At 29.1% G+C, this 71,771-nt stretch overlaps 6 protein-coding genes, 1 long non-coding RNA gene and 1 pseudogene across 16 annotated transcripts in view; 5 read left to right on the top strand and 3 right to left on the bottom strand.

The window, feature by feature from the left end:
* Positions 1-4,076, top strand: part of LOC145189835 (abl interactor 2-like) — a 13,412-nt gene extending 9,336 nt beyond the window's left edge. For both annotated transcript variants that reach the window (XM_080066514.2, XM_090090415.1), the window contains exons 5-6: positions 3,396-3,569; positions 3,689-4,076. In XM_080066514.2, the coding sequence (XP_079922640.2) occupies positions 3,396-3,569; positions 3,689-3,852 (338 nt within the window). In that variant the 3' untranslated portion in view covers positions 3,853-4,076. The remainder of the gene's footprint in view (positions 1-3,395; positions 3,570-3,688) is intronic.
* A 1,837-nt stretch (positions 4,077-5,913) lies between these two features.
* On the top strand, positions 5,914-7,497 carry LOC149887314 (uncharacterized; annotated as a pseudogene).
* A 5,089-nt stretch (positions 7,498-12,586) lies between these two features.
* On the top strand, positions 12,587-14,006 carry LOC145190195 (GMP reductase 2-like). Its single transcript, XM_080066986.2, has one exon. The coding sequence runs from the start codon at positions 12,653-12,655 to the stop codon at positions 13,694-13,696; it is 1,044 nt and encodes a 347-aa protein (XP_079923112.2). The 5' UTR covers positions 12,587-12,652; the 3' UTR covers positions 13,697-14,006.
* Positions 14,007-21,261: 7,255 nt separating this feature from the next.
* Positions 21,262-28,504, top strand: LOC145189838 (TNF receptor-associated factor 3-like). The gene is made up of 7 exons (XM_090090753.1): positions 21,262-21,654; positions 22,420-22,474; positions 24,683-24,787; positions 24,941-25,105; positions 25,206-25,283; positions 25,362-25,439; positions 27,241-28,504. The coding sequence occupies exons 1-7, from the start codon at positions 21,362-21,364 to the stop codon at positions 27,949-27,951; spliced, it is 1,485 nt and encodes a 494-aa protein (XP_089946879.1). The 5' UTR covers positions 21,262-21,361; the 3' UTR covers positions 27,952-28,504.
* A 7,723-nt stretch (positions 28,505-36,227) lies between these two features.
* Positions 36,228-38,435, bottom strand: LOC149887313 (uncharacterized). The gene is made up of 3 exons (XR_016453627.1): positions 38,236-38,435; positions 37,211-38,075; positions 36,228-37,172 (listed from the first exon to the last, which is right to left on the bottom strand). It is a non-coding gene; the product is annotated as an uncharacterized LOC149887313 (long non-coding RNA).
* Positions 38,436-43,895: 5,460 nt separating this feature from the next.
* On the bottom strand, positions 43,896-58,039 carry LOC145190406 (transcription factor CP2-like protein 1). Of its 6 annotated transcripts, none has more exons than XR_016453263.1 (20): positions 57,758-58,039; positions 56,611-56,764; positions 55,433-55,600; positions 54,956-55,000; positions 54,562-54,638; positions 54,404-54,477; positions 53,820-53,925; positions 50,221-50,327; positions 49,618-49,656; positions 49,148-49,255; positions 48,922-48,990; positions 48,667-48,708; positions 48,480-48,566; positions 48,131-48,215; positions 47,823-47,916; positions 47,288-47,378; positions 45,812-45,982; positions 44,860-44,899; positions 44,460-44,511; positions 43,896-44,259 (listed from the first exon to the last, which is right to left on the bottom strand). XR_016453263.1 is itself a non-coding variant. In XM_090090140.1 (20 exons), exons 2-20 carry the CDS (start codon positions 56,757-56,759, stop codon positions 44,222-44,224), a joined length of 1,665 nt encoding a protein of 554 aa, XP_089946266.1. In that variant the 5' UTR covers positions 56,760-56,764; positions 57,758-58,039; the 3' UTR covers positions 43,896-44,221. The 6 variants fall into 6 exon arrangements, 4 of the variants coding, with proteins under 4 accessions (XP_089946266.1, XP_089946269.1, XP_089946268.1 ...); XR_016453264.1 differs by having other exon boundaries at positions 57,875-58,013; XM_090090140.1 differs by having other exon boundaries at positions 48,457-48,566.
* Positions 58,040-58,356: 317 nt separating this feature from the next.
* LOC145190323 (uncharacterized) lies at positions 58,357-62,390 on the top strand. 2 transcript variants are annotated; one of them, XM_090090883.1, is made up of 7 exons: positions 58,357-58,375; positions 59,723-59,752; positions 59,866-59,952; positions 60,051-60,157; positions 61,256-61,508; positions 61,689-61,849; positions 62,006-62,390. In XM_090090883.1, the coding sequence occupies exons 3-7, from the start codon at positions 59,895-59,897 to the stop codon at positions 62,102-62,104; spliced, it is 678 nt and encodes a 225-aa protein (XP_089947009.1). In that variant the 5' UTR covers positions 58,357-58,375; positions 59,723-59,752; positions 59,866-59,894; the 3' UTR covers positions 62,105-62,390. The 2 variants fall into 2 exon arrangements, with proteins under 2 accessions (XP_089947009.1, XP_089947008.1); XM_090090882.1 differs by lacking the exon at positions 58,357-58,375 and adding an exon at positions 59,422-59,525.
* A 3,661-nt stretch (positions 62,391-66,051) lies between these two features.
* Positions 66,052-69,583, bottom strand: LOC145190365 (TNF receptor-associated factor 4-like). Of its 3 annotated transcripts, none has more exons than XM_090089481.1 (8): positions 69,511-69,583; positions 68,198-68,380; positions 68,052-68,106; positions 67,741-67,845; positions 67,455-67,619; positions 67,251-67,328; positions 67,088-67,162; positions 66,052-66,991 (listed from the first exon to the last, which is right to left on the bottom strand). In XM_090089481.1, exons 2-8 carry the CDS (start codon positions 68,368-68,370, stop codon positions 66,416-66,418), a joined length of 1,227 nt encoding a protein of 408 aa, XP_089945607.1. In that variant the 5' UTR covers positions 68,371-68,380; positions 69,511-69,583; the 3' UTR covers positions 66,052-66,415. The 3 variants fall into 3 exon arrangements, with proteins under 3 accessions (XP_089945607.1, XP_079923331.2, XP_089945608.1); XM_080067205.2 differs by having other exon boundaries at positions 69,368-69,577; XM_090089482.1 differs by having other exon boundaries at positions 66,700-67,007.
* Between the last annotated feature and the right edge of the window lie 2,188 nt (positions 69,584-71,771).

Below are 71,771 nucleotides of genomic sequence, written 5' to 3'. Positions count from 1 at the left end.
GTTGTCATCCTTGACCTTCCTGATTGTTTCTTACTTTTATATGATCCACTTTGCTGGAACCGTTATAACATTCTCTGTATACAGCATTAAAGAAATTCTTAACTTTTTTGCAATTTGGACTTGGGAATAGCCTTTTTCAGCATAAACAAGTCTTCTTTCTCTGTCTCAGTTAATTACTTTCTTTTACCCATTTCATTTGGATTGTAAAATTTTATATTACGGAAACAAAATCTAAAAATTTCTAACTTTCAAATTTAAGAACCTGTTTGAAAAGTAATAGTCTTCATATTAACACCACATTTAAAAGAAAAATGAGTAGCTTAAATATTAACTGAACATAAACAGCACTTCTAAAATTTTGCAAACTATAGTTTACCGTATATTTCACCGTGAAAAGATACACCCAAGTATAGTTTACCGTGTATTTTACCGTGAAAAGATACACCAAAGTTGTATTCTCTTACTGTGTCAGCATGTGTTATTCGTGCTTATTCTTAGACTGCTAAAATAAACAAAAAAATAACTCCAAACTCACATTTTAGTAATTATAATATGTTATTGTTTATTTTAAATGGCATTATCAATGCAAATTCTATAAAAGAAATATTGAGATAACATCAAAAAACAATGTAATACCATATTTACATCTACTGCCTCAAGCTTTGTGTGTGTGTGTGTGTGTGTGTGTGTGTGTGTGTGTGTGTGTGTGTGTGTGTGTGTGTGTGTGTGTGTATGCATGCATGTATGTATTATGCAATGTATATATGCATGTGTTTGTCATCAAAATACATGATATTCATATATATGACATATATAATCCTCTATATGAAGCAAATATATAAAAAATCATAAATTAAAAACTTTCAAAGCTCTACCCTTGCTTTCAGCATAAAGAATGACAATAACTGGTACTGAGTTTTGGCAAAAATGCTAAATTACTTTATTAAGAAAAGTATAATGAGTAAATTTTGTTTTAAATCATTTTATTTAAAATTGTAGTTCATACAAATATTGCATTGTAGATTTTCTGTAAAAGCGTTATAGGTTTTAAATTGAGGTGCATATGTGACACTGTCGTGGTAAAAAAAAAGATGATTTACTAGCCATGGTAAAATGTTCAGAAATAATACGCGATTAAAAATTATATAACGATATTTATTTATAGAATATTTATAAAAATAAGAAATAAAGGGAAAGATAGGGATCTTAGATTTAAGAAGAAGACTCTAATACAAATATAAAGAAGCTATATAAACAATTTCAGGTAATGACCATAGTTTATTCTTTACTAACTCTATTTTCGTAAATTTAATTTCTCAAACTATTTTGATTTACTAGCAATTGAGCTTTCAATAAAGTTATATATCAAATAACACACCAAAGCAAGGTAAATGTCAATATATTCTTAATGAGACTACTCTTGTAAAAAACATAATAAGTCTGAGCAAAGCGTTTTAAATTGAAGAATTAAAAAGCAAGGAGAAGGCTCTGCTTCTAAAATGTCAAAGTAGCAAGAATTTAAAAACTATTTGAAACAAAATTTCTGTGACAAAAAATGTTCCTGGAAACCGACAGAGAGTTTGTTCTTCAATCAAAACATAAGAAATACATAATTTACAAAAAAGTAAATACGTAATGAAGCTTTAAAAAAAAAATTGAACCAATTAACAACTATATATTCATCTATGTTTACTACAAGTATCCGAGATTGTTAAAAACAAGTTGGTAACGCAATTAAGACACTGATGCAAGAATCGAACTGAAAATATCGAATTTTATTCTTGCATTTAGAAATAGTCTTTAAAAAGATAGAAGACGAAATTGACGTTGATTTTGAAAAAAAATTTATCACATAGAGAAGTGTTGATCCCTTATGTTTCGAACTGGTATTCCTGAGAACAAGCTGTACGTCATTTAATATTGATGCAAATATTGTACCAAATTTGTAAGAATTTTTATTGGTTGATGTCAGATGTTGCTTAACCAAATGTTACAGAATACAGAATATTGCACTCCTTCAACAATCTAGTATTTTGATGAAACACATTTTTAAGCAATTAATGAGCTGATTTTAGAAAAACAGCAAAAGCAGCCAATCGTATGTTGATATTTTTCAAAAAAGATATGAAACTTGCTATGAAAGTATGACCATATCCAGGCACTTCATTTTGATGGTAAAACACTTTTTGAAATGAATTCAGGGAAGAAGTTCGTAATAGGGTAAGTTAGTTGTTTTTTGTCAAAAGTGATAAGCATTTTCATTTTCGTGGTGTTCCTTCCCTGGCACTTTCATCTGGTGAAGATCAATATAAATAATTGATCTGCTATTATGATCTTAAGTGGAAAGTAGGAGATGTTTGCATTGATACAGCAACACAATCAAAAGGAAGGATCTTCGATCAAAATCGTTTGACCAACTAATGTTCAGTGTCTTGCATATAGATTTTTTGAATTTAACATTAAAAAATGACAAGTCGAAATTTGATAGCAAGGAGAACAAAAATCCCCGAGGAGCTCAATTTGAAAACAACTGTTACGCGTAGTCAAGGTACAAGCAGTGGAACATCAAGTGATGAAAGTAGATTTAGTAAATTTTTTTAAAAGTTTCAAAATTTCAGCTGGCATTTTAACTGGGCATAATGAGAGTTTAGTGAATGGGTTTTTTTATTTTTCCAAAAGAAGATTTTGATGACGTTTTAAAAAATTAAGTACCCGAAAAAACTAACCTCATTTTCTAATATCAATTTTACTTTTCAAATAAGATTTCTCAAAGAAATTCAAATTTTTATTCTCTTGAGAGAACCGTTCGGTAAATTGTTGAAACCATTTTACCAACGTAATACTTATTGGTCTCTGGAAAAAAAAAATTATTTGAAAGCTAAAATAAAAAAGAAGGGAAAGTCAGAGAAACTATTCTGATGTTAAAAGAATATTTTCTCTGACTTTCCCTTATTTTCGGGATTTTTCCAATTTTTATTATGGATATTTACTGTAAAATCATTTAAAATAAGCGAAAATGTCACAAAAATGTTTTCAGTGAAAAGCGCTTAAATCACCATATTTGTTTCAGATCTTCAAATTTTATGCGAACTTTTAGATAAAAGTAAAAAGACAATGTCTCAAAATAATAAAAACTAAGCTATTTTTAACAATTCTCAAAAATATTTTCTTTCCAAAGTTGATTTTTTTTTTTTTTTTTTTTATCAAACTTTTAACCAATTATTCTTCTGTTATTTTTTATTTTTCAGTTCGAAAATCATAAGTTAACTAGCTTTAAATACTTTGTTTATAAAAGTTTTTACGTGTCCGAAATGTAAAGGGGATGATTATTGGAGTTAACTATTTAAAAAGAGCCAAATTATCTAAGATATATGTAAATATTTTTTATTCTACAGATCATCTACCACCTCCACCAGAAGATGTTTATCAGGTACCTCAAAATAATTCTCCAGTAGAAGATCTACCTGCTCCACCATCTAATTTCTACGAAAGTTTACCTGCTCATGATGATACTTTAGCTCCGACACCTGCAATTTCTCCCAATGTCCCAAGCGTTTACGAAGAGAAAGGTATTTGCAGATCAGATTTAAATTAATTAAAGTTTATCAATTTATTTAAAGCGAATTCCTTGAATGCGAAACTGAGGATTTTTTAAAAATAACTTTTATACAAAATCTGTGTTTTTCAGTTGTTGTAATTTATGATTACGAAAAACAACGCGATGACGAACTGCAGCTGACGGAAGGGGATATTATTTATGTAATAAAAAAGAACGATGATGGCTGGTACGAAGGCATTAAAGACGGAGTGCAAGGACTTTTCCCTGGAAACTACGTGTACGCTGTGGTTTAATGTTCAATGAGCATTTAGTACATTATTATCGAAACACAACAAAAGGCTTTTTATTTTAATAGTTAGCTTATCTAGACAGAAATGTATAACAATTGCCATAGTTAAACAATAAGTATCATAATACCATAATGAATTCATAAATTTTAGACACCTATGCATTAACTGAGCAGGTTTTTTGCACCATAGCATTTTATAACTTTTCCCTTGAAAATGTATTTCATGTATATATGTGTATTTTCATTTATATATATATTTGTTTTTTTTGTCTGCGAATGTTAAAACGCAACTTTCGTCTGCTATTTTTTTGTCTGTTAGTTTTTTTTTGTTTTGTTTTTTATAGCTTTTTTTGTGTGTGTTTATATACGAATTTTTATTTAAATTAGTCTCTTAAGATATTGAGCGGGTGGAAAAATGTTGTGAAATTATTGAATACTTTCTAAATAACAAAAAAAAAATTTTTTTTTTTTGGTTGAAAATAGAGTGTTCAAGCGGCGTTCGAGATTAAGGAGGGGGGAAGTCCGCCAGAGGTGTCAATTTAGTTTCCATTTTTCAAAAATTCTTTTTCTCCATTCCTCCAGCCTGTGTAGGCACTATCGAAAAGAGTTAGAAAATTAAGTACTTCTTCAAAGTACATGTGTTTAATTCTATATAAGAAGTATATGAATATATATATGAGAAACAATGAACAAATAAAACACGACAAATTAAAATTGTAATCTGCTTTTCTTTTTCTATTACTGTCATTTATTTTTTCTTTACATCTGGTGCCAAAGAAGGTTGGGCTATTTACTTCAAATATACTTTTGCGTACAGATACAATTTCCTGCAGATTATAAAGAAATCTTTAGGATGAACCAGGAAAAAAATAAAAAAAGTAGTAAAATGTTGTTTTGAGGTTGTTTTTTTTTGGTACAAAACCTCAAAAAAACTTTTTTTCTTTTTTTACAATATAAAAAAAAAAAAATTAAGATTTAGCAAAAAAAACTTTTGTCTGATATAATCCTATTTCTGCGACTGGGAACCCAAATGCGGAGAGATTTTTTCCATGCGGAATGCCATTGCCATAGACACGGCGATCTTTCGTATATAGATTTTCCTAATATCCGTGGATCTGGAAATTACCAAATAGTGAAACAACTCCATGTAACCTATTTAAAATGTTTTGTACAATGCGAATTCACCTAACTTTGTAAACAAAAACTTGTGCGTTATACAGTCAGAACGTTGTTCTTTTGTTTTCAAAAAAAAAATGTTGTTTTGACGAAACCATGCAAATAAAATTCACTTTTAAGATTATCGACGTTCGGGGGCAGATTACCGACGTTCGGGGGCATTTAAAAATACACACTAAGGAACAAAGGAATTTTGATTTTTTTTTTGACAGTTAGGAAAAGTAAGACCTGTTTTATTAAGAAAAGTAGAAAGAGAAAGGTTTGTTATTTTTGTTATGTAGAATTTACTATTTAAAAAATCAGTCTTTTTTTACAACTTTTAACCGAATGTGTCAAGAGATTCCAGGTCTGCAAAATTATTTAACTTTAAAGAAATAATTGCGTGTTTGTATTTTGTTCAAATAAATAACAAAATAATTTCTTTCTGTATTTTGTTTCGTTTTATAAAACTTGGTGTTTTTACTGTTTCTTTCTTTAATCTGAAGTAAATTTCTGATATCGCCAGAAAATAATCAGACTCAAATCGCAAACGAAGTTTACAAAAATGAAATTATTTTCTATAATTTCAAAGTAAGTGAAGAGAAAATAAGGTTATGGTTCTTCAAGCTGTAATAGTATAACTGGAATTAATTAACTAATAGTAGTTAATAGTTCTTCTTGTTTAGATGAAAAAGTTATTATGGGATAGTGTAGTGAATATTGGAGTATCTGTTGAAGAATTTTATTCAGGGTCTTATAAATGCAATAAAGGCTACAGTGCACTCCGGAAAATTATAACTGAAAGTAATCAGTTTGATTGTTTTTGCAATGTTTTAGAGTCAGGAAATGGTCAGCCAATGTTTGAATGCGTTTTAAAAAATGGTGAAGATAAAATTGGTATGTCTTTGTCTGTGAATCCGAGGATCACAAGTTATGGATTAAAAAACTTTCAAATGCAAACTTGGTGTTTACAGATTATAAGCGAATTTGTGCTCAGCACTAGCCTAAAGATGCAGAATTTAAAAAAGTCAAAGGTAGTAGTTTTGTTCCAGTGCATCCTCCATCAGTCTTTAAAGGTATACCAGTGTCTTGTATTCCAATAGTGTCTAGAAAACGAGATGTCACTGGGTTAATGTGCTCTGAAAGAAATAGTTTACCTGATGAGTTCGAAAACTTTAAAAAAATGGAAGCTATTCAATTTAATTCAATTGTAAAAAATTTGAAGTCAATGATAAATAACTGTGAAGAAAAATTTTATTTTTTTGAAAAAGAAAAAAATATATTTTTAATATCATATGAACATTGTGGACCAGTACCAAAGTTTTCAATATATATAACTTTAGAAGATTCTGGAGATATTTATTTTCATTTTTAAACAAAGGAATTATTAAATATTATTCTCAACTGGAGAATGGTGTTAGTTATGTTATTAATAATGAAACAGATTCTAAGCAAGCAAGTTATATTAGGCATCAAGTCACCAAAACCAATTGAACGACAAAATTATGGATTAGTTCTCAAAGTTTTTTGTGATGAAACAGTTGCAGCATTACGTGTAAAAATTCCTGAAGCTAAAGATACTGCACTTTTTATTGAAACAGTTGTCAAGTGATGGCTTATTGTCAACAGTAAAGCAAAAGGTCTATATATTAGATTAAATGATATTCGAAGAAAGCCTATTGCTTCAGTCAATGATTAGCAAATAGATTTCTTAGAGAACTATATTTCTTATTTTGCTGAAAATTTGAAATGCGTAAATTGAAAATTAAGAGAGAAAAAGTTAACAATGGATACTGTGAGTGCTTTGCAAAAAACTTTTAAAAGATTAGCAAGCTGTGCCAAGTATTTGTTGAATTGCGGTGTATCTTATGTATTGCTAGGACAAATGCAATCAGATGCACTAGAAAAACAGTTTAGGAAATATCAGCAAGGGTCAGGTGGCACATATCTGATAACTGTGCAAAAATGTTATTCAAAAATTTAGAATCGACAAAACTTGTAATTTGATAGACCAGCAAGCAGATTTTACAATATTTCCTCCTGCTCACCACCATTGTGATAACTGTGAACTTGATGTGTAGTTTAATATGTAAATATGTGAAAGTTGTGAGGTTCAGTTGCCAAATGAATGCAAAAAAGGGCTTTTATATATTGCAGGTTTTATTGCTTACAAACTTCCGGAATTACATTCAATTTTAGAAGAAACAGACACCTTTGATATGTTTCAAGAAAATGGAACTTTGATTAGTTCTTTGAACAGGGGAAGACTAAGAGAACCTTCTGACAATTTAGTCTACTTTGTTATTTATTGTTTTTTTATATTTGAAGTGACACTTGTGAATAAAGTTTCACCATTGCTGTGCAAGAGAGGATTAATTGACATTTTTATTAACTGCAATAGTAAATTTCAATTGCTTGTTCGAAGTGTTAAAAAAGTTTGCTGCATTTTAGCAAACATTTTTTTAAACAATTAATGTAAAAAACACTCTGAAGATTTTGGGAAGGAATTTTTAATAAAACAAGCAAAACTTTCAACTTCAAAATAAAAATACTTTGAGTTAAAAAAAAGTCAAAATAATTTTAATAAAATAAAGTTAACATATTTGTTTGTTTTTATCAAAAAATTTATTATTTGTATTACAAATGTTAAACAGCTAAAATAAACATATAGTATAAAAATGATTTAGTCATTTTTATAACTATATGTTTACTCTTTAAATTTTTATTTTAATTAACTTATTTATAAGCGTAAAAAAAAATTTCTACAATATTTGCTTCCGAAATTTAATCAAAATGTTTTGTCCTAATAAAGCTCTTTATTTGTTTCTGAAGTTTGTTTACAAAAGCAAGGATAAAAAATAATTTTAACCGTAAAAAAGTCGGCCTTCGCTAATTTTATGGAAAATGAGCTGTTGTGGCCTGTTTGAGAAGGCCTTGAAAGTACGGAATGAAAAATCTTATAAAAATAAGACCGAATGATAAAACACGGACGATCTCGAAAAATTTACTAATAAGTCAAATAGAAGATCGCCGTGAGATAATGAAGAAAGTTGGAACATCTCGGAACACAATTTACACTAAAAAACACAGTTTTAAAGAACAAGGAGTATGTCAAATGTAAGCCAGAAAAAGTTTTTTAAATAGTCATCTTTTGTGAAGTCATCGAACATCATTTTTATATTGTAATTCATTACTTTAACAAGAAATAATTATTTTTTGTAACTTATTAATTGATGGCAGAAAATTAAACATTTCATTTTTGTTAATAAAATTATATAAAAATTTTTCTAAAAACAAAGTTCTGAAAGTATTCGAAGTTTTTTCGAACGAAATTCGAACGAAAGTATTCGAGCCTTAAATACCGAAAGTTTCGGTATTTAACGAAAATGTGTACAAAAAAAAAAAAAAAATTCTGAGAGTTCAACGTGATGCTGGGAAGTTTTACTTGTTTCACTCCAATAATTCCAAAAGTCCAAACGCTGGCCTTAAAATACCTCAGTTAACTCATACCGGTCGCATATTCTGATCCTTTAAATTTCGAAAACTTCGAAGCTTTGTTGAAAGGTTGTTATCGAACGAAAGTATCACTTCAGAAAGCAATCAAAGTCTACTTGGAAATTATAGAAATATATTTTTTCGGAAATAATTCAAGTGGAATTATGAATATTACAGTAAAAGGTGGCGAGCTATAGCGCAGGGACATGTTAGCGCGTAAAAAAACCGCGAAACACCGAATGCAAAGTTATAAATATTCCGAAGCTCTGCCAACCAAAAAGTCTGACTTTTTTAGAAGTCGAAGGTGTAATTTTTGAAAAAAGCAGAACTTTTTTGAAACTCTGCCAATCAAAAAGTCGGACTTTTTTTAAAATGCCAAGGTTTTTTGAAGCTTCGCATTTCTTGATAGTGAAGGAATTGAACCCTTAAAAACATTATTCGAAAACTTTGAGTTTTTTTTCTAATTAACAAGTAATAAAACGGTTAATTATTTTCAGTTAAGTTAATTGGAACAAAAAAAAATAGTCCCCAAAAGTGTGTTTAAGATTCTCTAATTCTCCAGTTCTTGTTTAACAAAGCAAGAACTAGAGAATTAGAGAATCTTAAGCACACTATGCAAGAGTTGATTACAGGTGTAAGCTGTATTAAAGGTAGGTGAATACTGCACAAAAATTTACATTCTTCAACTTCGCACTTCACTGTAGAGTAAAAACAGCTGAAATTAATTTTTTATCCGTCTGAAGTGGGCTATAAAATTCAGTAATTTCTTTTTCTTTTTTTTCTTTTTTTATGCCAGTCTTTTATTATGATGGGAATTGTATATGTAGGCAATTGGTACAGTGTGTATTATTTGTATCATCGTGCTTGTAAACGTATCCCGGAGTACTTTTCGGAAGACGAAAGTGCAGAGTTATCATTGAGTTGGGAAAGTGCAGAGTTGTCATGTATTAATTGGTGCTCTGTAACAAACTATAATTTATTCTTATGTTACATATTGTCTTTTTCATTACTTAAAATAGTGGAATAATGGTTCTTGTACTCTGGCTTAATTGATAATTGAATACTGTGTGCAAAATATGGCAAAGGTTCATAAGGCATTTTAGCATATGACAAAAAATATTCTGCATTCCCTTCCTGTTCTTACCTTCATCTTCACTAGAGCTATTTTCATTCTCTATTACTCTTTCATCACCATATTTATTTAAGCTGTTTTCATTATAAATATCAGAGCTTGTTCTTGCTGTGGGTCTTCGTATAGCTTTCTCTTCACTTTGTTCTCCACCTTGTCTTATTAACTCTTCACTCTGCAAAGCTTCATCTTGACGTATTGTTTTTTCTTGCATAATGTGCACAGCTTTGGTCATTTAGACCCTGATACAAGTATTTATCCAACAAATTCAAGTCATTAAAGCACTTTGTAACAAGTTGGGAAATGGCTTGTCCTGTTCGGGGATGAGGCACTTCTATGACAGAGTTGCATGACATGTTGAGTCATTAGACGGATCATATAAGCTTACTGATATACGCAAGTAAGAAGAGCTTAATCCCTTTTTTGACCAGCAGTTTATACATAATGTTACTTTTCTTAAATGTTTCTTTTATTAGCGCCTTGCAATCTTCAAACTTCTTATTAAACTGCTTGCTCAGTGTGGCTGACCGTAAATCAAACAGGAAAAAAAATTAAACAAATTAGCTTACCCCACTGGTATAGTATATTTCAAGATTTACTTTAAATTTTCTCAATAGGATAATTTGCGTAGTACAGTACTTGCATAATTGTATTGTACATTTACTTGTTGCCTTGTTACTTTGTGTTTGTTAATAACTATTCCTTTATATTTTTACAGCTTTAAACACAATCCAATAGCATTAATGCTCCTCACATGGAACAAAGGCATTATCTTGTCACAGGCATATTTTTAAATCCACGAATATTCACTCACTGCATTGGACAACCTGATAACATAATCCATGCACGAACTGCACGAACTCAGTCACTATAGTCTACAGAATCTGTAGACAATTTACTGCTTCTCTTGTCAATAAGCTCCCGTAATGTATGTACTTTTGCACTTCCGCGAACTCAATCATTTAGTTCTTTTTTTCTTTGCCAAGCTGTTATTTCTCTTTCATCGTCACTTAAAACTTTTTATAAAATTCTGGATGATTGTTTCTAAGGTAAGTAATTAAAATTGTTGCATTTTTTCCACCAACTTTCCGTTTTTTATTGTCCACAATACACATACTTTTACATTTCTGTGGCAAATAAGTATAAAAATCATGAGTACCGCTATCTATTTTCCTTCCACTATAATTAGGAGCACCACTCATTCTTATAAAAAAGTTAATACTAAAGATGTATTACATACGGTATCCCAAATAGTATGAAGATAATCTCTACTTATCGCTCCTAATAAAAAAATTTTTTTTTTTTCGTTTTTATTTAGTTTTTTTTTACATTAACTTTAAGTTCTTGTTTCATTTCCGTTTTTTAAAAATACCTTTGTTTTTATTTCGTTTTCGTTTACGAAAATAACACTGGTAGCGACCATTTTTTAAAATCAGACAACAATTACTGCATCCCAGATAAAAATGGTACAAGTGTTGATGATCATAAGCCTATTTTAAAATGGAATGCTGTGCTATCAATTTTGGTTTTTTCTGCAAAAGACAAAAAGGAAAATCCCATCAATACGAACAGCAGTGAATCCACTACCAACATTTGATTCTTTGTCCAAAAAAAAATAATAATAATAATAATATAACATAAATTAATCCAGCAAAGAAAGTAATTTAACACGTAATTATCAACCAGAAAGCACTACTGATAGTGCTAACCAAACCAACCAATCTTCAACACTATCAACATAATCTGTATCACCTGCAAAGAAAAAATAAAAAAAAAAAAAAGCTTTACAGCAAAAGTTAAGAAGAAAAGAAAATCTTCACAAGACATGGTTTCCCTTTTAAAATCTAAAAATTGTTTGACTTCTGATGCTGCAACTGTTTTAAGCAAAAATGTTTTCTGAACTCTCTTATGAAATGATTAAAAATTAATTTTTTAATCAAAATGTTAAACCAAAAGGTCACAGGTACAACCATGAGTTAGGCAAAATTGGTTACAGTAAAAATCCTGATGTAGTGCAGTAAAAGTCATCTTTAAATAAGATTCTGTTAAGAAATTCTATAGTTGAATCAAATCATGCAAACTGCTTTATGTATGAACCCTATTCAAATGCCTTTTTTTCTCTTATTCGGAGCAAAAGGTTGTGTTCGATTGATAATTTTGATCAGGAAGATATCGACTTTGAAGAAGTTTCTTTGTAATCTGGTGAACTTCAAATATCTTTAAATTGCCAATCTCCTTTTATTTGACAATAAGCTTTCTGCCCGACATAATGACTTCTAGCACATTATGTCATATTAAATTCATTTCACTAAAAACGGTTCATTATCTTGGTCCTTACATCATTGGTTCAAAATACTGACTCCCGTATTCAAAAAGCTTGCGTAAAATTTTCCTTAAGTTTAACGGCCTTTACGAAATTTAAGAAAGAAAAGTTACCTTTAACATATTAAGATTCTGCTATTTATTAATTTCATTTCGTTATGACACTTTCGTTAAAATACTTTAAAACAATAATGTTAAGGCTAATCGAAACCAGGTCTGCTTATTGCGCAATGTAACGGTAATTAATTTTCGTTAAAACTTTAAAAAAGATTTTTAAAAAATGGCGAATATTAGGGATTTTTAGTGGAATTTTTACAACTTTGACTTCGAATTAGAGCAATTTCCGTTGATTTTCAGGTCCATGTTTTTATATTTTTCTGAATCAGCATAAAATTCTCTATCATAATCTGCAAAAAAAAAAGGGGGGTGCGAAAGTGCAGTAGCGCCAAACTTTTTTGGTTTATTTTAAAAGGTTTAATTAGTAAGCATAAAAAATATATTTGTGTTTGTACGTATTAGAAATTATGATTAAATTATTTTATGTATGTATGTATGTATGTATGTATGTATGTATGTATGTATGTATGTATGTATGTATGTATGTATGTATGTTTGTTTGTATTTATGTATATATGCATGTATATATTTATGCATGCATAACGACTTCATTTAGAATAATAGACACATTTTCTTTTGATTAGAAATGCCTCATATAGAAAACGATTTAAAATTAGATTTTAAAGATGTGTTGATTAGACCAAAACGAAGTACAATTAAATCAAGAGCTGATGTTGATATAACCAGGCAGCACATATTTCGTCATTCAAAAAGAAAATTTCCAGATAATGTTGTTCCCATAATTGCTGCTAACATGGATACTATTGGTACTTTTGAAATGGCTCTGGTTTTATCAAAGTACCAACTACTCACCTGCATACATAAGCATTATACAATCCAAGAATGGTTAGCATTTGCAAAGGAACATCCTGATGTTTTACCATACGTAATATACACTAGTGGAATGACAGAAGCAGATGAAAAAAAAATGTCTGAAGTTTTAATTGCTATTCCCCAAATTAATGCTTTATGTTTAGATGTTGCCAATGGTTATTCAGAATTTTTTGTGGAATTTGTTAAAAGAGTGAGAAGTTTCTTTCCAGAACATATAATAATGGCAGGTAATGTTGTAACAGGTGAAATGATAGAGCAGCTATTGCTAGAAGGAGCTGATATAATTAAAGTAGGAATTGGGCCAGGTTCTGTTTGTACAACACGTAAAAAAACAGGAGTAGGTTATCCTCAGCTCAGTGCAGTCTTGGAGTGTGCTGATGCAGCACATGGTTTAAATGGGCATATCGTATCTGATGGTGGGTGTACTTGTCCTGGAGATATTGCAAAAGCCTTTGGAGCAGGTGCAGATTTTGTTATGTTAGGTGGAATGCTAGCTGGCCATGATGAATGCAGTGGGGAATTAATTGAGAGAGATGGCCGTCAAATGAAAATATTTTATGGCATGAGTTCTGAAACAGCCATGAAGAAACATACTGGAGAAGTTGCAGAATACAGAGCTTCGGAAGGTAAATCTGTTGAAATCCCTTATCGAGGAAAGGTAAAGCATACAATTCTAGACATCTTGGGTGGTGTAAGGTCAGCTTGTACATATGTTGGTGCAGCCAAATTGAAAGAATTATCAAAAAGAACAACTTTTATTCGTGTAACACAACAACTCAATGAGGTTTTTAAATAGTATGGGAAATGCCTTGTGGTGTTTGCCCAAACTGAATATAATAGAATTTACTTACCATTTTTCCTCAGAAAGGCTTCAGCAAATTTTAAACTATTAAGTCAGCATCAACCACAAAACTGTTTTAATTTCCATGATGAAAAACTTTAAATTAGATTTAAACTGAAGATTTATAAAGTAGTGAATATATATTATTTTTAAAATTATTTTATATTTGAGCTTTTTTTTTAAGTAATATTGCTAATTAATGTAATATCTATTAGGCTGTCCTGTATTTTGAATTTGAATTATGCACAAAGTATTGAAAATTAAATCTAATGAATTATTCTATTTGATATATGAGTTCTGTTGTGATTTTTTTTTTTGAAACAATTGACATTATACATACCTAGTTCATCAAATATTCAAGAAGAAAAACGTTACAGCTTAAATTCTAACCAGTTGTATGTCTGGTTTGGCTCTTCTATCGTACTCATAGTCTAGCTTTAGGGCTGTGGAGGTTGGGTTTTTCGAACACAATTACACAAAGTTTGACTGAAATAAAAAACTGAGCCCAACCTTACAGTACAGATGTGATTTACTGTATCCCGGACACTGTTCTCTAGAACTGGGGAACAATAAATCACATCCAGGGGTGCAGTGAATTATCAGTAGCTTATTAAAATACAAAGAGCTTGTATTTAAATTCAGGTGAAAAAGTTAATGACGTTTTAATGCGTTGAAATACAAACCAAGCAAAAATTTTTTTTGACAATAGTTTGTTACAAAGATTTAAAAAGTGACAAAAAAAAGTAAACAGTGTGTCAAGTTGTGAATTCAATTAAAAATTTTATTCTGACTAGAAGACTAAAAGTAATATTTCATTGTACACAGATTCCTTGTGTATAGTAAATAAGATAATTTTACCATCAAAAATCTTAATGTTTAATTTTGAAAATGTAAAATTTAAATGCTGTGAACTACATAACAAAACTAGTGAAAGTTCAAAATTTCTATATTGTAAGGAATAATACTTAAAACTAAAGTAGCAAAGATGTAGAGATAAAGATGGTTTATATAAAATGATGAAATCAGCAAGAGCAAAGCACTACTAATTTTTTTAAAAATGCTCTTGATTAACTTTGCCCCTTAATTTACTGTGCCCAGACTGCCCATATATTATTTCTAATTAGTTGACAATGATGCAGGGTTTTTAAAGTTCCACACTCTCTTTTTTCAAAGTATCATACTCTCTTTGTTCTGAATTACAAAGTTACTAGTGAAAAATACTACAGAAGCTTACTAGTAAAAAATACTACAGAAGCTTACTACATCTAACACACACACAAAAAAAATTTGCCTTTCTTCCAAAGAGAAGTTGGTCTTATTTAGAAGCTGAAGTAGTGTCGTTTTGCCTTGATATCTGGTCATCATTTCACGATGGCTACGGATTGAAACCATTTCATGTCCTGCATCTCTTGCTCTTAATTCCCAAATCAAATTTCAAAGAACATATGCTTGTTTCAAGTCTGTGGATTTATCAGCAACTTTGATAAAACCAACTGATACATAAGCCTTTAAAATCAGGCATTAACTAAAGAAGCTTTAAGTAATTCTTCAGTACTTCATCTCCTGCCTAAATCCGGAAGTCATAGTTATTTTGAATATCCCCAATTGGGGTAAATTTTCCTCTTAAAACAGTATCATAAAGTTCCTAAGATTAGAATGATGGACAAAACGGAAACAATAATTGATTTGTTAATTGTACCTCTAATTGTACTTCTAATTGTATCTCTAATTATACCTCTAAGGTGCACTGAGTAACTTAACTACGTTAATTATTTTGGATTTGTTTGAATCTTTTTTGAAACCCATAGTCTTCTTGTAGAGTAGGGAAAGCAAAATCCCGGACATTCTCAAACCCGGGATTTCGGGATTGAGAAATTTATCCCCGGGAAATTCCGGGATTAAACAGAAAACAGAAACAATGGTGAAGAAGAATGTGAAGAACAAATTTTAAAGTACACTGAAATATGATAAACATATTTTCATCACACACTGAAAAATTATTCATTTTATTCGTTTTATAACTAAAATTACTTTTCATTAGTAAATTAAAATTACTTAGGTTCAATAGTAAATGAGCTATTTTAGTTAACTAAAAAAATTCATTTACTATTGAACCTAAATAACTTTAATTACAAAAAAATACATTAAAAAGATAACACAGTATAAATAAAAATAATAGTTAAAAATAATATGAATATATATGAGTATACATGAATTATAATTATTTTTGCAAGTACCACCTAAAAAAACTGAAAGCGTCCATCATTTCGTCGTTTAATCGCGTTCGATTTTTTTGAGTATAAAAACCCAGCCGCTGAGAATGCTCGTTCGGACTCCACAATTATTGGCCATATAGATAATATATAATCATATGTTTTTTTGAAGATTATCTCTTGTGGCACCACTTTCAAACAACGGATTTCTTTTTGAATTTTAGAAGTTATACTTTTTACCTTATAGGTAAAAAGTATAACTTCTGTGTTGCTGCCAATCCCTTTCCCATAACTTCATTTAATTCTTCACTAATAGTTTTATTAAGAACTTATTATCACACTTCTTGCTTGACAAAGCCTCGTTCAGTTGATCATCACCATCACTATTCACATCTGCTGATGTAATTATATCTGCCGAGTTTAGACGCTTTATTAGGTTTATTATAATTTTTTTATTTGACATCTGGGATTTTCGATAAAGTAACCTGGGGATTATGAAAATAATAAACTATGCTAATTAATGATGTTTTCCTTTCTTTAATTCGGTGACTCAAAGCGGTATACAATTGCTTTCCAATTTCGGATTGTTATTGTTTTATTTTGGTCAACATAAACTCCAATGCAATGTAAGCTGTAATTAAAGTTGCGTCTCGTCGACAATTGCTTCCACAGTTGCGTCTCTACTTCAGTTGCTTTAACGGGAGTCAAAAATACTACTAAATCTGATATATGGTTCATTTTTCATTTTTTTTCAATTGAATCATCAAAATTGGAATCCAATTTTAAATCTAGAAATGCCTTTTTAATACAATATTTTAACTTGTCAAACCTTTCAAGCATAAGGCGCCCGCCCCTGAACCAGACATGCGAATTAAAATAAGAAATTAATCATTAAGTATTTTTTTTTTAGTTCTCATGTCTGGTTCAGGGTGGCGCCAATTTTCACCATTGCCCTGGGCGCCAGAAACCCTAGCTACGCCACTATGCGATGTTACTTTAAGTTTATGTTTAGACAGTAAATGGGAATGTAGACCTTTTGTTGAACCATCAGCAATTTTCAAAATTTTTTTGCATGTACTAACTTTGCACACGGTTGTTTCGTCTGTTCCTCTTAAGAAATGTCTCCATATAAGATTTGTACTGTTTGGGCTTTGTAGTTCAAGCTAACGTCTGAAGCGTAATTCGTCATGATATTTGCTTAAGTTCTTATTTTTTTAAAGTTCTAAAATTCTTAAACTATTTCATACGTTTCTTTATCAGATTTATAACTTTAACTGAATTTTTTACTGTGAAAACGATAACCACTTTGAATGGCTGCAAAAAATTTTATTTATTTAACAAACCTTCTGTATTTTGAAAACCTCATTAATTTAAACCGTAGTTGAAGAATTTTTGAGAATCACGCATAAGTTTCGTCGCATAAAAATTATAGAGTTCTATCGAATATTTGTTGTTGTTGTGAGAATTTAACTTTCAATCGTTCTAAGTTTAAATGTTTTATTCGTGTCTTTTTTTATAATTAAAACCTTACGTCTTTTTTGTTATTTATTTTTCATAAATAAACTGATAATATTATTTATATGATTTTTAATTTTTTTCTTTTATTAATTGTTAGTTAAAACTTTTATTAATAAATTCTAATGATAATAAAAAAAAACGCAGATAGAAATCTCTAACTCTCATGCGACGATTTGGAATTAAAAATGAAGCCGAAAGTTCGTCATTAAAGGAATTAAAACATTGCAAAGAAAAAAACACCAATGAAACAAATATTTTAACAAAGACTATACTTACTAGAGACTTTATAAAGTACAAATAAGTTAATAGCTTAATCCCTATTTATTTTTACCTTTTTTTTTTTATATTACGTTACCGAAATCCCGGGAATATTTTGTAAAAAATCCAGGGATTACGGGATCAACAATTTGTACGCGATCCCGAAATTGCCATCCCTAATGTAGAGTGTCAGACTTTTCTGACAAAATTCGCTTCATAACCAGAATGGATTCTTTTCATAAAACTTTGAGCGTCTTTTCATCAATTACGCTAAGAACATTTACATTTAGGTCTCCTAGTAAAAATCATAACCAATTCCGATAAAGCAAATATGAAGAAACGTGAGTATATTGGACACAAATCGTACATTAAAATTCATAAAGCAAAACCACAGCATATTTTTAGCCAAAAAACATGGGTTTCTATTTCTTGTCAAACGTCTTGTAATTAAATATCTGAGCGAGTTCTTGATACCAAAGAAATGAGAGCAACCGCCGGATTACGGAATCATACTACATTGGTATATAGTTTTGAAAATTTTCAGGGTATCAATGGAAGCAAGATAAGAAGCACTAAGAATCATTTTTCAAAGTATCAAATCTTTTACATGCGATTACGATCTAACTAAAGTTGGGGTAAAAGAGTTGGCACAGTTGTCCTGCTGTCGATAAGGAGTAAACAATAGGGCATCCCGTACTTTTCAACTTTCATTAACAAAGTCGGTCCCAAGGATTTTTTTGCCTTTAGGTACACACATTAAGGGGTGGCATATATAAATTTATCAAAGTAAAAGCAACATTTGCAAAAATAGACCTTAATTTTCAAATATTAACTCAAATGGGGAGGGGGGGAGCAAAGTTTACCATATGTAAGACTATCCCATACAGATAGTATAAAAGCTTTTTTTTTTTTACCATATTGGATGTCAATAAATAAAGATTTTTTTGGAAAAATTGGAGTGGTGTATAAGCCCCCCTTCATATTCTCTGTATAGGTGCCAGGTTTCATAAATGCTTATTCTACAATACGATATCAAGCTTATAAAAATTAAAAGACAAAAATTAAATTATTTTCTCTCTAATAATATATCTTAATATCTAAATATCTCTATAATACATTCTGTTATAGGCACTAAAAATGACTAAAGTAAATGCTGAAATGGAGAGATGTCCTTCTTGCTATTAAAAAGAGGGTTTATTGCTTTATTTTCTGCTCTTGCTCAGATAAAACCATCTTTTCTCTCAAAACGAAAGATGGTTTCAAAAGCAGCAGTTAACTAAAAAAAGCTTATCATTTAAAAACTACTTTCATGACGATAAATATTTCTTAAACTTTTATCAATTTTAACATATTATTAAGCATAATGAAAATTAATTTTACTTCTTAACTGTCCTCTTCGTGTGAACAGAGAAATATGGAAATAGCATAGGACAATCAGAAATTTTCTACACTATTATTCATTTGACAGGTTTAAAGGCTTCTTTTCATCTTATTAGGTCAGTCAATGTGGTTGCATGCAAGTTTAAGTTAGGAATCTTGTATGCTCTGGGAGAGTGAGGACTCCCATTTTCTGATGTTTTCTAGTTTCAAAAATTTTGTTAACATCAAATTTCCTTTCACTCTTTTTGGCTGCAAAGTAAACTTTGTAATAAGCTTTTAGAATGACAATACCATGCTGAAGATAGTACATTTTCATCTTGAAGTTTTATATGGGCGAATTGGTTCAGGGTGTGTTGTGTTCTCTCTACCCAGCTATGCTTCACTTTGATTTGCAACCACATAGGGAAGTAAACTGATACAATAAACCTATTAATTCATGATTTTTTAGTTCATCTCACTCTTATCCATGTTTGCATACTCACAATGAAAATAAGGAAGAACCTTTGTTGAATCACCTTGAATAGACCATAGTGCCTGGATTTTTGGTTTGTCAAACTTGCAGCAAGAGTTCCTAAAATTAATATCTGGTATTGTTTATAGACATATTTCTAATCTGAAGATAACTCATTTACTATTTCTTTATGAAGTTCAATTAAACTAGGACTTACAGATATTGGCTGGAAGTTGTAATTTCTTTCCATTTCAGTCACCTTGGAAAGTAACTTTTTTAGGGATCTCTGAGGTTGTCTTACTATCTTCTATTAGATGTTGAAGGCAAAGTTTATTTGTGTTAAGTGAACATATTATCTATCCTAACTTTTTTTAAAATTTAACCTCTAAACAATAGATAACATCTCTATTATGATTTGTATTTGAAGTACAGCTATCATAAACAATGAACTTAAATATAACTTTACCACCATATAAAATTAACTAGTGAAATACTTTTTAAAAAATATTGATTTAGAAGATAAAAGCTCTTCCTTTTCTCTGGAAATAAAATATTATCATTATATTATTTATCAATATTATTAATACTATTAATGATAAATTTTTTATAAGAAATCATTAATAATAGTATTATTAAAGTAATATAATATTATTAAAGCATTATCTATAATATTCAGATAATGCTAATATATATTTATTTTAAAAAATTCTATATTACCAATTAAGTTAAACATGCTTCCTTTTTTATTGTTTTTAAACCATTAGTGTTTTCATACTGTTTCATACTCATTGTCAAATATCTCTTTTACTTTGGCAATATATTTGTGGGTTAAAATAAATAATTACAAAAAGATCGAAACACGAAGAATATATAAATATAAAGATAAGTCGAACCTCTTATTAAAATAATTTTAAGTACTATTTGTAAAACTATGTTTTGCGTTTGTTAAAAAGTTTGATTTTATCAAGAAGTGTAATGGGTTTTTATATTGCGGTCGCAACAACTTTATTTTCGCCAAATGCTAATTTTTTTGTCTAGAAAATGAAGCAGTAAAGTCCATTTTTGCAAATGAAGACTTTATAATATGAGTTTTTTTTTTGACAGATCCTACATTTATATACCTTCGAGCAAAAAAATTACTTGGGGCCTAGTGTTTATGGTAAAAAAAGGTGATTTTTGAAAAGTATGAGATGCCTTAGTAAACAAGCCCATGCATCCATTCTTTGACAAATTTTCGTCCAAAGAATCCGTAAGATAAAAAATCTTAAAAAAAAAATTAATATATTACTTTTTAACAAAAGAAATGGAGAAAATGGCAGGTTTAATCAGAATAATTTTTGACACACCAATAACTTTCATCTCCGCCTTCAACAAGCTACATCGTCATCTTCTTCTAATTAGACTTTTGTAGGTGGTACTAGTTTGCTGGCTCTGGATTTTGTAGTTATTGCTATCAATTACATTTTTATACTAATACTCGTAATTTCATTTTTTTTTTTTAATATTCCTCTAAGAACTTTGACTTGCACACTGTTGGGTAAGACATGACTGAATCTAGTAATAAAGAAAACAGTGTGCTTTATACACAATACTTTTTATTCTCAACTTTAGCATAAAAGTGTTTGTTCAGCATTTTTTATATGGTCCTTAAAACAACTCGCTTTATTTTTATTTAACAATAGAGATTCCATTCCATTCACAACTATTAGATTTTATTGAAACAAAGCACATAAGACGCTTATTAATCTCTTCTTGTTTTTAACATCTTTTTTAAAATAAATTTGCGAACAGTTTATAGAAATGACGATGTCTTTTTTTGATAAAATTGATATTTCACCTTCAATATTTTCATACTTTGAAGAGCATTCAGCTGGTTCGTGTAATGAAAATGAGGAGACATGCACATTAATTGACCAATTAGTTGAAAAAAGTCCAAAGGCTGAAAGCCAGTTTGGTGGATTTGATGAAGCGTTTGTTCACGCTCTTCCAAATGATTTTAAATGTCCAGTCTGCTGCTTGGCTTTACGTCAACCTGTCCAAACTGAAGAATGCGGTCATCGGTTTTGCGAGTCATGCTTCCATAAGTTAGAAAGGTAAAATTGGTTTTATAGCTCAAACTATAAAAGCCTTAAATGGTTGCGTAAAAAAACTAGAAACAGTAAAAAAATGAGAGAGAGAGATTTTCGGCATTTTGATTTTGGAGATAACCCCTTGCTGGATTTTTCAGACAAAGCCCTTTTTTTCTTTTTTTTGTAATATTTTTAAGTTTTCTCTTTTTCTTCGTCTTTTTTGCTGTTTACGATTAAAATTATAAGTTAATATTTCTTTAGTTTTTTTTTTTGTTTTTTTTTTTAATTACGTGCTATTTAACAGTTTTTTTAAATAACACTTGTCTTAGTCATACACATTCTCCATTCTCTATTGTCTCTATCTTAATCCCCCAACCAATAGAAGCCAAACCACAAATATCTCAGATGCTTAAGAGACCTTCAGAAACTTAAAGCTTTTTATGTGCAAAGTTATAAACTGTTAAAGTGATCTTTCCAAATTAAAAAAGAAACTTTTTTGAAAAATTAAATTTCAAATGAACTATGACAAAAAAGTATTTTCTACTTTTAAAAATTTAATCCCGTTTAACAAGCAATATTTTATGATCCTAAATTGATCAAAGTGTTTCGAAGTCAGCGCAGATAAAAAAGTTTTTTTTAATTTTCTCCGTCTTCAAATCATCAAATCTTACATCTTCAAATCTTCATCTTCAAAATTCATTTTCAAAACATTTTCTCGCAAATATTTTAGCAAAATAAACAGTGTTAATTGAAAATTTAACTACCAATTTGCTTAGATTATTTTTTTAGAAAAGAAGGAATCATATTTTGTCCTCTTGACAGACAAAAAATCAACAAAGAACAGGTGAGCTTTTCATGATCACTATAATTATTGTGGTTACTACAACTAGAAAAATAGTTAATTTTACGAATTTTCAGTAAATATTGAGCTTTCTCAATAATTTTTAAAGTAAAAACAATTTCAAGAGCCTTTTATCTCTTTAAAAGCTCAATACTTATTTTCCCAAAATTGTATTAAAAGAATTCGTATTAATTGATAATTTTTTATTATTATATATAAGAAAACATCAAATAATACGAATATATATATATATATATATATATATATATATATATATATATATATATATATATATATATATATATATATATAACGAAGAAACAACAGCTATGTATGGTACTTAAATTTTAGGGTGAGTTTCCACTCATCCGTTTTTTTCTACGGGAAAGGGAAAGGGAAAGGGACGGGAAAATTAATCACGTGAGCGTGCGCAGTTTGTAATTTAATTTTGAAAATTAATCACTGCGCATGCTCAAGTGATTAACTTTCCCACCCCTTTCCCTTTCCCGTAGCAAAAAACGGATGAGTGGAAACTCACCTTTACAGCTGCATGCTAAGCAGAAAAAAACATTATAAATTCACACAGCCAAAACAAAAACTGCAAAAAAAAAAAAACAACATTAGAGGAAAAAATAGATATTACAAAGTATCCTTTACATCAGAACTGCCATACAAGAAACATAGTTTGCCAAGCCATCGTCACCTCCAGCAACCCAGAAATAAAAGAAAAAACATATTACGGCATCAGCGAAACACCATTCAAATTAAAGTATGCAAACGACCTAAAATCTTTTAACATTGAAAAGTACAAGTACGAACGGAATTCTAAAATTTAAAATTCAAATCTAAAGAAATATGGAAAATATAAGAAAATTTTACACCTATTGTTAAGTGGAAAATTATTATGCACTGCGAACCGTACAATCCGGCCACAAAAAGTTGCATGCCGTACCTGCATGAGAAGTACATGATTATAAAGGGTTTCAACAAGGAACGTCATGACGAAACTTATTGAATAAAAAATATCATGACGAAAAACATCATGACGAAACTTAAAATATCATGACGAAACTTAAAATATCATGACGAAACTTATTAAACTTATTGAATAAAAAGAACGAAATAGTTTGCAAATGCAGGCATAAAAACAAATTTTTTCTTTCGCAATTTGACACTGGCGACATGGCCTAAACTATTTCTTTCTTTCTTCTTTTCTTTCTTTCTTTCTTTTTCTTTTCTTTCTTTCTTTTATCTCCAACTCCCCCACAGCAGCTTTATCGGGTTACAATCAGGAGATTGAAGAGGCCATTCCTTATAATGAAGTTCTCTTTGCTTTACTTTAGCGAAAATGTAATTCCGAAATAATATGGAACTGTGCTTGGGATCGTTGTCCTGCTGATACAAAAATCAGCGATCCACAAGCCGTTTCCCACATGGAAAAGCGTGTTATTGGAGGAATTTGTGGTACACTTCTTTTTCGTCCATATTGCTTTCAATTTGCACAAGATTAACAACTTTGTTGCCAGTAAAGCATCGCCAGAACATGACCAACCCTCTACCATTTTTGACTGTTGGACTAACACATTGATTAATCATGCATTCGACTAAACGTCGAACATATTGTTGACATCATCCTTCAAAAATTCCAAACTTTGATTCATCCGTGAACAAAATCTTTCGCATCCTTTTAAACCATAATTACGCAGGCTTTGCTGCACCATTAAAACAGAGACTGGTGTTTCACGAATGGACTTGAGTTGCTCTCGAATTTCGGGACCTGTGAGGATCAATGATGATTATTATTAAACCCACTATAGCCCTTTCTTTGCAACGCTTCCATGATTGCTCTTTAAGAAACATTTGTTTTTGAAGCAATTTTTGCGTTGTATAACCTTCTTAGTGTAATGCCACAATTACTACTCATGTTTAAACACTCAGTCTTACTCTTCAACCCTTTTTTTTTATTATCAAAACATAAAAATTTTTTTTTTTCACATTTTAAATATTTAGATAACAATTGTCAATTTAGATGAAAGTGGGTCAATTTAGATGACAATATTTCTGTAACAGTTACATTATTTATTACAAAAAAAGGTTCTACTCACCTTTGTATAAAGAATATATTTCAAGTAAATTCTTGTAGCACAAAGATTATGCATAATGTGTGTGTATATATATGCAAAATCAAAATATTTTTTTATCTGTATTTAGGTATTTCTGGATAAGGCTGCAAACAGAGCAATATTGTGCTTGGAAGTAAAGTGCCGCCATTTTGAACGCAAATGTGACTGGATTGGCGAACTAAGCTTACTGGATGTAAGTGTAAAATCTGTGAAAGAAGTTTCTATTGATTTTGTAAAACTTGAAACAGGTCAAATAAATTGTGATCGATGCATGTAATCACGTTAAGACTTGCAGGTTGCAAATTGAAGGTTTCATGAAACGTTAGGTTATTTTGTTTGTTTTTAGAGCCATCTTAAAGGATGCGCCTTTGCAGATGTGTTGTGTCCAAACAAACAATGTCAGACTTTTGTAATGCGTAAAGATCTTGTAAAGCATTTGGAGTTTCAATGTAATTTCCGCTCCATTACATGTCAATGCTGTGAAGAGAAATTTCAATTTGAGTATTTGCTGGTAAATTTTAGGCTAAAAATTAGGTTAATAAATTCTACAAAAAAGAAAAAATCTTTCAATTTGTTGAAAATTTACACATGCGCAATTCTCTAATGTTCAGGTCCATTTGAACGAATGTCCGAACCAACCCCTGGAGTGCGTCAACAAATGTGGAATAACAAACATACAACGAAATAAGGTAGTTACTCGAATTTTTAAATTATTTTTCTTTTAAAATCAGTTGTGAGGTGCGAATCTTAATCTTTTTCTATTGCAGATGACTCACCATGTTGAAAACGATTGTCCGATTACGGTTCAACCTTGCGAGTTTTCAAAACTCGGGTGCCTTTTTAAGGTATGTTAAATGTAAACGAATTTTTTTCAATGCAGTCTATAAAATTGCATACCTACGTAATATATTTAATCTGTTTAAGATTAAGGATTTTGTTAAAATTTTTTTTTATCTACCGGCGTCGTTAAAAAGAGTTGGTTTATCTACCGGCGTCGTTAAAAAGAGTTGGTTTTATCTACCGGCGTCGTTAAAGCGCTTTCTTTTTTTTTTTTTTTTTGTTCTTTTCTGGAAAAAATTTTTGATGAGATTGAGATGAGATTCTTCTCTGGTGTTGAGATGATATTTCAACGTTAGTTTTAAAACGCTACTGTATATTTTGGGACCTTTGGATATAGACATGTACTATCAGGACTTAGCAGGGTTGACTTTACAGGAGCAGTATCATAAAATTTTAATTTTGATGGTTCGGATGGGTAAACATTAAAATTTTTACTTTGTGTCTCTTAAGCAACCCATTACTATAGTCGAGAGACTGAAGCCGATTGCTAAAATTGGAGAGAGCGTCAAAATATTCTAATGGTTTTTAACTTGAAAGTAGATTTTAAAGATATTCATGCGATTCTTGGGGTTATCTTAGAAGATAGTACATAATCTTTCACTGTAGCTTTACAGTGCTTCACAAAATCTTTAACCATTCTAAAAATTTTTAACAATTCTTTTTTGGAGGGATTTTATAGCTTAGCAAGAAAAAATTTAACTATCTTGACACTTTAAAATAGAGATGTGCACTTGCCACTGTAGGTGCATCGCTCCACTTTAAAACTCGTTTCAACGGCCCTGGTTATTTCTCTGCTTCTTAGTGATCGACCGGAACAGAGATTTTGCCGGAACTGGAACCAAACACGTAATAGATTCTAAATATTTCTAACCGTAACCGGAACCGAAAGAAAATCCAAACCGGAACAGTAACAGAAACCGGAACCGAAAATAGAAAATATATTTTTAAAAAGTTTGTTCTAATTTAAACAAAAATTAATGTAGTAAAAATAACTAAAATTTTACATTTTTTTTAAGTTTTTCCGAAACCCAAAGCATAGAGAAGCAATTGGACAATCCAAAAAAACCCTTTAACACTTAAATGATTTTTTGGATTGTCAAATGCACATTAATCATTTTCCCCTGTTCGAAATTGCGCAATAATTTTTACAATGTGCGAAAAAAATGGAATTTTTTTTCATTGTCGTTAGACTTTGAGCTAAAGGAGCCAATTTATCTTTAGGAGGTTCAAAATTATCCATTTGGATCATGACAATATGTTTAACAAAATGAGCTGGTAAGAATAGAATGGTGTAAGTTCAGCTCAAATAATAGCGATAAAAACATTACAAGATATGAATATTATTTTAAAACTAATTTAAACAAGAAAATTAATTAGTTTTCAAACAAAGCCAAATTTTATTTACATTAATTCTCAAGCTTAACTACTAATTTAAAAAATTTTTTAATCATTTTTATCAAAATGATAATAACGGTATTATGCTAAATAAAGCTTTATAATATATATTTTCAGTAGCATTTTGACCCGGAAATCCGGCCGGAACCGAAATCTTAAATATAACCGTAACAGGAACCGGAATTTCGGTTCTGGCCGGAAACCGGATCCGAACCGAATTCCGGTCGATCACTACTGCTTCTCATTACATACATACGTCATAGAAAAAGTCTCAAAAAAAAAAAAAAAAAAAAAAAAAAAAACGTGAAAGAAATTTTCACATAAAATGCAGTTTTAATTTGCTCTTTTAAGTGTTTGTTGCTAAACTTGGTTTGTTGCAGATCGTTTTTTTTTTTTTTTTTTTTCTTATAGGGTATACAAACTCAACGAGATATTCATAATATTTCTTCATTAAGTAATCACCTATCCTTGGCTATCGACAAGATTATGCTTCTTGAAAAAAAAAAAGGTTTTCAAGAGAAACAAATTGATATCTTGGAGAAGAAAGTTGCTGATCTAGAGAAAGGGAATGCGCAACTAAAGAGTTACATTACTTCTGCACAAGACTTTATTTGTTGTCTCGATAACGAAGTCGGTGAAATTAAAAATAGTATTTGCGGCTTAGAAATTCGAGCTGTAAAAAAATTTTTTATATGGTCTTTGGATGACTTTGGCAACAGAGTTGCAAAGGCTAAAAAATCATTGAAAGAGAAAGATATATGTAGCAACCCATTTTATTCTGCTCCATTTGGTTATAAACATTTTTTACAAATTTATTTAAATGGCTTGGGCGAACATAAAGGCACACATATTACTTTGTTCTTTCATATAATGAAAGGAGAATACGATAACATATTGGAATGGCCTTTTTCCAAAAAAGTTACCCTCACCCTTCTTGACCAAAGCCAAAAAAGAGATCACAAGTCTTTTTTTATTCATCCGCCCACAAGTAATTCCGAATTGTTTTCAAAGCCGATTTCACAATCTAAGAGATTCGCTTGTTTAATACCTCAGACCATGGCTTATCCCGGTTACATCAGCATGGATGATACGCTTATGATAAAGTGTGAAGTGGAACCATAAATCAATGATTTTAAGTCGATTGGTTGCTCCAAATGGTTAGTATATGAAAAAACTTTAATTGAAATGTCAACTGATGCTTTATTTTGCAAAACCAATTATTTTAATAATGTGACTATATTTTCTGATGTAATGCCTGTACAAAAATGATATACGGTGAAATATTAAGTTGATTTATATTTAAAATCATAAGAAGAGGCAGAGACTCACAAGCTGTGGCTCTATCTGCATCAAAGATTCTTCTGCAAATATGGTTTTGTTTATTATTAGATAAAAATTTTAGATATGTGTGATATAAAGAAGTCTGAGAACAAATAATGACGTGTTTAAAACTTGGAATTTTCTGCAAAAAAAACTTAACACGTTGAAAATTACTCTAACTAACTTAGCAAGATTTAGTTTGAAAAACTTTATTCATAGTTATAATGTATTAAGTATTTCCAGAAATCTATTGTATTTACTTTTTATTGTTATTTAGTATAAAAAATTTTTTTTATTGATATTGTGAGAGATGGTCAAAATTTTCACTTGAAATAAAAAAACTATTCTTGTTGAATTTACAGGGTGCGACATTCGCGAACTTTTTAGAAATTTTTTTCAAAATAAATTTTTAAAGCACTAAAAAATTATATTTATAGATATTAATAAAAGAAAAGTTGAAGATAAATGCTTTTCCTACCTTAACATTCAATTAAATCTTCTTTTTTTTGATCACTACATCAAGCCCGAAGGATGGAGAGACTGACAGGTGCTGATTATATAGTCTCTTGAAATTGAGTTCCAAGCACAGGTAATAGATGACTTTAGTGACATGACTCTAGATTGGGCCTTTTTGCAAACCTTATTCTCAACTACGGCCCATACACTGTAGTCAAGGGAATTTAGGTATGGGCTAGATGTTAGCTAAAAGTCTTTGAGCCAGAAATTAGCCATATTGTTCTGAAGGTATTGACGAAGCAACTTTTTCAAAAGCTTCATTGATCGCTCTTTCTGTTAGAAGTTGGTATGAAAGTCGGGCCACACTGACTTTTCTAAGTGTTTTTAGAGTTCTTCTGACTGTCCTTTCATCAACATTGAATATTAGGATTCCTTTCAATATGCTTTTTAAGTTTTTCAGTAAACTTTTTATTTAGACAGGGCTCTCTCGGCACTGTCACGCTTTTTCACCTTGTAAAATGTAGTTTAAATAGCCCAGAAATACAAACTACTTCTCTTGCAGGCAGACCTGCGTGAACTTTTTTTAAAACTTCAGTTCTTTTGGCTTCGGTTGTAAAACTTTAAACTAAAATGTTTTTTATTAACAATTTATTCAAATCTAAGACGTTTCTTGAGCGTTAAGCAACAAAAACAAAGTTTGGAAATCCATCACGAAAATCAAGCCATCACGAAACCTAGCTTAAAATTAGTCCGCGAATCGCTGCCTTATTTACAGTTATATGAGTACAATACAAAAGGTCCTAGTACAATCTCAAATTGTGCTAGAAAATTTTGTATTGTACTCATATAGCTTTAAATAATATCTAGATAAACTGACAGAGCTATAAGTTTACAAAAATTTATAGTTTTATTACATAATCTAAACGTATTCGTTGCAAGTTATCAAAATACCATAACTTGCTCTTTGGTACTGGCAACTAAATTGATCAGCGGTTTTTAATTCTATACTGAATTATTTCCAATATTGCTTACTTCCGATCTTGGGAATTTCAACAGCAATTCCTCGTTTTTTGGCAGCTAAACCTACACATGCGCGCGCTGATGTGGAAAGATTAAAAAAATTTTTTGAACTTTTTAAAATTGTCTGTAGGGGGGTCACTTTTTTCCGCAATTTCTCAGGAAGTCTAATTCTTCAGAACATTAAAAAAACTTGATTTGCAAAATAAGCTGATTTTAGAAAGACGTTGGAGGTAAAGAATTGTTTTCTGAACAAGGAGGATCATGGGGGTCATGATAATTTTTTAGTCAAACTTGTGTTTATACTTATCAAAACCTTTTGATTTTCAAATATTAAAGGTTGTCCGGGCGCATAAACCAACTGTTTTAGATTGCCCCAAAACGATAAAAATGGCTATAAAACGATCATTTGTGAAGGTCTCTGTAAGAAATTGTTGCACATTTCTCTTTATGTGCAGCGAAACGCCCTCTCCTTGGTATATTATTGATGCACGTTTTCGTTGGGCTTTCAAGTATCAAAACACATGATGCTTTAACATAGACAGATCGCTGTCTATGTTACAGCACCATGTGGTTGCATACCCTCTCATTTTTTGAAAGAACCTAGTTGACGAAATTCTTTCTTCGGTTCAATTCATCAATTTGGCAATAATTTTATTGGTTTTGTGGATCTGAAATTGAAGTAACTGCATTTTGGAGTTATTTTTGCAGTTCTTTTTAGAGTTCTTTTTGCAATCCAACTTGTGACGTCATTTCGATTAAATCATCTGCATCAGGTGAAGATGAGGTAGCATCGTTGTTAATATTAACATCCTCATCTATAAACTTTTGTGGATGTATTTGTTCCGTAATTTTAACAGCGAATGAAATTGCCGCGTGATTATGGCAAAGTTGATTTAAAACACCTAACATATTGCTATATTTTTTCATTATGACTGCTGCGTTGTTAGTTGATGCAATAACATTATTTTTTAAGAAAACTCCAAGGTGTGCCAACATAGCTTCACCCAAATATTTAATTGTTCCTGCATAATTATGCATAAATATGGCAACTTAATTATTTCCGTCAAAACTACAACAGAATTCCATGGAATTTGAGTCTACTCCAGCCGCATGAGCTATTACGTTTGCATAACGTAAAATAGCGCAATCTGTTCATTCGTCCACCGTAATTTTTTAATTTTTAAAAAACTTTTCTGAAGTTCAGTACATTTTTCTTGGTAAAAGTTGCTGATACACTTTGAAGTAGTTGTCGGACTTTTTTGGGCTTCTAATATTTTTTGTTACACGTCACTGGCATTATCATGAGATTTGCTCATTTTTGTGATCGGCATTCCATTAACAGCCGCAGCTTTAGATGATATTTCCTTTAAAGATTTTTTTTTGTTTGTTGAGAATATTGTCTTGTCCATAATTTTCACTTGATCCTGATTTAAATATCAATATGTTATGCCGTAGCTTCAAATAGTTGATCATAGCAGCGGTTGAACTTTTTCATCCTATGTTCGTGGTGCACTTACCACATGTGGCTTCACCAATTTTTTTTTCGTTTTTTCTAACAAAACTTCAGTACCTCGAATTTTTAAGACTAAATTGCTATAGCCATTTAGCGTTATAACGCTAAAAATACCGTAGATGTAAAATTCATGGAGCAGTTTTAAGTATTGATTATGATTAAGTAACATTTATATAGTAAATTTATTACATTTTACGAACCACTTATAATCAACTTAACAGACCGTGTTTTAAAAACCAACTATAATAATGCCACGCAAAGTAAAATCCATACAAAAATGTTTTTTTCGTTTCTCCACATCAATCCTATGAAAATGTGTAGAATTTTTTTTTGTATTTTTGCTTCTTTTTAATAACAATATATTTTTTTAAAATTATAATATTTAAATAACATTTTGCAACAAAGCTTAACTTGGCTTTTCCTTTAAAAAATTGTTCGATTATTTCGAAAAAAATATTCGAATATCAAATAGTAAAAAAAAAAACACGCAAATACATTCGAATACTCCAAAAGAATGGTCTACTGAATTACCTAAGAAAACGTTGTAAGGAAAGGGGCATATTTTGAACCTTGAAAAACTAGCCCTTCCACCTCTAAGCCAAATTTAACTTTGAATAAGACAATGTTGTGTACATTTTAGGACCAATACTGTATGAGCTTTATTAAACTAAATGAAAAGCTCAATTTAGAGAAGAATTATCAGCAACTGTTTAAAGACAGCAGTTCAATTAAAAAAAAAGACCAGCGATGCTCAATAGCAAAAACATCATATTGCATCATGATAATAATAGGCTATATGGTGCTTTGGGAACTTATCAAAAAATTGCAGAACTATGCTAGAAAGGTCTGCTGCATCCACCACGTTCCCCGGACTTTGCACCCTCAGACTTATTTTATCGGGGAACCTTTATTTACAAGTATTACGTAATTAAACTTATCCTTAAAAGATGGCTCAACACTGCTCTTTTTTTGAGGAAACTTTTATTCCAGTGCTCCAATCGCCGTGAATTTTTTTTTCTTTTTGCATATTACCAAAATATTAGTTAATGTTAACAAAACAAAAGTTGGAATTTTTCCAATGCTTGATTGATACCTATTTGGAATGCAAAAAAAGTTCCGCCCTCCTCACTGAAATACACAAAACACTCATAGAGCTCAAAATAAAAATTAAAACAAGTGCAATTAAACTTATTTTTAAATTTTAAACAGTTAAATTTAAAATACACGACGTGTATTTTAAATTTAACAATTTTACAAGAAAAGATTTGTATTCATGTAATATAAACATGTCCAAGAAAATCTAAATTCTGCTTACAATCTCATTGAACTGCATTCAACAACCATGTGTGGCGTCACTAATTTTTGACTCTTAATTTTTCACCATGATGGACATTTTTCTCAGAAACAACAATTTTTTACAGTGTCTTGTTTAAATTTTTAAGCACTTCTTCAAATGTTTACTCTGATGTAGATTTCTGATGAAATCTTATTATTTGGAATTTCCATCCAATGAAATCTTCTTGGTAAATACATCATTAACATATGATTTTAAGTGAAGCATGAACTCCACAAGCCTATTTTTTCGTTGTAGGATATATCAAGTTTCATCCCAAAACAGCATTCAGCAACTAAATCAATCAAAGGCTAACCAAATGTTAGGTTGCTGAAAATAATAGTATTAACCTACTAGTCTCTTAACATTATCTAGACTGGGGATCATATAAATTCACCACCAATCTGTACAGATTGAATTAAAAATTGGTGGAATTACGTTGATAATTTCAACATTCATCTCAACAGGTATGAATTAGTGACATTTTGTGTAACTTTGCACCTGCATACGATGTTTGCCATCAACTTATACCTATCAAATTCATTTGCTAAAACTCCTCATCCATTGGCCCATCAATGTAACAACACGAGTATTTTCCACCGTGGCCTTATATTTAAAATTTTTATTGAATCTAAAGTCAAGGAAAGGTTATTAGGTACTTACCGATAATCCTAGGGTGATGTTGGTAAGCTTGAGGTCAGAGACCAGAGTAAACCTAGTTGATTGAGGTGAAAGATTTGCAAAAGTGTGTTTAGGTTGTGATGGTTCTCATCTACATTTCGAACTAAGTCTAGCATAATCACCTTGTTGACCCCAGTATACTACTGGTTCCTAGGTCCCTGTCCTCCATCAGTACCAAGACGAGCAATAGAATTAAAAAAATCCAATTTCCTAAAGGAGCACACACAATAAACAAGATCTTTTTTAAAAAAGGTTTTGAATTTACATTTTTAACATCGTAAAAGCTATCCAAGTGGTGGGACCTGTTTCTAACATCAACATAGTTGTTCTCCTAAATCCCAAATGGTCTACCAAAATATTTTCATATCTCCTTCATTATTCCACAAAATCTGGAAGGTCGTGGTTTATCTTCAAGCTCAAGATGGTTTCACTTCTTATTAGCCTTACAGGTGATTTGTCTCGATACACTTTGGCGGAAAAAGCTTTTTCTCCTCTTTCAAGTTTTATGTTCATGCTGTCACCAAACAACAAATATTTCTTTTAACACATGAGAAACAACTCTATAAGCGACCTTGGGATCCTTAGAAATAATTAAGGCACAGGTTTTGAAAAGTTGTTTTCTTGTTAAAAAGGGTGATCTAATACTTGACAGCATTCTGAACAAGATGAATTCCTTTTTCAAATGGAATCTTCTCAGTTTCTTTATTGGTGAATTCAGAAAGATTCAGCTTATAGCTACTTTTTGTTTCATGCCTTAGGCGGCAAATAGCACAGAAGCAGGTGTATTTGTCTTGGATTATACATCCCAACTTTTTAACTAGCTGACGTCCATTCAGCAAGGAAGTCTCTACAGCTTTACTGATAGCCTAACCTTTCTGTTTAAAATACAGGTTTGCTTTGAGCTTCCACAGATTCCAGTTGAATGAGAATTTATGTCCAAACAAAATCCAGGGTCAACAAATTCTATTATTAGTAGAATCAATAAGCTGCTCCTCTCTACAGATGGAGACATGTTCTGTCTCCATCGACGCAACAAAAACATACATCTCCTATTTCCTGAATGAAGTCTTGGCCTTTGCACGCTCATTTAAAAATAAACATTTTTTTTTTTATAACAAAACAAATTTTTATATATTCGAATAAACTCATTAAATTAATATTCAGATAAATCATCTTCATTTAAGCATGTTAACAGAAAGTTGACACAGTTTATCGAGATAAATTTGTTTACAATTTGACATATTTATGTTAATCTAAGGTAATTAGGCTCTAAATAAGTAAAAAACTTTGATTTTGAGGCACGTACCAGTTGATTTGAGAACTAAAACAAAAGTACCCTCAAAAAATATCCCCCGTAACCTACTGGTTAAAGGGAAATTGTTATAAAAATTATTATTTTTTAAAAAATTTACCATCTTATATTTGGATCAAAACTCATAGATAAATTTCAAATTTTATCAAAATTTATTTTAGTGCTCAAAAGATATAAGCATTTAAAGTTTAGAACCTCCTCATTTTTTTTAACCTTCCAAAGATTTAAGAAAAAGTGTCAAAAAATAAAAAAGATGCGGATTTTAATTCGTTTTCAGCGGTTTCTATCTCATATTAATCTACTGGAAAAAACGGTTAAAAAAAAGTTTGAAGTAAAAAAAAAAGTTCCACTGAAAACTTCTGAAAAAGAGCAATGTCAAATGACTAGTGATCGACCGGAATTCGGTTCGGATCCGGTTTCCGGCCAAAATTACGACCGGAACCGAAATTCCGATTCCTGTTCCGGATATATTTAAGATTTCGGTTCCGGCCGGATTTCCGGTTCAAAATGCTACTGAAAATATATATTATAAAGCTTTATTTAGCATAATACCGTTATGATCATTTTGATAAAAATGATTAAAAAAATTTTTAAATTAGTTGTTAAGCTTGAGAATTAATGTTAATAAAATTTGGCTTTGTTTGAAAACTAATTAATTTTCTTGTTTAAAATTAATTTTAAATTAATATTCATATCTTGTAATGTTTTTATCGCTATTATTTGAGCTGAAGTTACACCATTCTGATTCTTACCAGCTCATTTTCTTAAACATATTGTCATGATCCAAATGGACAATTTTGAACCTCCTAAAGATGAATTTGGCTCCTGCAGCTCATCTTTTTCGCACATTGTAAAAATTATTGCGCAACTTCGAACAGGGGAAAACGATTAATGTGCATTTTGACAATCCAAAAAATAATTTAGGTGTTAAATGATTTTTTTGGATTGTCTAACTGCTTCTCTATGCCTTGGGTTTCGGAAAAACTTTAAAAAAAAATGTAAAATTTTAGTTATTTTTACTACATTAATTTTTGTTTAAATTAGAACTAACTTTTTAAAAATATATTACTTATTTTCGGTTCCGGTTTCGGTTCCTGTTCCGGTTTGGATTTATTTTCGGTTCCGGTTCTGGTTAGGAATATTTAGAATCTATTACCGGTTTGGTTCCGGTTCCGGCAAAATATCTGTTCCGGTCGATCACTACAAATGACATGAAATAGCCTCTAAACGGGTTTACCGCAAGAAACCAATCATAGCAGAATACCAATCATGAGAAAACTGGTGTGTTTAATATCTTAGTCTAATGATCTAATGTCATATAATTTAATTACAGTAAAAGGTTTTTTTTCAGAGTTAACTCCTATAAGTATTTCCTTTAGTAATTTTAAAATAAATATTTTTTAAGTACTCTAGTAAACATTAAGTTTTTAGAGACGTAATGTAATAAATGTCTTTTTATTTAGCGACAAAAATTAAATGGAACGCCGAAATGTTCGGAAAATTAACGTGACAATTCTTTAAAATCTTATTTACTTATTGTATCTCTTTTTCTTTTTCTTTTCTTTTTTTTTTTTTTTTTACCTGTTGTATCTTTTTAAAGTATCTTTTACTTTTTTATTCACGATGAAAACTTTTCGTTTAAAGCAAAACGTGAAATATTCACCATCAGAGCCGCTAAAAAAGAAGAAAAAAAAAACACTTAAATATCAAATTTCGCAATTACTTTTTTTTTATTTGTATATTTAATTTTTATAGAAAATGTATTTGGTTTTTTAAAATTCTGTTAACATTGGTGTCGATAGAAGAAAAGGAGTGAAGTGATAAAAACTTATCGCTTGTAAACAATTGTGGAAATGATTTATGACTTATAATAATGAATTCTTGTTTAGTATGGAGCATTCTTTTTTAAAAAGATTTATAGTCACTTAATCACAGGGGTATCAATTGAATCCTGCAACAAAAAAGATTCATTATTCAACTGGTTTTATTTGTCATTGTTTCATACTATTGTTCATTATTACTATTTTTTTACTATTTTGAAAGCATAAAGCTGTTACATTTTATTTTTATTGTCTTAATTTTGGAATGCTGTTGTAAAGATGACCGCAAAACAAAAACAGTGACAAAAAGTTGATAAAAAAGGGATCAAAACAATGAATGATTTTTTCGTAACTAACCGAAAAAAAAAACACTAAATCTTCTAATAGAAGCTGCATCTTCAAAAAAGGCCACAAGGAAGTCTGCGCCTAAAAAGTTTGCTAATCATACTCCCTACAAGGCAAATGATTATCGGTGCTATTAATTCACTTAAAGAACGCAAAAGGTTGTCAAGACAACCGCCAAAGAAGTAAAGAAACCTGCTTAAAAGAAGAGAAAAAAAAAGCTACGTCAGCGAAAAAAGTCACACAGAAAGAGGAAGTAAAAAAAGCTACTCTTAAGAAAAAAAGCGACTCCCGCAAAAAAGAGCGCCCAGAAACCGGTTGCTAAAAAACTCGCAGTAAAGAAAGTAAAAACAATACTTAAGAAGAAAATTGCAGCGAAGAAAACCATCGCAAAAGTAGAAAAGAAATAACCTAACCTGACGAAACCATATCTAAAGCAAGAAAAAAAAGTGGAAAGGAAATAATGTTTTGGTCGAGCGGGGATTTTTTAATTTAACTTTGGTTTTTTGCATTGTAAAGGAGCATAAAATATGTTTTTAATCAACGCTGGAAACCAACTTTAATTTCACATGTTTTTAATCAACGCTGGAAACCAACTTTAATGAAACTTTTACTCGTGGGATCACCGCCTTACAGTGATGATATAAATACGTTTGTTGCATGATTACAATAATCAAATGCTGTCATATTAACATCATGAAATTTTTAAACATTCCATTTAGTGCAGTTAAAATATGAAACTAATATAATTTAATACAAATAGTTCCAACTTCATGAAAGTTTAATAATTAATAACATGGAAAAATATATTTATGCTTTTGTTATGATTACTACATCACCATATTATATTTGTCCATGGTCAAACTGTTGCTGACAAGAAATTACTCGAACAATTTAAGAGTTGCATCGAAGCATCATGCAATAAGCATCGAAGAATAAATTTTATTTTTGTTTTTTACAAAATGAAAGAGTTGTTCAATCATGTTTCACTTTTTTTATATAACTATGCTTTGATAAATTTTTAGATCGAATGTGTGCATTAGCACATGTCAGTATAATGAAGAAGAGATCCCTTTATTCTAATTCCAAAATCGCAGACTCAGTATTTTTCTGGCAAACAATACCACCTTTACCCCGATAACATAGAAACCATACCTTACAATTTGAGTGACTTTCTTAATTAGAAGGGGAAGACTCAGACAACGGCGAAGCATCGTTTGATTTGATTTCGAATTAAAGATGGTAAATTATTTTTGTTACTACTTAAGCCTTCTTGCTCAGCGTCACTTGATTAACTGCGCATGCTAACATGATCCTCCTTTTCTTCAATACCCTCATCACGTAACAAAAAATTTGAGGCAGAACCTTCAAGGATTGCCAAAATATATCAGCAACTTCTTTCCTGATTGAATTTTCTTAATTGAAAATTCTTTCGATCCATTGAAACTTCTATAAGAAATAAGCTATTGAACGAATCGCTAAGTAACAAACAAAATTTATAAACCACCAAACTTAAAATTAAAAGGAAAACAAATTGTTATAAAACTAAAATAATTTAATCTAATTTTACTCAGTGTAATGAAAAATCTGCTTTACTAACAATGCATACCTACATCGTACAGCCAATAATCAATAATCAAATGGTCTGTATCCTTAAAGGATTTACATTTCACTATGAACAGAGAAGTAAATGTAAACGAAAAGCAAGAACAGTAGAATCTTGATGTAACAAACCTCCGTTATAACGAGTATCTCGACGTAATGCACTTAACTCTGTAACGTAAAGGCGTTATGTAAATACTAAAATGCATTTGATATTACATTGTCAACTGAATATGTGTAAATTTATACGTTAGCATGTGGCAAAAAAGCTGAAAATGGCGCGCTGCTAAAATATCCTGTTGTTACAAGCTGAGATAATCTATATTTATTCATTTATAAAAATGACAAGTTGCATGAAATTGAAAAGTTCACACGAAAGCGAAACCTGCTTTACTATTAATTTTCGTTTTTTAATAAGTGTGGTGAAAATAGTTTTCATTAAAGAACTGTACGTTTAATAAGTACGTACGTTTTAAAGAGCTACATTTGTATTATTTATCTATATTTATTATATATTTACGATTTTTAACATATAAAACATATAAAATGGAATTCAAAGATGAACATTATCAGCCTGAACTACCACCAAAGATAAAAAGCAACAGAAGCACAACCCACACTCAAGAGGATGAACTCTATGATAACCCCAAAATAAAGAACAAACCTGTATCTGCGTAAAACTGCTTCAATGTTATTTTGACTATTTTCGTATTAAAGTAAGGATTCGTTCATTTCGTTGTTATACCATTTGACATAAATTCTTTAAAAAAGGTTCATTAAAAGATGATGAAAAGCTTTAAACAAAAAGACAAAATGACGGTTTATAAAAAGAAGAACCAATAAAAAAAGTTACCGAACAAATGTTACCATCGTGTTCCCTTGGAGTAGGTGTAAAACGGTGCAGCATGGTATAGGTAGACAAAATCTGTTATTGAAGCATATGATGTAATTTAAGAATGCAATTTAAATCTTACAGATTCTGAGAATGTAATTTAAATCTCCTGATATGTGTGTGTGTGTGTGTGTGTGTGTGTGTGTGTGTGTGTGTGTGTGTGTGTGTGTGTGTGTGTGTGTGTGTGTGTGTGTGTGCATAGCTTTGTTGAACCTTTTAGTTTTTATTATTTTAAATTATATAGTAACAACCTAACCTGATAACAAATTATTAACTTTTTGATGCTTTTTATAATTTAATTTAATTTTAGTGTAATGTCTAACTTTGTAAACCACTAGTTTAAAAAAAAATCTAGATAAATTGTGTAGAACTGAATTTTATATATCCTTGTTCCCAACGTTGAGCCGTTTTAATTTCGCTGAAGTAAGAATAGAGTCCGTCACATTTTTCTAATCCTATATTAATATCCATTTTTCTTTCTTTCACAAATCCTTTTATTTCAGACACGTTCGTTAACTTACTCAATGTGTTTTCAGACACATTCGTTAAACCACGCGATGAAAATACTTCACTAAACAAATATTTGTAAAAAAAAAAAAAAAAACAATTGCGAAACTACGTCTTATACCTTAATTGCCACACGCAAGTTGTTTTAATCTAGCACGTGGACGTGCGTTCGCTCAGTTACTTCAAAACATCAAATGTATCTGATTTCGATTGAATTTTGCATTCTGTTATTGGGTACTTGTAACATGTCCCGTCAAAAATCGATTTAGTTGATAAATGTACTTTTTCAACCAATAAACAGCTGAGCGGGGGATCAATATTGAAAAACAATCTGACTTTAAAATTAATAAAAAGAAGGCTTTAATAACTTCAATTTTGAGAGAAGCTGCTTATAAATGGGAGTTGAATTTTTTTCCTTCCAATTCTTGACCATAGCTATATTATCGTATCACTTGTTTGTCTCAAACATTCAAAAGTTTTATTTTTGTAAATTTTCAATTTATTAATTACTGTTTAGAGAAGAAAATTTAAAAGAAAAAACTCCAGTACTCTTTACAAACTAAACATTATCGATAAATAGTGACGGCATTTTTACCACTTTTAAGGCAGGTAGTCAAACAAACCAAACTGTTATGCATAGCGAGCAAAACTATTTACATTGAATCTCCTTGCACTAACATTTTTGTAATGTGTGATATGTAAAAAAAAACGTTCTCTCTCATGAAGGGGCACATTGCAGAACTGGCACACAAAACAAGTTAAACTGCTTTTTTTTTGTGAGTAGCACAAACACGGCATTGTTTTGGTTTTTTTTTTTTTATTGTCACCCGTAAATATTTTTCCAATGTTATGTTTTTTTGGCATCCATTGATCTGTTTGGAAAATCATTTCTTCTACATGTAGCAGATGTACCCGGTGTACTGGGATGTACTGGTTCTTGGATCATCAAGATTATTTAGAATACCACCACTTATCCGTTCTTTGACTTACATCATGCAAAAAAACTTTAGTAACTTTTTTTTTTTTATGTAAATAAACGTTAAAAAATTAAGTTTTTGAATTTAAACAAAAAATATGAGCTAACTCTTTCAGTATGTAAACTTAGTAAAAGTGCCTTGCTTTTAAAGAAAGCAAAATTCAAATAGATAAAAATTTCTGGCCTGCTAATAGATAAATTGATTCTCGAAACGGGTATTTTTACTCGCCCCGCTTATCGTGTGTTAAGACTCAATTCTATACATGTTACTTTTAATAAGAACTTAAAAAATATAAAATGGAAGTGTTGTTTCACAGCAAGTTAGTGAGCAGTAAAACTTCATATTCGCAGATTCGCTAGTTTTTTTATTGGCTCGACGATATTCGCAGATTCGCTAGCTTTTTTTATTGGCTCGACGATATTCGCAGATTCGCTAGTTTTTTTATTGGCTCGACGATATATGAACGTCAAAAGCATTGTGTTTTCATTCACACGGTTTGTAAATTTTTGACCCTTATATAAATGAAACATCCTATAAAAATCTTTTAAAAGGGTGACTGTACATGTCTACCGCAACACTTGAAAAGCAATTATGAAACCCAGCATTAAAGTCTCCGTGGTTTATTCCACCATGAAAAATTTCCTTTACTCATGATAGCAAAATTTAAGGGTCTGCGTCTCGGAATTGTTTTCTCGAAATGAACCGGGGCTAGCATAACGAGACAAATGTCCCGAAAAAAAATTTACGAATAAACTGTCCCGGAATAAAGTTATAAACCGAGACAATAAATTTTGTTTCGGAATTTAAAAATTGTGTCCCGGATATCATCGTCTCGTCTCGAATAAAAAAATAACGAGACGCAGATGCTTAGCAAAATTAGGTGTTTTTTTTAAGCACACTTTCTTTCAGCAAAAATTTTTAAAATACAAATTAAAGAAAATTACATTTTTCTCATCGTTTATTTAAATTTTTTTTTCTTGTTTATTCTCAATTTTAATTTGTTTCAAATAAAATTTGCGTTTTTCTAATTTCTATAAAAATCGATTGTACATAGCTTTGATTTCTTGTATAGAAATAACAATGTTCTTCAACAGTTTCTCATTGGCAGAGTATTTAAGACATTTTTTCAAAGAATACTCTGATAGGATTTGTAATTTAGGATTTTTTTCTTGTTGCATTCGATGACACATTTGAGTTTAGTCTGGGTGTGAAGGATTTCGTTTGTATCTGTCCTAGTACCCCTTGAAATTAGAATAAGGAGCTTCTGTAGCCTGTTCACTGAAGAACCCCAAGCCTAGGTTCTTCATTTTAAGAAATTTAGGGACGTGATTAAACAATTCTTGCCAAAACACGCTTTGACAATATCTTCGAACAGCTTGAAAGTGCAAATAGAACCGAGAGCTCGCACATAGTTTTCTTTTTCAGAGAGTTCTTGCATCTAGACTAAATTAGGATGCACACCGTCTTTAGGCCATTCTTTGGCAAAAGATCACAGAGGTTTTTTATACAAGTGATTATCTACTTTAAAAAGTAAATCGAAATCCGTTGGATTACTTGGATCCGTTGGAAAGTGAAAGTTGCTTTCTTTTATATTAATAGCTTCAAGCACAAAAAATTTGTGGACGGAAAAGTCAAGAACTGGATATGCTGTAAAAGTTCCTTTGATTTTCTGACATATCCACCTGAACATTTAGAACAGCCTCCCAAATGTACGTAGATGACCACAATTCTGATGGTTTATTGATGAAACATCATACTAACAGCATGGATGCTTGCTGTTGTGTAACTGAATACTACAATGGATATTTACAAGCTTAAGGGCACAAGAATCCGTATGGGATTATTCTTGAACTTGGATAAGGTCAAAGACAGCTTTTACATTTTGACAATTTTCTAGGGTGTCTTGTGAGTGTGCTACCAGTATTTGCTCTTTTACAAGTGTTGTCTTTGTTGTTTATGGAGCAATCAATTTGATGGCCTTCTGCAAAAGAGTGTGAGGTGGAAATTCACTCTCTTCATAACAATATGGATGAAGCTAACTTTTAGGAAAGAACCTCAAGCTATTCCTAATTTCAAAATGATAGAGTCTGTAAGCTACCTAGATACCTGGAAAACATCGCTGAAATTACTGATGCTACGACAATAACAACTTGGCGCTTATCGTTGCTGTCAAACAAACTAACACTGATTACTTTAAAGCAATCACCAAGCTTCTACCCATCTTGAGCGAGTTTTTGATGAAAACTTGACTCTACGAATTGAATTTGGGGTGATTTGATTTGAGAGCTGATCCAAGTTTCCTCATATGATTGTTAGAGAAGCCAAATGTTTTGTGTAGAGGGAGGTTCTTTAAAGAGTTGCTGTGCTTCTGAGAAACCTATAATGAAAAAATATTAATGCCAGCATTTAAATCTTTAAATGAAAACAAAAATGAAAAAGAAAATCTGTTTATAATCGTTGCTAAAAAAAAAACTAACCTCTTTTTATTGGAAAAAGTTCTCCATTTGGTAGACTTAGTCTAACAGTCCCATGAAGAGTTGCTTCTCTGGAAGCCAAAACTAGCTGTTTTAAATGGTTTTATGCATAAGTCGGCATTTTTCTTTTTATGCACAAAAACCTCTTGATTAAAGTTGTAACATTTTTCTTGTACACTTTTATTTTTTCCGGAAAAAATTGATTCATTAAACTCAATGCTATTTTTTCAAAAAGCAACGAGTTTAGTGGATCAATTTTACGTAAAACTTTTTTGCGCGCAACTATTTTTTTTTTTTTTCCTAGGAAACGAGTCTTTCTGTTGAAAGTTTTACCTTATATTTCATTGCTCAAAGTCTTAAAAGCTGAGACTAAATTTAATTCCTTTAATGCCCTTTAATTCTTAAACACAGGTTTTAAATTTACTTGTTATGAACTCCCATTGCCATATACTATCACTGTTGAAATAACCAAATTTACCTTATATATACCACTGTTAAAAGTTTTACTTTACATTTTTACCTTACATTTTTACCTTAGCCAGTTTTACCTTACATTTCATAACTTAAAGTATTAAAAGGTATGAGACTAAAAAAAGCTCTTTAGAATTCGATGCAGGATATTAAAATTGCTTGTTATGGACTCGTATTGCAAACCTCTTAAACCTAAAACCTCTAAACTTAAAACCTCTTATTAACCTCTGGTTTTTATCGGATGTTTCGTTGACATTAGGGTTTCAAATTTACAAACCGTGTTCGGTTGGATCATAAAAATAAAAATAAAACGAAAATAAGATTAACACAGTTACACAATAGACAGTTTTGTTGAGAAATTATCTTTTGATTCTTTTTTTTTAATCGCTGCATCTAAGAAGTTTTTTCAAAAATCAAAAAATCTTCAAATATTCTTTCACAGTATAAAAAATGTTTAAATTTTACACTGGCAAACCAAAATGTATAAAAATGGTTCAAATTTTACATAAGATCCAGCTTACTGCCAGTTCATTTTCAACCAAGAAAATACGTTCTATTTATATATTTGACACGTTTAACAAAAAAATACTTCCTCAAACGGAAAAGTTGGAGTTAAAACGTGATTTGTCTGCCACGTTAAGTTTTCCTTTTTCTTTGAATGTCCATTCAGCATCACTTTAACAGTATCTTCAACAGACCCGAATCTGGATCTATAAAAATAATCAATAGGATAATGTAAAGTTTTGCAAAAAGTAAAAAACAAAAATAGTTTTGAAAAAAAACTCATTAATATTGTATGAAATTTTCAGATTGAGCCGTGAAAGATAATTGATCTATATCGATAATTGGTCTATATCGACGTTAGCTACAACAAATTTACTTTCTTATTTTGACACAAATATCTAACAACCTTTCAAGACCTCAACAACGTGATGTGATTCGTCCGCAAAATTTCGAACAAGCTAAAAACAATACAAGAGCTGTGTACATATAAAAATTCATAAATATATAGTATGCAGAAGAAATGATCGTATTCTACATGCGTATTCTAAAATACTGATTTTTAGCGGGATGATGCTTCAACATGAATATAATTACTAGACGGTCCGATGGGATTTAATGCTAATAATGCCATCTTTTCTAAACGCCTCAAGACTTATTTGTATCCCCCACATATAAAATGCGATCATTTGTTCTACATAAATATGAATTTAGCTTGTGAAACTTAATGAAATGCAATAGAACACTTAAAATTATCTATAAATATTTAACTTACATAAACATTAACTCGTTATCTATTTATTTATTACCTCATCATCAACATGAATATGTATGCCAGTAGGCCCTTGCCTAAAAAAAAGCTTTTACTTTAGATAAAGACAAGAAGAAAAAAAAAAAAAAAAAAAAAAAAAAAAAAAAAAAAAAAAAAAAAAAAAAAAAAAAAAAAGGATTTTTTCCATTAAAATCCGTTTTATCATAGCAAAAGTATTTCTATACTTAAGTCTGTTAAGAGTTAAAATTAAACTGATATATCATCAAATATTGAATATGTTAATATAAACAAAAACTATTGCAACAATTAAGCATAAAAGTAATTTTTAGATTTCATAGATGTAAATAACAAAGGGTGAATTTAAGGCCTGATGAGAAGGGTTATTTTAAGAATATTAAAAAAATCTAATATCTCTCTAGCTCGGACATTCACACAGTGATCTCTAAAGAATCACAATTTTTTTTATGGGAAAAATATCGTGTTGAAGTTTATTGAGCTAACATGGACAAGAATATTTAAGCAATGGGGGTATTTAAGACGATACGGTAGATTTCGATATTTCGTAAAAATGATTTAAAAAAAAATTTAATGTTGTTCAACACGTGAGGAAATCCACATAAACTGAAGGATGTTGTACCAGTTGTAAAAAAAATCAAACAACTAAAGTACAAACTAATTTGCATGTTTAATTCACCTGTAAATTTAACCATTAAATACTTTTATAATACATTTAAATTAGCACACACTCCCCATTAAAAAAAAAAATGAAAAATGAAATTTTAAACTGCTGTATTTTAAACCTAAATAGTGAAGAATTTTTAAAAAGCTATACTATTAATATAATAAACGATACACAATATACGATGATATATAATAATGATATATGATAATGATTTATGATATGTAATATATGACGATGATATATGATAAATGATAAACTTCCATGAAAGCATGCAGTTGGATTCTTTATAATAATTTAAAAAGCATACTTAACAAATGCCGATATATTCTCTTCTTTGATGCCACATTTTTTTGCAATTTTTCTTTTAAGATCTTCTACTGTAAGCTGTTCCAAAAACATGGCATGATATTCTCTCATACCTGTATCACTTTGATGCCATTCAGGAGATACATACATGGTTAAAAGAGGACGACTAGCACTAAAAAGTCAAAAATAAGGACTAAGTTTTACAACATATAATAAAAAAATTGCCTCAAACTAAAAACAGATTACCTTAAAAATAACAAGAACTATTTAGGAAACTATCATCAATCCACAAACTGCAGTGAAAAAAATTTGTCAGAAAAAATTAGCCTTACAAAAACTTGTTTGAAAAGAAAAATTGAAACCTAATCAGATTAATACAAAAATTCATGAACTTGAATCAAATGCAAATTTACCACAAGTACTTTAAACATGTGCAATAATAATTCACATAGTTTAACTACAGAATAAATCCTATTTCCTTAAACAAAATAATACAAATGATTGAACTACAACCCATTAGTTACAGGTTGGCATCACTTGTTAAGTAAAAATGATTTATTGAACATCTATAATGTATTGCTGTGTGATTTACTTGATTAAGTAAAAGATAACGCCTTCTCTTTGAAGAATTGTTTCCAGAGGTGCTACTCATCTCGGATTTTGCTCATTTGACAGGTTGGCCTAGCATGAAAATTGCTCCCAGTATCTTTTATAGCTCTGTATGAATAGTCCACCATTTCAAGAAGTTAGAATCAATTTGGTTAATGAAATCTTTTTTTATAATCCCTTTATCTAAATGTATTTTTAAATAAGACTAACACACAAGGTTTTCCAGATAACACACAAGATTTTCCGTTTTTATTTGAATAGTAGATCTAAGCCACATCAGAATGAAGTGACTTAGATCTATTATTTAGATGATACATTCTGATTTATTTGCAGCAAATCAGAATGTATCAAAATGATTTGATGTTGCAGCTAATTTAATCTTGTAGCTGTTTTATTCTAGGGTAATCAGATTACTGCCATTACTTTGCACTTTTTGCACATTTAAAGTAATTGACTATCTGGTTCTATATGTATAGCATGCATTTGATCTGAGCTGAACAAGCTGCAAAGTTTAGCAATTTCTTTTTGAAAAAAACAGGTCTTCATGTTTTACAGCATATCTTCTCCATAATAGATTGCTACACCTAAGGTAATTTGGGTGACTTAACAAAGATTCCCATTAATTCTGCATTCAGATTTCAAAAACATAATTCTTTAGAATTCAAAAAATTTGAAAATGAAACAAATACAAATTAATCAAGGTGGATTAAATTTTTTTTTATTTTCGCATTCAACTTGATTCAACCGAGTTTTAAATCTCTATACTACTTAGTATAGAAATATTAGTTGTTATTATTACATAATCAATTATTACTATTACATAATCAACAGCTATTTACAAAAAAAAAAAAAAAAAATTTATACAAACCGGGCTTGCAACGTATTATTTAAACGAATGCCATCTGCAATACCACAAAGTTGTATTAAATCATTTCTACTTAAACGTAACAAGTCATCACCTGAGGTAGAAAAATTATGAAAATAATGCCTAAATGAAAGGTACAGCGAAATTGCCAGTAGATAACGCACCTATTAGGAATTTCGAACACAATTTTGATAATAAAACTTCCAACAGCAATCAAAGCAAAAGTAACAGCAAATAAGATCAATTAAAGACAATAAAAAGACAATAAAAGCAATTACAATTAAACAATACAACAATACAAACAATTAGACAATCAAAGCAAATGCAATTAAAGACAATAAAAAATACAAGATATCAAATATTTGACCAAAACAAAATTAGAAACAAACATGAAAAAAATAAGAAAACTTAATCCAACAATATTAAACTTATATTATCATCAGATTTTATTTCAGGTCAGTATTTTATTTCAGGTCAGTATTTTATTTCAGGTCAGTATTTTATTTCAGGTTATTTTTAGGTCAGTTATACTCAGTACCTGTAAAATTAGCAAAGCAGCTGCAATATTTTTGAAAACGATTTAATCTTAGCCAAGTTTCTGTTTCTTCAACAGTACTACTAGCAGTTAAAGTCTAAAAAAAAGTTATTATGAATTTATGAAATGCAATTGAAATACATTTTGAAATGCTCTAAATAGAGAAATTTTCTAACTAAATATTTACACAAAGTACTACTAGACTAGATGTTTTATTCATATTTTAAATTGATTACAAAATCTCTACAATAAAATTTTAACTGTCACACATAAAACATGAAAGCGCTAAAAAAAAAACCCAATTCAATTACAGGAAGCGAAGAAATTCCCACTGGTGTTGAAGCTAAACTACTGCTACAACTTCCAATTTGAGATATAAGATTACATTGAGATGACCTAAAAAGATAAGCAAATCAATTTGATTTATTAGGTGTATAAAAAAATATTATTTTGAGATTTACTTACCTATTTACATATAATTTACATAAATTTAAAAATTGTTGTTTAGGAAAACTCAAACTTTTTATACAATCAGAGCTTTTATATTTATATGCATTTAAATTTATTTTTTAATTAATCATTAAAAAATAAACTTAAAGACAATAACTTGGCAAATGATGCAATACTTACCACTTACTTAATAAAATCAGAGTTACATACATACGTTGGAGAGGCATGAGGAGACCAAATTTCTTTTTTCATTGGTGCTTCTGAATTAAAACGCCTTATCCTTTTACTCTCATCCAGCTAAAAACAAATAAGTTAACCAAGTTTATATTAAAATAACTTTTCATTAAAAAACTTTATCTTAACTCTCATAACTGTTTACTGTTTATAACTTTAATACCTTTGTAAAAATAGTCATGTCCTGTGAAGGTTGTAACAATGCCTATTTAACAAACAATAATTAGTAAACAACCTATATATATATATATAATTATATCAGTAAAAATCAAGATATAGACCTATTTCTCAGAAAAAATTTTATAAAAATAAAGTTTTTTTCGCTATTTTTATTTTTAGATTTTTATTTATAGTTTTTATTTATTTTTTTCATTAACTCTTTGCATTGCTAGGTGTTTGTAAAGTGAAAAAGACGAACTGAGTCTTCCTTGGATAAATTATCATGCTTCTCTCTTTCCAGCTTTAACTTGCGATTTGCACCTTTTGCCTATAATAAGTAGCAAATTATTTATTTACTGAAAACTTGAAACAGATAAGAGATTAAAAATCAAACAGAAGAAAAAAACCAAATCAAACAGAAGAAAAAAATCAAATCCAAAAAAGAAAGGTCCAAAAACAATAAAGACATATGGGACACTCCTTACACGAAAGACCTTAATTTGACAACCAGCAGAATATTTTGGTTCTCTATTAGGAAACTCAAGATCATCAAGAATGTCTAGCTGCAGACGAAGAACAACACCACTTTCTCCCTAAAAGTAACATAAAAATCATAGATATTTTAAAAATGGTTCTTACTTTTTCTTAACATCAGACCTGTTTCTTGTTATACATTTTGGAAATAGTTTTCACTTACATATCCAGTATACACATTTTTTCATAGTAGCCCACAGTGGTAATACTTACAGTAAAAGAACTTTTATTTTAGATTCTAAGCCAAAATTTGGTATTTTATACCAATATAAATATAGATTAAATTCATTACAGTTGCTTTATGAATTATATATTTATATAAACTTTTAAGAAATATAATTTCATAAAATTTTAATTGACAAAAAAATACCAATTGAAAATCACAAACACTTTTAAAAACAGTTTTAAAGTATTTACTCACACTTTTGGTTTTTGTAAACTCGGAGCTCAAACAATTAACCTAAAGAAAATTTTGTGTTAGGTTTTAGCAAATGTTTCAGCAGAGAATATGATTTAAACAGATATTAGTTTTTTTATTTTATGCCTTTAAACACGGTCCACTCTTGTGAAGTTGACTGCACCTAACTTAAGTACACATTCCATCTCTATTTTCTTTAACAGAAAATAAAGATGGACTGTATTGGATTTCAATCTTCCAGTTTTTATTGTATACCAATCTTTTTAATTCTACTAGTAAAATCTGAAGGATAGAAAATTAATTTCATAAATGGTCAATTTTGATACATTTTCGGTCCGAAAATTTATTCTCATCCAGATTAAGCTTTCATTCTTATCTGGATGTAAAAAGTGTGAACATTCTTTTACAAAAGATTCTTCATCATTATTTCTTTCAAAATTAGTTAAATGAACAACTTTTTTTTGGTAAAATTTTTGTTAATATAAAGAATGTGATTTTCAAAAAAATCTTAATGAAAGTTTAAAATCAAAAAATTTATTAGAATTTTTTTAAAGTGTTAAAAATTCTTGTCAGAAATCTTTTATTGTATAAAGTTAGCTTTCATACTTTTATAAAAAGGTGAGCATCAGTAAAGGGATCCCAGTTAAACTCAATTTCATTTGTATACTGGCCAACATAAACAGGATCATATACTCCAAGAGACATTGGCATATCTGAAATTATTAAAAATACCATTAACAAGAATGACTTAACAAATCCACTAAAAAATGAAACAAAATTGTAGAATGATTTTTTCAGTCGTTTTTTATTTTAGTTTAAACCATTATTATTATTTATTATTTATCATCTATTATTATTATTATTATTATTATTATTATTATTATTATTATTATTATTATTATTATTATTATTATTATTATTATTATTATTATTATTATTATTATTATTATTATTATCATTATTATTACTATTATTATTATAAATATTATCATTTCTATTATTATTATTATAAATATTATCATTACTATTATTATTATTATTATCATTGTTATTATTTAATTCTAGATAAAAAATTAAGTTTTAAGAAAGTGTTTTAATCATAGAGCATCAACATCACTTCTTCTAAAAGATATCCAATCTTCTGTGCACATAACTGACCATAACCTTGTACAAGCTTTTTATCTTAAACTTTATATTAAACTTCATTTTATATTAAACTTCTTATCAATATAAAGGTTGATGTGATTTTAATCTTCAAAGAACTAATTTCTTTTGGTTCTATCATTGTCTGCATCTGACAAAAAACTGTTACCCAAAAATAATCTGATACCCAAAAATAATCTGATACCCAAAAGGTTCTATTATTGGGAATAGTACAAAAAACAAAAGGTCTTTTTAAAAGCATTTTCACTTGGCAATACCACCAAGCAATACAACTTGAATAAGATTGATTCTGTTCAAAAATTCTCATGTCGAAAATTAGAAAGATAAGAAAAATTCTTATGCCATCTCAATTAAGATGCTGAATAACTTGGTGAAGTTCTAAGCTTTTTTTATTTGGCTTCAAAACTGCAAAGCTACCATATTTTAAGAACACATTAAAAACCAATTTTAAAATTGTTGGCTCTACAGAAATCAACTGACTTAACCACAAAATGTGGACAAGAGCCAGAACAAACCATACATTTTAAGGACATATATGCCATTAAAAAAGATAAATAGTTTGCCAAAAATGATTAAGAAACTTTTATTCTTAATTTGTAATTTCATTTTATCTTCCTTTGTGTACCAGCAGTACTTGTTGAATAGGTTGATTCAATTTGTATTCAAGAAATAAAGAACATCTCAAAAAAAACAAAAAAACACTCGTTATTTAAAAATTACTATTATGAAATACTCTAATTATGTAAAAATTTGGGTAACAATTATTTTATATTCTAGTTTTTATTTCTACAACAATTATTGCAATTTATGCAATTAATTCTATTGTTAGTAAAAGTTAAATAATTCCAAAAGCTTACTTTAGTTTAATACCGGGTGTTCCCTCAAAATTGGAATTACAATAAATGTTTGCTTTTTTTTTTAAAATCAAATTAAGTTTATTTTGCTGGACCAATCTAATCTATTATTGTTTATCTTTTATGACAAATTGCATTAAACCTTCTTTTAGTAGAGCTTGCAAACTCCTTCACTACCTCTGGAGTGACTTTTTCAAGCAATACTTGATTCTTTCAAATAATTTTTGAACCTTTTTAGCTTACCACTTTCCCTTGTAGACTAAAGCTTTCAGATAACACCAAAAGCCTTCAATTAGTTTTGTCTCAGGACAGTTGGCAGGGTAATCTTTCTTAAGAACATAAATGATATTTTACTGTCCAACAAAGCAATGATGTTTTTGGCATGAGTCAAGCATATTGAAAAGCATAATGAAGCATTATGAAATGTTATGTTGGGAACAATGGGTATTACTCCAGTGACCCCACAAATGCTTCTCCAGACCTCAAGTACAAAAGAAAAGCTAAATTACAAATCAAAGTGTTGGTATGGCTTACAACTATTCTTAAAGGTATCAATAGACCCTTAATTAAGCAATCTGGTAATTTAGTTAACAAAATATGGCTATTCAGTTAACAAAAATACATACAAAAACAATTAAAAATGGTTTTTGTAGAACTAGTACATGCAGTTCCTTACATTAACCTTACATTTTTGAACTCATTTTTTTAACTAAAAAACAAATACTTTTGATTAATACACTTTTTTTTACAAGTATATATTTTTTTTAGTTTACATAAACACTGAGACAGTTATTATTTAAACAGTTGTACATAACCTATTGAAATTTGTGTAGCTCCATTTTTGAGCAAACACTCATTACATAATTCCAAAAAGGTAAATAGCTATTTCCTGTTAGAATTTTTGATTATCATAACTGTTTTTTTTTATAGATAACTGAATGGTCATGATGTAAGGTACCAAACAGGTTTTTTGGCATTCAAAAAAGTAATACACAAAATAATATTTAAATGCAATAATATTTAAGTAAATGTAACAAGTACCCAATAATATTTCGATTTTGGTTGCTCATTGATTGTAGCACACTAACCTGGCTGGTTTTGATTTTGAGTACTCTGTATAACAAATATTTACCAATTCTATCACTATTCAAATTCAGGTCCCAAAAATAAAAATACCCATTTGTTGACCTAGTAGGCTTTGATGACATTCCTAATCAAGATCAGTATTTTTGGCTCACACTTTGCTTTAAACCCACTCATTACTTAAGTGGTAACTTTTGGACATCCTATGAACTTAAACCCACTCATTACTTAAGGGGGTAAGTTTTGGACATCCTATGAATAGATTCCTATCAACAGATGTATTCCCAAAACTAAAGTAAAAAAAAAATCTTGAAATATTTTTATCACGCTTCTACATTTTGGCTTTGATTTTTTTTTCCTGTGCAGCTGTGCTCAAAGGTGTTTCATTTTTTGTTAAACACCTGACTCATATTTTTTTGAGTATTTTACATAATACATAGATATTTAAATATTCATTGCTGGTTTATATTAAGCCTTACCAACTTTTTATTTGACAATCTTTTTTGATAACTGAATAATTTTGATAACCTCTTGATTTTGAACATACTGGCCTTGGTCACATTCACTTGAGTTAAGTTATTCACTTGGTCACTATTATTCACTTGAGTTAAGGTTTGCATATTTGTCACACAAAATTCAGTCAACAATATAAAGTACATCTTGGTAACAGAATATCATAAAACGTCCTGATTTTCAAAATGCAATGTTTTCATCATAAAATTTAAGTAATTTATTTTTTTTTTAAATGTTGAACTTAACTTTAATTTTTAGCTTTAATTTTGAAAAAAAATTGTAGAAAAAAAAAGAAGTATTACAAGAGGACCACATGTCATTATTTAATTAAAAAAAAAAAAGCCTTTTAAAAAATTAATCATAAGAAATTTTTGTGATGTGAATTTAAATAGTCTCATTTTTTAGCTTACTGAATAAAAGTACAATCAAATTTTCGAATAAGTTTTTTTGTTTTGCATTTCTAAAAATATTTATAACTTTTTAGAAATAAAGTTACATCAATAAAAAAAGAACTATTTACTTTTATTTGGATAAAAAACAAAACAAATACATGATTGATTTTAACAAATTCAATATAATAACTTTAATTACCTAACTCAAGCATTTTAACATCAGGCTTATTGACCAGCCATTCTTCATATTTGTCACTTTCAAAGTATTGATGATGTCGCTCATGGAAACCAATGCTCAAAACAACCTAAAACACTTCACATAAGAGCCAAAATGTTTTTTCAAAAAAATATTTTAAATGTTAATTTTTTTAAATATTAAAATTTTTTTTTGCTGTTATCTAAAAGTCATGATGCATTTGGTTATGGTAGCTTGTCATGTCTACTATCTAATAATAAAATTGATTTGAGAATTGAAACAAAAAAAGAAACCAAATGAAGTGAATTCTAACACAAAAATCTTCAACCTTCAATTTCAAAACTAATTAAAGAAAAATCAGATAAACTTTTGTCATCTAATTTATCACTTTCCTTGTTTGTTTGTTTTTTTTGAGTTTCATCTTCAAACTTAAGAGGATTTTTTTAAAAATGAATTACATTAATCACTCTGCCAAAAATTAGGAAAAATTAATTGCTTGCAATAAGTAATACTTTTAATGAAATGCATCTTTATGTATTTTTTTCCAATTTATGCTTTTGTAAATTTATATTAAATTAAAATTAGACCTTTGTTAAAGCTCCATGGATAATATTTTGCTTTTCAACTTCAGGCATTTGTATAATTACTTCATAAGGCTGTCCTAAAACATTAAAAAAAATTAGTAGGAAAAACCACAAAATCATTTTAAAAATCTTACATATTTAACCAAAAAAATTATAAAAACCTTGATTAAGCCATGTTAAACTTTCCTCATCAATTTTTCGACCAGGTGCAGTTGGTGCTTTCATTGTTATTGTGAAACTAAACAACAAAAAACAATAACAAAAAACAATAGCAAAATAAATTTTTCTGCAATTTTTGAATAAAATGTTTATTAAACTAAATTTCTGAAGCCATTAAAGATGTTAAATATCTTTTCCCAAATCATTAGTAGATAATAATCCTTCCCCAAATTTACCTATGAACAATGGTTCTAGCAAATATAAGTAATATATATATATATATATATATATATATATATATATATATATATATATATATATATATATGTTAACACTTAACACTTGATAATCTAAACATACCTAAATAAAACTTTAAATTGCATACAAAATATTTACCAGATATCTTTCCTCTGTAGATTAAAAGAATCAGTAGTCAGCAAACTGAAAAAGAGAGTTACTTGATATTTATTTTTAACAGATTTATTGTCTATAATTCAGTCATGTAATGAATTGCAATCTTAAGCAAAGTAGGTTTAGTTTTTCCTTCAAAATAATAAAACTTAATATAAATAAAACAGGGTTCTTTATAAAAAGATTAAACAAGACTTTTACACTCGATAAAATTATTGATCCCGGAGAAGTAAAAAGTTTTGTAACTTTTAAAATGCTTGCAAATTGACTTTTTATTCAATCATGTTTTTTACTATTTTAAACTTAATATATAATTATTTTCAAATTCATTATGTGATTTTTTTCTTTTATTAACATGTAGATGCATATTTAAGAAAAATCCAAATTAATTAACTGCCATCAAGTAATGAGGGGAATTTCTATGTTTTTATTGTCATTTTAAAAACGCAGCAAAAAGCTTACATATTCTCATTAACAAATCTAGATAACTGATTTATTTCCAAACTAGAAGGTTGAAACACTTTGTTAAAAGAACCATTGGAAGATTCTTGCAAAGAATTTTGAAGAGACTGAAGCAGCTCACTGCTGTCAAGATCAGTTTGCTTAAATATTGGTAGCTCTAACACTTCTCTACAAAATAAAGAAAAAAAATAAAATTGAAATGGTGGTTAAGTTTTTAAAAGTTAAAATTTTTTAAAAAAAACTACTCCTGATTAATGTAACATAACAAAAACAAAACTTAAACTTAAATGAAAAAGAAAAAAGAAAATTTTTCTGCCTTTTAACAATTTGAACAGTAATAAACTATAGTATTTAACACACATAAATATTATAAACTGTATTCCTTCATTTTCATATGTTTCAAAATAAACTTAAGCCCTAAAACTGTTCTACCTCACACAACACTCACACATAAATTCAAGGATGCAGATTAACATATCACAGAACATATTCTTTTGAATTTAAATGAGCTCTCTGACCACTTTATTCTTAACTGATTAATGAAAACAGTTAATACTATATATGATCAATAATAGTATTAAATAATTTGAAAACAAATTAAAATAGCATCTATGTTAGATATGCATGGATTTATATACATATTTATGCATATATGTTTGAGCTGCTTTAAAAGTAAATAGTTTTTGCTCAAAGTATGTAGACAAACTTACTTTTTGATATATATATATATACACACACACACACACACACACACACACACACACACACACACACACACACACACACGTGCACACACACAATTATATATGCTATATCACTTTGTAATAAAGAAGCAGGTGGCACAAGTGTGATTATGGTGATTCTACTAGTTAAGTTCCTGATAAAATGACTTTCAATTCTATCGCTGTAAAAAACTCCAACTACAAAATAGTTGTCATACTTTTGAAATACTTTAACTAAAATAACTTTAAGCAAGTCAATTTTTAAAATAGTTTTGGCTGAAAAGATAAGCTATATTAGGAAATATTTATTTATTAGCCATTTTAAAGAGGTAATTAAATGATTACTTAAAGACTAATCTTTCTAAATTGAAAATGTGCCAACTCAATCTCCATGACTGCACTTAACTTAGTATTTTGAAAATGTATACATAAGTGTAAGCTAAAAAAGATAAATACGTCATGTCATATGCAGGGTTGCGATCCTCCATGAGTTGTGTTGCTTGTCCAACACATTGTAGATTTAAAAGATCAACAGCAAGTCCACCATCAAGATCATCTACACACCAGGTATTATTTGCAGGGAATTTCTCTTCGTATTCATCCATACTATCTTTAATAGAAATTTAAAAAATTAAATAGTTAAATCTTTAATGAAAGGAATATGCTTTAGGTTTTATTTACATTAAGAGAAATTTTAAATACAAGCAAAATTTAAACATATTGACCTGAACCAAAGGGTAACAAATCTTTTAGGAAGATCTCCTTTATTCAGTAATGCACCATGTAAAAGTGAAGACAAATGTTTAAATGCATAAACCTTTAGCTTGCCTTGTCAAGAAGCAAGAGTGATCATTCATGAATTATCATTTAGACATAGCTAGGCTATAAAGATACTGCCTGAAAATTTTACAGCAGCTATTTCAATTCTGTTTTTTTTTTTTTTTTTTAAAATTCTTTTTTTGCACTGTTAAATACATCTTTTTATGTATTTAACTTCTAATAATATTTTAACTTTGTTAGTTTTAAATCAAATAAAGCTAAGCATTTCAATACAAAAACATTCATGAATATTTCTCCTGACAAGGCCTGTATGACAAATCAAAAAAAATGCTAGTATAAAATGTATGTATATATAGATGCATGCATATTTTTATTGGTCAATTAAAAATGGTTGCATTTTTGTTTGACTTTTGTGCAAACTTAAGATTTATTTATGGAATTGTTTGTAGTTTAGATCATATTATTTCAAAAATCAGAAAACTTTAAAAGTCTTGGTTGCTTTTAATTGGAATTAACTACTATATTAATAATTTTAATTACATTAATTATGTTAATATAAAAAATCCTTTTTTTTTTTTGTTACTCTTGTATACAATAGCTATATGTTAAATACTACTAGAATTTTTCAGATTCATATTCCTAATGCATGAGAAGAACAATCAACTCAAAGAAATTTGACTTCAATAATTTTGCCTATTGGGTAAACAGACCTTTTTATAAAAATTAGTATGTATTTGTAGTTTATTCAATTTTTTTTTTTTGATTAAGAACTAAAGTTTAGAACTTTTATTTCGATTTCTGTGTTCACATGTACATTACTTACCACTACTTTCAAATACGAAACTAAACAACTTGTTATTTTTCAAGTTTTGATATAACTTGTTTTTTTTTCTGCATCCCACAAAAAAATCTCAAATGGCATGATTATATCTTCACTAACTTGTTTTAATCTTAAGATAGATGTTGAGTTAGGCAATCCACATATTTTCACTTTCTTTGAGCCAAAATTTTCAGTTAAATTTATTGGTAGAAAAACAGTCTGGCTTTTTGCGGACTCATTAGAACGAAAGTAAAAAGAAGTGGTTTTGAGAAATTGACTTTTTTTGAAGATTTTTTGCTATCGTAATTTTATATTTAGGATTTGTTTTTATAATTTTGTTACTCTACAAATAAATGTAGTAGACGTCATAATACGTGAAAAGTAAATTATTTTTTTGTTTATTTTAAATAATAACAAACAAAGTAAATTACTTAAACGTAAAATTGACGTTTTTATGCAACCATCAAAACATTTTTTAACGTAAAGATAATAAAAATATACAACTTGACAATAATGCTTTTCTATGTTATAATTTGAAGAAAGAAACTTTAAACTAAAAGGGTTTATTGAAGACAAGTTTTGTTAAAGAGTACCCAAAACACTTGTTATGGAATAATTAATGTAAATAAGACTTACTTTATATTAGTATCCCAGATTTTTAAACCATTATTAGAGTCAATGTAAAAAAAAAACAACAAGAAATTGTAAAAAGTTGAAAGTAACTGAAACCATGAATAGCATTTGGCAAGATGGTTACCAACTGTTTTCAACAGTTGACAGTTAACGGAACTCTTTTTAGTTAACTGGTTTTGTTGTTGATTTATAGTTTTTTAGGGAATTGGGACAAATAACAGAAAAGAACCAAAAATTTTTCAACTTTCGTTCTTTCAAGGAATTTCAAAGAAATGAGATTCGATTTTTATTTCTTAAACTAATTTAATACTTTTCTTTTTGTTACAAAGTTGATAGCTTTATTTGCGCTGTTAAAGTTCTCATTAACCAGTCCATTTTTTACACAAACAATTCTTCTGTTAGTAGAAATTTTGATTATATCTTTATTTACATCGAATAAGCGTGCAGATGTAAACAAAACGGGAAGGAGATGGGGAGGGAGAATCAGCGTGAACTTTTAAGATGAATTTCTCGTGCGTCGTAATTTCATCAGGGAAAATCACTGCAATCAGCTTGTTATTTTGTTGTCATCAAGGCAATACTCGTTTTGCGTAACTAGTTTTACTTTTTCTTTTCTTTTTTTTAGAAAATAAAATGTGCGTATGTAGGGTACATTTCGGGTCAAAAAATTTACGAAGCATTTTTTTTGTTACCATGGCTGCGTCATTATTGCTGCATTAACAATTTTCTAAAAATAAAAATAAAGTAAAAAAAACTTTCGTTTTGTTTCTGCTGTTGCAAAATGTTGGCTTGAAAAATGGATCTGTTACTTTAAAAAGATTTCGAAAAATTTATATTTTTATAACGTTTAAAAATGTTTTTAATTTTTGCTGCTAGAGATTATGATTTTGTTGATTCCTCTTAATAAAACAAATCCACAAAAAAATACCACACAGAATAATTATTTACAAAGTTTTAGAGGTCAAAATTGGGCGTTGCATGCTGTTCTAAAAATAACTCATTAAAAAGTATTTAAGCTTTTAGCTTTTCAAAATTTCATTTTTCTTCCAAACAGCTAAGATGTTTTCGTTTTTATTTTGTTTAACGGTTCTTTTTGCGTGCAATCTTGCTGATTCATTTAATGAAGAAACAGACGCGAGTAAGAACTGCATTCTTTTGAATAAAGCTCCGAGGGCTTTTTTTTTTCCTCTGCTTTTTATATCTCAAATCTCATATTTTTTATTACTCTCTGTTGATTTTTTATTACTCTCTGTTGATTACTCTCTGTTGCTTTGATATAAAATTTGACGCGCTGACTTTTTTTGTACATAACATACCTTTAATTTGTTTTTTTAGCAAATTCTACAAATTGGAATTATTTGTCAGGTAATGATGTTTTACAAGGTTTGGCAAAGGTTTTTGTTCATAAAACTGTTTTCCGTTGTTTGACGTTTGTTAAGATTAAAAATAAAAAAATATTCTATACCTTTTGTTTTCAGTAACATTTGGTCATCATCACTCAATTCCGATGAATGTAGAAGATGCATTGAAACACGGTTGGGAACTGCTTTCAGATGGTTGCAAACGTAATTTTCATATTTTTTGTTATCCTTCTCACTTTTTTTTGGAAAGTTTAAAAACATGACAGCATTTGCTGAAAAATCTTTTTTGTTTTGTTATGAAGCAACTGATGATGGAGTTTTTAAAGGTCAAATCTACTCAAAAGGGGACAGAATGGACACATTCATTATTTTTGACGTTAATGGTTTGGTTGCAGGAGTTCAAATGGGGGTAAATTTCATTTAAAGTGATTCAAAATATTATAAATTATTTGAAAACTTTTCGTATTTTGTTTGTCGCATTTTCTAATCTTGCAAATTTGTGATGTAGTTTATTTAGTTTAACTCAGACGAGAAAGGTAAATATAAAAGTCATATTTTAAAGTTTAAATCGTTTAATTAAAAAAAAAAGTCTTTTTAAAGGAAGTTTTAGGCTTTAACATTGAGTAGCATTTAATAAACAATCAATCTGATTAATAGGAAAGTTGTATTTTTCCAACCTATTAGAAATTACGTAATCTTTTTTTTTGTGTTACTGTTGTATCTTCTTAAGTTAATTATTTCCATTGATGTTGGCGGGAACATTATGTTGCCGGGAACATTATGTTGCCGGGAACATTATGTTGCCGGGAACATTATGTTGCCGGGAACATTATGTTGCCGGGAACATTATGTTGCCGGGAACATTATGTTGCCGGGAACATTATGTTGCCGGGAACATTATGTTGCCGGGAACATTATGTTGCCGGGAACATTATGTTGCCGGGAACATTATGTTGCCGGGAACATTATGTTGCCGGGAACATTATGTTGCCGGGAACATTATGTTGCCGGGAACATTATGTTGCCAGGAACATTATGTTGCCAGGAACATTATGTTGATAAGATTCAAAAATTGTTAACATCTGCACATTTTAAATACTTTTATAAACCTTTTTATTTAATGCTTTTGAAATGATGCTAAATTAAGAGAACTTATAACTCAAGCTTTAGAAAAAATAAGCAAAAATGGTATAAGTTACAACTAAAATCTTGTCATTAGCATGATAATATGAGAATAGAGACAATTTAGACTCACAAAGACAATAAAAGTTGTTAAGACAACAATTGCAAATAACGAAAATAACAGCAACAACGACAACTACAACAACAACAACAACAACAACAGCGCCAGCAACGATGATAATTTAAATAAAAGTCGATTAAATTTGTTATTTTTACTGAAATAAAGATAATTTAAATTTGATGATGATTATGATGAAGATGATGATGATTTAATGTTACAAATAAAGAGTTATTAATATATTAAACATAGCAATTTAACTTTTAGATACCGAAAGAGACTAAAGTTGCAAAAAAATGGATTGGGAAGGCGATATATCAAGTGGGAAACGTTTATTACATTACAGTTTATTTTACTGACCCATCGATAATATGCAAACAGGATAATAAGAGAGACAGTCACGTTTTAGGAGACAAACTTGTCATTTTTAATGGAGAAAATGAACTGATGGAAGTACCTTTACACGAAAAAGACTTATCAGGTACAAAATGGGTAAATGGACGATGCTTCTGGGGAATGGGTATGTATTACGTATTTTGAAATTGTGAGACTGATAACATTAAGTTGAGTTTTAAAAACCATTTGTCGCCCTGATTGAACATGCCTAGATTACTTTTTCTCGAAAGAAAAAATGGTATGCGTTAAGTAATTTCAAAATAAATTTTTTTTTTTTTTTTTTTTTTTTTTTTTGCTTGCTCAGGACAGCATTATTGGTACGGAATTAGCAAAGACATGGATTGCAACGACTTCTTTCCGGTGTTTATTATGTACAACAACCACTTGCTAGACGCCTTCGGTTTCGCAACTAATGGCGCGCTTAGCGGAAATCATTTAGAGCATCCTTCAAAGTATATGCTCTCTGTATGTAGCTTTTTTTGTAGTAATTTTTCTAATACTTTTTTTTTTTGTCTCAATTTATTGTAAGAATATCGTTGGACATATTCTTGCAACAGCTGTTTGGAATTTAACAAAATACATTTATCACTTGATTTAACACAAACTTATTCTGGTTTTTAGCTTTTCTTTAAAAAAGACACTTTGCCAAAATGTCTCTCCGATTTCGAAAACCTTTCTTCGCAACATGTTTTTCTCAACAATAAATGGAGATTTTGCTGAGCGTGACATTGGTTCAAGTTTGGATGTTGAATATTGAACACATAATTTAAAACATTTTTTGTTAATGTGAAATGTTGATCTTAATGAAATTTAGATGTTGAAATTATTATATTATGTTGAAATTCATGAAAATTACTATAGAAAAAAATTGCTAATTTTTTTCTCTTGGTTCTTGTAAATGTGCTGTCAAACAAAAAAAATTATTATAAATATTTTATTTTATGTAAAATACTTGTAGCTGGAATTTTATTGCAGCTTCAGTGATATCAATTACATGGTACATTTTTAGTGTAACAATTTCATTTTATATCTAAGCTATCTTTGTCTCTTATTCTTTTTTCGTCCTTTTAAAAGATGTTACTACTGTTGCTTAGAAACGACAGAAAAACTATTTTGCGTTCTTTTTCTGTCAGTAAGTCAATTTACTGCTGGTATATGGCCTAAAATGCAGTCACAAAAGTGCACATTTGACTTCATAAGTATATAAGTAATTATAATCGAAGAAATAGAATATAAGAAACAATACACTCCCATCTTTTTCAGCTATAAATTTCTTATATATTACATAATTCTGTAATTTATATATGGTATATAAATTTACAGTATTCAAGAAATGTATTTAAGCCTGCTCCCCAGAGACAACCCAGTTTTTGTCATGTTTGTCATCTTGAAAATTGTGTTGTTACAAAATGTTTTAAATTTGAAAAAGAAGCTTTTGGTTAAATAACACAAATTCATTATGAAAGTTTTCTTGCATGAACACTTATATCTGTAGATGTTATGTACCCCCTGCTTTAGTTATTTCTGAGATATTTTCTTTTTTTACGTACAAATATCAAAAAAAGATATCAGTAAAGTTAAGCATAATTAACTTTATTCCCAACTTACTATCACGTGTCATTTTTTATGGTATTAGTAGTCATTTTTTAAAGTGAAAAATGTTACGTCTTCTTTTTTGAAGTTTCTTACTAAGAAGCTGGGTCACTTTGTTTAGTATTTCCTCGATGATACCAACTAGCCACCAAAAAAAAAAAAAAAAAAAAAAACCAAAGTCCAACAATAAAGAACATAGAAATCTTTTATTTACATAAAGTATACAATTTTAAACAGGTCAAACTATATTTTTCTAGTGGTTAAATAATGTCGCATGTTAATTACTTGGGCTTTTTTTTTTCAGCAAAAATTTTGCGATTGTAAAACCGCAGATAAGTTTTAATTAGTTTCAGTTTAAAAAAACTTTTTTCTGCACTTGCTTTAGTCATACATACATAGATTATGTATGTGTATATGCATGCATGTATGTATACATACATACATACACACATACATACATACATACATACACACACACACATACATACATACATACACACACATACATACATACATACATACATACATACATACATACATACATACATACATACATACATACATACATACATACATACATACATACATACATACATACATACATACATACATACATACATACATACATACATACATACATACATACATACATACATACATACATACATACATACATACATACATACATACATACATACATACATACATACATACATACATACATACATACATACATACATACATACATACATACATACATACATACATACATACATAAAGTTAAATGAAAACGCTAGCAAAACTTGAAAATAAAATTCTTTGTTTATGCTACGACAATACTTGATTTAAGGGACATAATATATAGTATAAATATAAAAGTAATATAAAATGATATTCATAAAAAAATATAGACTACATATATAAAACAACGGTTGACAAAATCTTGCAGAATTTTGAGAGAATTTTTTAGAGAGTTTTACGGGAAGAAATCATGAGAAGAGATTATCTTATGGTAAGATTTCATGAGAAGAGATTATCTTATGGTAAGATTTCATGAGAAGAGATTTTCTTACGGGAAGATTTCATGAGAAAATCCAGCAGATAATTTTTGGAGAATTTCACGAGAGAATCTTTGAGAGAACTTTATGAGAAAATTTTATGAGAAAATCTGAAAGAGATTTTTTTTTTTTGAGGAAGATTTTAAAAAGAATTTTTTGGAAAAAGGGAAAGAGAAAATTTTTAAGTGAAAATAGTTCTAATAAAGAAAGACACTTTGGCTACGAGTCCAAAGAAAAAATCTTTGAATAACTTTTATTATTGGTACTAATACATCATTATTTGTATTTATAAATGTTAAAAAAAATTATATTTCTGAGATAAATAGTTGATTATATTTTTCAAGTAATATAAGTAAGAAATGAAAAACCAGTGGCATTATTTTCTATATATTTCATATATAGAAAATAGGCAGTATTATTATTGTAACTACATGCATTAATTTTTTTATTGAGTTTCACCACTTGCACACTCCTCGCGCTTCTTAAAAATATCCCCTTATATTATCGAAGCCATGACACTATTGCTTCTCAAACAATATCTTCCGCGTTGAACAAAGTCTTCGCCACTCACACATTTTCGCCCAAAATATCTCTGCGCTCACAACAACCCCGCCCTCACATTACTTTATATAAAACTGATACAACTTACACATCCATTTTGTCTGCAAACAAACAATTCACAAATATGCAATTTATGAGCTGAAAATTTAATGGCTTCATTTTTTTCACATTTTTAAATCGAAAATTTTTTAAACAAGTGAGACTGGTTTATGCTTTGATATCAAAAAATTAAAAGTAAAAAAAAAAAAAAATACGGAGTCAAGAAATATGCAAGAAAGATATCGACGTTTTTTGTATTCAGGGAATCTTTGATATATTCAGGGAATTTTATCTTTGATAACTTTAATGGGATTAACATTAATTAGTTCAAAAATTAGCACAAAAACTGATAGTTTAAGGCATTATACATTTAAATTTTGAGAATTTAAACATATGAGATAAAAAGTAAAAACGTGACAAGGCTTAAAATTTGTCGTCCTTTCTGGCTGTATTTACTTTAAAAAAGTCATCAAAACATTTAATAAGAAGAATTTCTTCAGGTTTTAATAGTGCTGTTCCTTACAGCCGGTTATAGTGAATTATTTTAGATTTTTCCTGGCCTTGATTAAAATATTTATATACTCAAAAATATTGTTATTCTTTGTTTTTTTTTAAACTTATTTTCTCCGCCACTCATTTCAACGATACGAAAGACATCCAAGGTATTTCCAACGCCATTGGAAATAGTTTGATATAACGGCAACAACAATGATATTAATGATACTTGTTATTAGTTCTTAAAATAAAGTGGTGTGATATTTGTATAAACCAATATGTGTTAAAATAATGGTATTTTTATCACGATTATTATTTTATCTCATACATATACATATTTACATAATAACAACATTAATAATAATAATAGTAACAATAATAATAATAATAATAACAATAATAATAATAATAGTAATAATAATAATAATAATAATAATAATAATAATAATAATAATAATAATAATAATAATAATAATAATAATAATAATAATAATAATAATAATAATAATAATAATAATAATAATAATAATAATAATAATAATAATAATAATAATAATAATAGTAATAATAATAATAATAATAATAGTAATAATAATAATAATAATAATAGTAATAATAATAATAATAATAATAATAATAATAATAATAATAATAATAATAATAATAATAATAATAATAATAATAATAATAATAATATAAATAATAATAATAATAATAATAATAATAATAGTAATAATAATAATAATAATAATAATAATAATAATAATAGTAATAATAATAATAATAATAATAATAATAATAATAATAATAATAATAATAATAATAATAATAATAATAATAATAATAATAATAATAATAATAATAATAATAACAATAATAATAATAATAATAATAATAGTAATAACAACAACAAAAATAATATTGATAATAGTAATATTTATAAATTTTTAACATCAATATATTTGTTTCAATTTTAGCTTTTTGTATAATTTGATGATGCCGGTTCTTCTAATCTACTTTCCTTGAATCTGGTTCCATGTTAAACGCTTTATTGACTTTACAAATTAAATATATTTCCGTAATAGTTTTCGCTGGTCACACTATTTCCGTAATAGTTTTCGCTGGTGACACTGTTCTTCGTTTGATTCTCAAAAAAGATCAAGGATAATTTTACTTCATTTTAACTTTGTTTGAGGAGTTTGGAGAAAAAGTTCCTTTATATTTATGTTTGCCATGCTTTATGCTTTGGAGATAAAGTTTCAGGTATTCATATTTCCATGAAACTCTATTTTAAAAAAGGTTCTACTTCACACTTGATAAACAATGTATCATCTTTTAAATATCCTCCAGCATCCATTGCTTCATGTGAAACAAAACTTGGATTTCCTATTCCAAGATTCTCTCTGGAACTTGGTTGATTAAAAACAGCTCTTACATTCGGTAACGATCTGTTTGGACTCAGTTGATGCACCTTGTGTTTTCTTTGCTCGCTCTGATCAAGTAAGTAAAATGTGATTTTTTGGTTAAACGGCCATTCCAGCAAATTATCGTATTCCCCTTTCATGATAATCAAGTACAACGATAAGTGTGTACCTTTTCCTCGATCTCTGCCGTTTAAATAAACTTTTATTCTTAACTTGTAACCGTACTGGGACGTATAAAAAGGCTGGCTAAATATCGCTACTTCCTCATCGGAATTCCTTGCCGTATCAAATTGATATCGAAAGTTTGGCACCGACCAAACAAAAATACCGTTAGTGCATAAAGAACGGGATTCGTTAATTCGAATTTTAGCCATCGCCATAGATAAGTGATCATTAATTGTTGATTTAATGTGAATATCCAAAGCTTCTTTTTGGCCCTATGAATAATTGAAGCTTTAGAAGAAAAAAATTCAAAGAAGAATTTTATTCTTTTTTTTATTAATCTCATTTCAAAAAGCGTTGGGAATACTCACCATAAATACACAGCCAATTTCTGAATACGGACACTGAAGAACCGAAAGTGGACACTCATTTATGTGAGATGCCATCTACATCAAATAAAAAATGTTTGAAAACTGTTCTTTTTTTTTTCTGCTAATATTTTCTATTTGTATTAACAATTCTTCTTTCGCTTACCTTATCACGTGGTATGTCTTTTTTATCACATTTATTGACACATTCTAAGGGAAATTTTTTGCAATGCTTCATATGGCTCTAGAGAAAAATAGATCTATTTTTACAATGCTTCCTATGGCTCTAGAAAATAATCACAGCCATAAGTTAGCACTGTATAGAAAAGCATGGCAAACTTTATCTAACCTCAATGATGTATAAAATTACCTTAACATCTTTGTAAACGTATTTTTCGGAACAAAACTGACAGTTGACAGATCGGTACTTGCATCGTTGCTCTAAGTGTTGTGCAAGAGCTCTTCTAGGAAACAAATCTTGGCATAGCTCATTAGGGCATACTATATCTGCGTAGGGACAACTCTTGATGTGATCCTAAGAAATATTAGAAAAATAACTTTTATAAAAAACAAGTTGCCATGAAGAACCACCTTTTTTTTTTTTAAAAGACTTTTAAAACGAAAGCAAGAAATCTTTGTTTTCATAGCAAGCTTACATCAATAGTTCCCAGTTCACCAGTCCACTCGCATTTCCTTGAAAAATAATGACATTTTACGTTCAATGAGAGTATCGCCCTTTTTACAGCTTTGTCAAGAAACATCTTTTAAAAAAAAGTAATATTAAAAAAAAAAAAAATATCAAAAATATTTTTTAAAAAGACAATGTATAAACTATCTTTCGGAAGATAAAATTTAAAATATTACAAAACTTGTTTACTTTTTTTTTTTTTTTTTTTCGTTTATTAGTGAATTTAATTTGTTTAAAATATGGTTACAAAAACGAGAAAACTGTTTTTGCGTTTTTTACTTTGTCTGCATTGATTTGCTGCCGGTCCAGAGGACAAGTAAGTATTCCCCGTTGTCTGAAAAAAAAAAAAGAGATAAATGTCAACAAATACACATTCGCTTATATCTATATTTTATGCAGATTATATGTTAAATATGAATGATAACCTTCTAACTTCATTTATGCATGACTGACAAAATCTATGCCCACACTCCTCTATTTGTATCGGATCTCGAAAAGCGGACTGACATATTGGGCATTCATAATCACTTGGTAACGGATTAATGAAAATCGCATCATAACCACCAATATCAGGTCTGTTGTCGATTGCATCTACCATGGTCTACATACTAAAAATATAAGTAATAGAATTGTTAAAGTCTGACGAAAAAACTTTCATTAATGTAAATCGGTCCTTAGGGAATTGATACTACTTTTGACATATTTTTTTTTAACTTATCTGATTATCTAGTCAAAAAGATTATGTGGTTTGATGCAACGTTTAAACAAACCATCTTAAAGTAATTTTTTAAATTTCAGAGATGATCAATAATTTTAGGTAAAAATATTTTCTTTTAAGCAACTTTTTTTATATAGAAATTTTTGAAACTAATCGATTGTAAAAAAGCGTAGTAACTCGCCCACGTTAACGATGTTTACAAACTAGTAAAAGAACAATACATTTTACGTCAGCCGATCAGAGTCACACTTTCTAGCTTTACAACATCTTTTTCCGATTCTTCTTATTTAGTAGATGTCTGATTTACTTTGCAGCTCACACGTAATTAGCTTCAATCAATACTTTTAAGGCCGATCCATTCAACATCGCCTCCGGGTTGATGAATTCACGGATGTGATTATTGGTTTTTCTTAATAAATAATTTATCTTGCAACAAGACACTCACTATATTTTTACTCTGCAATTAGTTTTTTTTTTTTTTTATTCTTTTTTTAAAAAAATTACTTTTAAAAGAGTTGCACTTTTTTTTAAATTGCCCTTGATTCTCGTCGTTTCTAAAAAAACTTTTTTTTAAAACATTAAAAATATAAAAATTGTGCCTCTTCATGTATTTTGATGTAACTACATTACAAAGAAGCATTTGGTATAAAAATGATTAGCAGTTGCTCCAAATCCGTCTTTTCAATCAGGATTCAAAAAATAGAAAAGCGGAATATCGTTATTTTTTTACGCGATTAACAACTTTATAGAGCGAGGCCTGTGTTCACAAATGTAAAATTATGGTAATTGAAAAACATTTTTTTCAAAGAATTAGATAATTTTCCTTTTAAAGTAATAGTTGCTGTAAAATACTTCATTTCTAAATTCGAACATTTACCTTTTTTCTCTCGTAAATAAGTTTTGTCAAAGATACCAAACGTATTTGATGCATAAAAATCCTAATGTGAGTCGTTTAAATCGGATATCGTCCTTTTTAATACGAATAATTAAATAAAAAAAACTATGCTCTCATTATATTACCTTCTTTGAGAAAAAAAATTATTCTAACATAAACAGCGAAGTGTTTTCGTTGGAGATCATTTTTAGCATTGAAGATTTGCAGGTGAAAATCGTCCGCTTTAAATATGCAATCTGAATAATTCATACCCATTGAAAATATCTGATTCAATAGTGGATTCTTCTGATTAACTTTTAAAAAAGAAGAATGTTTTAACGTTCCTTTACACTCTACTGAGGTCATTTCACAGAATTCAAATGAAATAGATGAAATTATGCAGAAAATAGTGACAATCAAATTAAGTCTAACATTACAAAAAGAGATTCTTAAAAAACAAACAGAATCAAACTTTTTATTTAATTAACTATAAAAAAAATGTGAGATACAACAATTAGCATGTATGTCAAGCCACTAAAGATTGTATTTCCGGTGTATTTTGGGTCAAGAACCTTTTAAAGCAACCATCCATAAAGTGAAGAGCTTTTTAGGTACTTTTCAATAAAAGAACATAAAAAACTTTTACTTTTCCAGGAAAAAGATTTTCATTTATGGGTATCTTCTTAAAAGCTAATTACGCAGAAAAAAAGAAAACTACAAGAGAAATAATTAGAATAATTTTCGTCTCCTTTTTTTTCAATGGATTCAAATTTCAATCGACCAAGTAGAGTACTATCTTCGTTGAATATTTATAAATATGAAGTCTTTCATCAAATCTTGCGTAGAAAGAAATAGGATATCATCGACCACCAAAATATTCTTAACAATAGGTGTTCCCCTTAAAAATGGAACTCCTCAAATTTCAATATTTATGTGTAAATGTTTAAATACCAACATGTGCTTTTGTGTTTACATAAACTAGATAATATGTAATTCAAAAAAAAAAAAGTGAATTAATCAAAAATCAGTTATAAAATTGAGTTGGAAAATGTTAGACGTAAGAAAACTTTGCATAAGATCTACAAAAATAACACAAGGAAAGTTGTTTATATAATTATATAAATTGTATTCCTCGTGCTATATCTTATAGTTAAAATATATGAAATGGAACTGAGCGCAGAAAAAAAAAATCCTCTGAAGAGAATAGGCACAAAAATGACAAAATGTAAAGTCAATCAACTTGCTTCTTATTTTGAAAATAATCCCAAAGCAACCATTAGAAAAAAATCCGACCACATCGTCACTCATAGATTGTTAAAAACAAAGACAAACATCAAATACCGTCAACGGGAATTACTAGCTGTTTGAGCAGCAAAGAGCTGTCACTCGCCCTAAATGCGTATGCATTTATTTAAATGGCCTTTGTTTAATAAAACTTATAGTTGGCAGGATTATGTTTCTTAAGGACATAACTATTTAAAAGGTTTTTTAGCAAGAATTTTATTTCAGATGAAGAATCTTATTTTACTTGCCAAATTCCACAGTTGTTGAGAATGATGGTTTATACTCCAGTGACGTCAAGAATTCTTCTGCAAACTTCAAGCTAAATTAGAAAGCAAAGTGTTGGTATGGCTTACAGTTAAACTTTAAGGTATGACTAGATCCTTAATCAAGCAATCTTGGCTATTCAGTTAACAACAATAAGTACAAAAAATTGTGCTGAAAATATTTTGATTCTGCTCATATACGAACAATATTCTGATGACAATTATGTCTTTTGATCTGACTTAAATTCGGCTCATTATACCAAAAATTTGATTGCTTTTGTGGGCAGTGAAAGTATTATTTAATTATGTTTCTAAAAACGATAACCCAGCCAACTGTCCTGAGATATGCCCAATCGAAGACTTTTGGGTTATCTGAAAGGTTTGAACTACAAGGAAAGATGGGAAGCCAAAAATATTCAAAAATAATTCGGAAGAATTAAGTATTGTTTAAAAAAGTCACTCGAGAGGTGGTGCAGGAGTTTACAAGTTTGACTAAAATAAGATTGAATGAAGGCCGTCATAAAGGGTTACCAGAAAAGAATGGAATTGAGATGTACATTATTCGAGCAAAAAAAAACTAACATTTACACTTGTTGTTTAATGTTTTATTGTTTTATTGGAACACACGTTACACGTTTAGTAATAAAATGGTGTTTATAGAAAGCAAGCTTAATGTGGGCATCATTGTTCCATGTAAAAATTAATCTTACTCCACTCATGAAGATATTCTTAGATGCCTAATAAAACTTAAGTTGCTATTTCATGTACAAAGAAATGTAGGAAAGTAAAGAATAAGAAGCCTTTAACTTGCAACATTTGTGTACATCTATTAAGATGCATAAAAAGATTTTTAAAATAGA

The sequence above is a fragment of the Hydra viridissima genome, unplaced genomic scaffold (genome assembly GCF_058129835.1).
Source record: "Hydra viridissima isolate aposymbiotic clone 2 unplaced genomic scaffold, HvirCarnegie_v1 scaffold_6, whole genome shotgun sequence".
Classification (NCBI taxonomy): domain Eukaryota; kingdom Metazoa; phylum Cnidaria; class Hydrozoa; order Anthoathecata; family Hydridae; genus Hydra; species Hydra viridissima.
This window is presented reverse-complemented; position numbering and strand designations above follow the sequence as displayed.

Coding starts and splice junctions, on each gene's coding strand:
- LOC145190195 (XM_080066986.2), top strand. CDS start 12,653: ATGCCTCATATAGAAAACGATTTAAAATTAGATTTTAAAGATGTGTTG.
- LOC145189838 (XM_090090753.1), top strand. CDS start 21,362: ATGACGATGTCTTTTTTTGATAAAATTGATATTTCACCTTCAATATTT. Junction 22,475..24,682: donor AAAAAATCAACAAAGAACAG/GTGAGCTTTTCA, acceptor ATCTGTATTTAG/GTATTTCTGGATAAGGCTGC. Junction 25,284..25,361: donor CAAACATACAACGAAATAAG/GTAGTTACTCGA, acceptor TTTCTATTGCAG/ATGACTCACCATGTTGAAAA.
- LOC145190406 (XM_090090140.1), bottom strand. CDS start 56,759: ATGGATGAATACGAAGAGAAATTCCCTGCAAATAATACCTGGTGTGTA. Junction 49,256..49,617: donor AGTTTACAAAAACCAAAAGT/GTGAGTAAATAC, acceptor TGTTACTTTTAG/GGAGAAAGTGGTGTTGTTCT. Junction 48,216..48,456: donor TGTAACTCTGATTTTATTAA/GTAAGTGGTAAG, acceptor TTATCTTTTTAG/GTCATCTCAATGTAATCTTA.
- LOC145190323 (XM_090090882.1), top strand. CDS start 59,447: ATGTTTTCGTTTTTATTTTGTTTAACGGTTCTTTTTGCGTGCAATCTT. Junction 59,753..59,865: donor AAATTGGAATTATTTGTCAG/GTAATGATGTTT, acceptor TTTTGTTTTCAG/TAACATTTGGTCATCATCAC. Junction 61,509..61,688: donor ACGATGCTTCTGGGGAATGG/GTATGTATTACG, acceptor TTGCTTGCTCAG/GACAGCATTATTGGTACGGA.
- LOC145190365 (XM_090089481.1), bottom strand. CDS start 68,370: ATGGTAGATGCAATCGACAACAGACCTGATATTGGTGGTTATGATGCG. Junction 67,846..68,051: donor AGCAAATCAATGCAGACAAA/GTAAAAAACGCA, acceptor TTTTTTTAAAAG/ATGTTTCTTGACAAAGCTGT. Junction 66,992..67,087: donor AAATTGGCTGTGTATTTATG/GTGAGTATTCCC, acceptor AATTATTCATAG/GGCCAAAAAGAAGCTTTGGA.